This window comes from Vulpes lagopus, chromosome 11 (genome assembly GCF_018345385.1).
Source record: "Vulpes lagopus strain Blue_001 chromosome 11, ASM1834538v1, whole genome shotgun sequence".
Classification (NCBI taxonomy): domain Eukaryota; kingdom Metazoa; phylum Chordata; class Mammalia; order Carnivora; family Canidae; genus Vulpes; species Vulpes lagopus.
Genome location: NC_054834.1, coordinates 32,424,452 through 32,496,540, shown reverse-complemented (window position 1 = coordinate 32,496,540; position 72,089 = coordinate 32,424,452). Strand labels below are relative to the sequence as shown.

The 72,089-nt window shown below is 46.9% G+C and overlaps 1 protein-coding gene and 2 non-coding genes across 3 annotated transcripts; 1 reads left to right on the top strand and 2 right to left on the bottom strand.

Moving 5' to 3' along the window:
* The first annotated feature begins 32,775 nt into the window (after positions 1 to 32,775).
* Positions 32,776 to 32,848, top strand: TRNAT-UGU. Its single transcript has one exon. It is a non-coding gene; the product is annotated as a tRNA-Thr (tRNA).
* A 5,077-nt stretch (positions 32,849 to 37,925) lies between these two features.
* On the bottom strand, positions 37,926 to 65,922 carry HHIPL2 (HHIP like 2). Its single transcript, XM_041773364.1, is given in 10 exon segments — positions 37,926 to 38,329; positions 38,332 to 38,541; positions 39,435 to 39,517; positions 45,192 to 45,273; positions 49,365 to 49,510; positions 56,166 to 56,292; positions 57,335 to 57,666; positions 61,101 to 61,244; positions 62,113 to 62,765; positions 65,531 to 65,922. Coding segments are annotated over 10 exon segments (2,346 nt in total). The 5' UTR covers positions 65,852 to 65,922; the 3' UTR covers positions 37,926 to 38,081.
* LOC121472465 lies at positions 59,129 to 59,233 on the bottom strand. The gene has a single exon (XR_005982930.1). It is a non-coding gene; the product is annotated as a U6 spliceosomal RNA (small nuclear RNA).
* Positions 65,923 to 72,089: the final 6,167 nt, after the last annotated feature.

Genomic DNA, 72,089 nt, shown 5'->3' with positions numbered 1-72,089 from the left:
CTCATTTCCTCTCCTTTCCCCTATAATCCCTTTCACCATTTTTTATATTCCCCATATGAGTGAAACCATATAATGTTTGTCCTTCTCCAATTGACTTACTTCACTCCACATAATAATACCCTCCAGTTCTTGATTTCAGCTCAGGTCTTGATCTAGGGGTCATGGATCAAGCCCTGGGTCATTGGGCTCCCATTCGGTGAGGAGTTTGCTTCTCTCTCCCTATACCTCCTAACTCACACTCTCTCTCTAAAATAAATAAATAAATCTTTTTTAAAAAAGCTTTTGTACAGATGTAGATCACCAACTTATTAAGTTTACATGAAGTTCTTTGGAATATAACTACCTGTTGAAAGAATGGGTTAGAGCAGTCTTGTCCAGTACAAACATAATGCAAGTAATTTTATTTTTTTTAAGATTTTACTTATTTATTCATGAGAGACACAGAAAACGGTGGAGACAGACAGAGGGAGAAGCAGGCTCCATGCAGGGAGCCCTACGTAGGACTCGATTCCTGGACCCAGGATCACACCCTGAGCCGAAGGCAGACACTCACTGCTGAGCCACCCAGGCATCCCAATGCAAGTAATTTTAAATCTGATAGCTACAATTTTTTAAGGCATAAGGAAATAGATGTGTCTGCCTGGTTCAGCCAGTAGAGCATGAGACCCATGATCTCAGGATCATGAGTTCAAGTAGTTTTCCATGGAAAGTAGTGGGTAGTGTTTACTTTAAAAGAAAAATAAGAGGAAATAGGTGAAGTTAATTTAGTAATATATGCTATTTAATTCAAAATATCCAAAATATTGTCATTTCAACATGTAATCAACAACAACAACAAAAAACTATTGATGAGATAGTTTACATTCTTTTTATTTTTGTCCTAAGCCCTAGAAATCTGGACTAGGGGAGCCCTGGTGGCCCAGTGGTTTAGCACCGCCTTCCACCCAGGGTGTGATCCTGAAGACCCAGGATCGAGACCCAAGATCGAGTCCCGGGTCGGGCTCCCCGGAGGGAGCCTGCTTCTCCCTCTGCCTGTGTCTCTGCCCCTCTCTGTGTTTCTCATGAATTAATAAGTAAAATCTTTAAAAAAAAAAAAAAAGAAATCTGGACTAGCCACATTTAAAGTGCTTGATAGCCACACATTGCCAGTGGCTTCTATACTAACCAGAGCAAGCTTAAAGATATCTACTTATCCAGAGGGATATTCATGGTGTGTTTTTAGGGGAAAAATGCAAGGAAGGGGATATCAGACACTAAGAACTCATAATTTTTAGAGGAAAAAAGAACCTATGCATGTCAGGTATGTTTGTGAGGCTGGTAGGAGCATGACTTTATACAACAGGCTTTTAACACTGATTATTTCATAAGGATAGGATTTAAGGTGGCTGCATTACAGACCAGCTGTTACTAGCTATTTTACATATATCTTTGTATTGTTTCACACATTACAATAATCCTATATTAATTTTGTAGTTTTTCTTTACCTACTAAATAAATTAGCAAGAGTTGAGTAGGGTAAGAAGAGGAGAATTTTAGTTGATACAGCAATTAGATAGGACACAAGCTTTCAGGAAAAAGGAAAATTAAAGAAAATTTCTATTTTGCTCAACACATAATAACAAAAACAAAGTTGTTTAGAGATTATGTAGAAAAATAGTGAGTTGTCATTTAAATCTTAAAATCAAAAAATATTAGGGAAGCAGAAGTCGCCTCCTCCTTCTGCCCCATCAAAGGAACTCTCCTACCACACCTTGATAGGTAGACATTTGGTATCTTATCAGATACAGCCAGTGCTGAAACCTCACTCCTGTGCCAGGAATCCCATTCCAACCCATCTGCCTACCCTCCTGACCAAGGCTCCACTCCACGTTCAAATGAAAGCTCCAGAACTTAGAGTCAATTAATAATAGGGCAGAAGTAAGAAGAAAGTACAAGTGAGACCAAGCTGTGAGATACTCCAAGGAATAGGAGGCAGACAGTAGGGTATCAATATAGTTCTGAAGGTAGATGAGGATCACCAAGCCCATTCAGTGGAAAGGGACTAGGAACAGGCTAGAGAAAGGAGTTCAAGGAAGTCTTGGGCTAGTTCCCTAAGATTACCCTCCCCACCATTCCTTGAAAATTCTGCTGCCTTTTCCTGTAATTCAACAAATTGTGGCATATTCTTTGCACAGTGTGAAGTGATGTGGAAAACTGTATCAACAATCCTGAAAATGCTGACAATATACCCCAAACACAAATGATCACTCAGATGATTCATGGAAACTAACTAGAAACAAGAGTTGTCTAAATAACTGGGTTTTTATTCCAATTGTTTAGGGAAGCAGGCCCCTTAAAAATAAGATAGCATGTGAACTTTAAACTGCTCTAAAAAAAATCTTAATTATAAAAAGGAAAAAAAGACAGCCCTTTTCTCATTCTATGGAATTCTTTTCCATAGTCCTTTCTAGAGGATTATTCTCCATGTCCTGCAAATCAATGAGACTTCTACTTACAAATCAATTCATCCAGGGGCCATATCAAATAATGAGCTAATGTCTTTCCTTTGGCTGACTCTCCTGCTAACGTGTGTAAAAGAAAGTCCCACCATGGTGAACTTGAGACTTAATTTCAGAGTTCTGGAGGAAATAAATCAGCAGATGCTGGTGATTAAATTTATATATATATATATATATATATATATATATATATATATATAATCTCAGCTGTATGGAATCAAGGTCTAAGGAAAGGAAGCAAGGAAGGAGAAGCCCAACAGAGGACACACGGATGAAGTCTGAAAGGTGTAAATGGGTAGTGAGACATGTAACAGACATGTAGTTTGTTGTTTGCAATTAGTCATAGCTCTATGTGGCTAAGTCTCTCTTCCAGAAAAAAAGAGAGAGAGAGAAGCTGTACAAATGTGTGGGAAATATCAGAAAGGGAGACAGAACATAAAGACTCCTAACTCTGGGAAACGAACTAGGGGTGGTGGAAGGGGAGGAGGATGGGGGGTGGGGGTGAATGGGTGACGGGCACTGAGGGGGGCACTTGACGGGATGAGCACTGGGTGTTATTCTGTATGTTGGTAAATTGAACACCAATAAAAAATAAATTTATTTTAAAAATAAATAAATAAATAAATAAATAAAAATAAATAAAATAAAAACATTATTCGATATATATTACTTAAGACATCCACTTAGAGAAAGAGCCTTATCATAATCATTGGGGGTCTCATGTTCCATGTCTCCCAGTATCCCCTTCTGGTAGTGTCATTGAAGCCATTTAAATCTCCATGATGTCAAAACTTGATAATAACATGATTTATTCCAAATAGCTCTTGATTCCCTTAGCAGCCCGTTATGAATCCATCACATATTAATCCATCCAAGGTCTTGAACATCTCTATAACTCAGTCTGTGCTACATTTTAGAGAATAAAAGTTCCATAAAGCAAACTCTAGAAAGGCTTTGCTTGCATTTGTCCTTAAACTGTCTATCTTAGGCTTTGAAGGTTGCCTCGAAATTCTGTTATTGTGAGACTTGTTATCAAATCCATGTTTGTGCCATGTTTTTTCCCTTTATAATTAACTCAACTTCTAGTGTACCACCCTCAATCTCTATATACAGGACAGCCAGAAAACCAGCCATATTGGACTGTTCTTATGCCTATAATGTTTGCACAGTGATAATTTTCTGTTAGAAAAAGGCTTCAAGGGATGCCTGGGTGGCTCAGTGGTTGAGCATCTGCCTTTGGCTCAGGGTGTGATCCCAGATTCCCGGGATCGAGTCCCACATTGGGCTCATTGCATGGAGACTGTTTCTCCTTCCTCTGCCTGTGTCTCTGCCTCTCTTTCTGTGTCTCTTATAAATAAATAAATAAAATATTTTTTAAAAAAAGGCTTCAAGAGCCCTAGCCCCAAATAAGTTTCCATTTCATGTCAAGGTATTATGTCCATATGGAATTTCCAATCAAGATTCAAAATGGAAGAGTAGTTATAAGAAACATAGCACCTATTCAACAAATTGCCTGCCAGACTAAAAGCATTAATCACTGTCTCTAGCTCTTTATCTTCTTACCTCTGCAGGGGAGGGAAAAAAATTTTCTCTACCCTTCTAGGTTATTTTGTCTGGTCTATTAATTAAATTGGAATAAGACATATTAACAGGAGAAAAACAAATCTATTAAGTATGTACAGAAGCCTCATAAAAAATATGAGACCCAAGGAGAAGTGAGCCAGTTGAGGATTATATGCCACCCTGAGCTAAGGAACAGGATAAGTGCCTGGGTCTACAAAGGGAGGAGTCATTCACAGACAATAAGATCAGATGTTTGGCAATCAGCTGTTTGCCCTGCCATACAGAGAGGTCTTTCAGATAAAAAGTTATCTTTTGTAACAGTTTTTCTGGGCCAACCCCTCTATATAAATTTTTTTAGAAAGTTTAGGGAAAGCTAAAAGTTCTTCTTGTGTCTACCAGTTCTTGATTGCCTTCAGCTCAAAGTAATCAATGTGCCAAAGTGGCATATTTTGGGGTCATATTTTGTTCTCCTCACCTCTTATCCATCCTCTAGTTTAAGATGGAAGTTTAAGTCACTTAAAGCCCCAGAAAGCCCCCATGAGCTCCCAGGTAGAGGTTGTATGCTCTCATGGACCACCCTAGCAACTTCTCACTGCTTTTTCTTCACACCACATTGTCTTATAATTGCCTTTTGTTCATCTGCAGCATGTCCCCCAACCCAGATCGAAGTCCTACGGAAGTCCTGTTCTCAGACATGTGCCTGGTAGCTAGCATGGCACCCCAGACAGCGTAATAAGTTTATGAAGAATGAAAGGATGAGCCATTTTATCATAAATGACAAACTTTTTACCTGCTGTAACAAAACTATTAAATGTGCATTCTTTGTGGTTCTATAACTAGATCAGGTGCCTCCTTGGTGATTCTATAACTAGATCGTGCACAACCTTAGTGGTTTTCTAAGCCATACATGGTCACATCCCACATGAACCACCATTACAACTTCCATTCTCGCAGCACTTTTAGTACATCCCAGATATTGATCAAACTTCATAATTCATTAATACAAAGGAATAGTTCATTGAAGATTTTGTGGGAAAGCAGGAGAAAAGGTCTACATTCTCACAACATAAGCAAAACTTTTTTTAAAACACCCTGCATAGGGACACCTGTCTGGCTCAGTTGGAAAAGCATGTAACACTTGATCTTAGGGCCATGAGTTCGAGCCCCACATCGAGTGTAGAGGTTACTTAAATAAATAAAAAAACTTTTTAAAAAATAAAATCCTTTGGATACTTTTCTATTCTTCTCCATAAAAATTCTCCTAGCACAGCCACTCTACCCCCTTCTCTTCTCTCAGGCCACCTCTGCAGCTTCAGTAGCCCCCTGGTCAAGCCCATCTCCTCACCAGCCCTTACTCAGTGTCCTTCCATCTCCATTTTTAGGTGGAAATGATTCACTGTAATTCGCTTCTGCCCTATCATCACCCAGCCCAACACATAAACATTTCACCTTGAGATTCACCCTCATTAGAAAGCCGAACTAACTGAACTAAATAAAAATAAGTTCTTTTTCCCTAAATCCTATTTTTTAATTGTTTAGGATTTATTTATGAGAGAGAGTGATGGGGAGAGGTAAAGGGAGAGGAAGATGGAGAAAAAGCAGACTCCCCGCTGAGAGCAGAGCCCAATGCAGAGCTCGATCTCATGACCCTGAGATCATGACCTGAGCAGAAATCAAGAGTGGGACATTCAACCAACTGAGCCACCCAGGTGACCCCCTAAATCTTATTTTTAGATTTTAAGCTTATACAGTGTTAGAGGTCATGTCCACTTAACTGTCCAATTCCATATCCAGTCTACCTTCTCAGCCTCAACTCCTGAGAGATTGACTAAAAGATCTTTCATTTTATTCTGAGGATTCTGTGACAATAATCTGTCTACTCAGAAATGGGAAGGGACAGGATTTGAGCAGAAACTGTTTCAAGCACTTTGAAATACCTCCTACCAGGTGAACATAAAATACTATGAATTCTAATTGTCTCAGTACGGTTCAACCAGAGAAGCAGAACCCTTGGAGCTACACATATTAAGAGATTTATTACAAGGAATTACCTCTGTAGTTGTGAGGGCCGGCTGAGCATGCCTGATATCCCTAAGGCAAACAAGGAATCAGAAAGGAAAGATGTCAGTTGGGCTGAAACCCACAGGCACAGGCTGATGCTGTCATCCAAGGGAAGATATCCAGCTTTCCCATGGGTAAGCCTCAGTCCTGCTTTTAATGCTTTCTGCCTGATTCAGCCAGGCCCACCCAAGTGATCCAGCATAATCTTCCTTACTTAAAGTCACCTGATTAGAGGCATTAACTGTATCTGCCAAAATAGCTAGATCAATGTGTCGTTTAAGTAATCTCTACACCCAACATGGGATTCAAACTCACAACCCTAAGTTCAAGAGTCACTCATTCTACTGAATGAGCCAGCCAGGCCCCTCCTAGAAAGACCTAGATCAGTGTTAGTTTGATTGCATAACTGGGGACTAGAGCCTAGCCAAATTGACACATCAAGGAAGCCATCACACCATAATAAAAATGAGAAGCAGCAGCACTGTTGGTGTAGTCCATTCTAAACACTTTACATATGCTCTCTCCTCCACTTGTCACAACCACACAAAGGGATATTATTATCTTCATTTTATACAGACTCTTCAAGTGATGATTGGTTAAAATGCCATTGTAAGGCAGTGGTTTGTACTTCAATTCATTTTATAGTTGTTAGCCAACTACTTTATATTAGGAGAGAGAGGAACATGAATGACAGAGAGGAATCCCTCCTCCAACATCTAGCGGGGTAAACTTGCGAAAAGGCTCTTGGCAGGTGCCTCAATATCCCTCCACTACCAGTCAGGGGGCACACTTATCATCTCCTTACAAAAGTGCTCTTGCAGGGAGATCAGAGGTAGAGAATTGGTGCAGAGACTTGGATTGCCATTTTTCAGCAGCAGTATTGACATTTGGGTCCTGAGACCCTTTGTTGGGGGACTGTCCTTTGCATGAATAGAATGCTTACCACTATCCCTAGCCTGTACCCACTAGATGACTGTAGCGCCCAACCCTTCCAATTGGGACAACCCGAAAATGTCTCCAAATGTTGCCAAATGCCTCTGGAATTGGGGGTGGGGGAGCATAGCAAAACCCAATTGAGAACCACTGGTGTAGACCAAAATTTCACAAAGATGACTCCTATAAAGAAAGAGGCAATTCAGTCATCGCTCTCCTTAAGAGCAGTCATTCTTTTGGAATACAGTACACTCTCTCTCACCCTCAGGCACTCCTCCCCTTTGGATAATATCCATATATCCCTCAGATTCCCTGAGCCCCTCAAGTGTGGGAAGCCCTTCCACGTACCCCTTTTTGAGGCATTCACTGCTTGGTTTCCTAGCCTGTGCCCCCACTAGACATATGTTCCATTCCAGCACTGTTTCTTACCCAGGACTCCAGATCTTCTCTGCCTATCACAGTGCCTAAGATTTATTCTTAATTAATGCTCTTTTTTACATAATGCTAACTTCTAAATTTTATTGGTTGTTTTTGCCTTTTGCCAGGCAAAGGGTAAAGAAAGAATGAAAGAGTTCATTGTAAATGAGGAGTGGGAGAGAGGGGCAAGATGGCGGAGGAGTAGGGTCTCCAGGTCACCTGTCCTCAGCAAATTACCTAGAAAACCATCCAATCATCCTGAAAACCTACGAATTCGGCCTGAGATTTAAAGAGAGACCAGCTGGAACGCTACAGTGAGAAGAGTTCGCGCTTCTATCAAGGTAGGAAGACGGGGAAAAAGAAATAAAGAAACAAAAGGCCTCCAAGGGGGAGGGGCCCCGCGAGGAGCCGGGCTGAGGCCGGGGCGAGTGTCCCCAGGACAGGAGAGCCCCGTCCCGGAGGAGCAGGAGCTGCACCGACCTTCCCCGCGGAAAGGGGCTCCCCGGGAACTGGAGCAGGATCCCCAGAAAGGCGGGGACGCCCTCGGGCTCCCTGGGACAGTAACAGAGGAACTGCGCCCCGGAGAGTGCGCCGAGCTCCCTAAGGGCTGCAGCGCTCGGCGGGACCCGGAGCAGCTCGGAGGGGCTCGGGCGGCGGCTCCGCGGAGGGGGCTGCGCGGCTCCGGGAACAGCTCAGCGGCGGCGGCTCGCGCAGAGGAAGAAGCTCCGCGCGGAGGGGGCTGCGCGGCTCCGGGAACAGCTCGGAGGGGCTCGGGCGGCGGCTCCGCGGAGGGGGCTGCACCGCCGGGAGCGCGAATCCAACAGCGCAGGCCCCGGAGCACAGGGCGCCGGGACACAGCCCAGGATCCGGCCTCCCCCGGGACAGGCAGAGGCCGGAAGGGCCCAGGACAGCAAGGACGCTCCTGCCTGGAACTGAGCAGATCAGCGGCCCCGCCCGGGAGCCCCCAGGCCCTGCAGAAGGAGAGCCCCGGAGCTACTGCGGGGGCTGGATCCAGGGTCCCAGAGCTGCCCCCGCCACTGTGGCTTCCTCCCGGGGCCTCACGGGGTCAACAACCCCCACCGAGCCCTGCACCAGGCAGGGGCAGAGCAGCTCCCCCAAGTGCTCACACCTGAGAATCAGCACAGCAGGCCCCTCCCCCAGAAGACCAGCGAGACGGACCAGTTCCAAGGGAAGTCAAGGGACTTAAACTACACAGAATCGGAAGATACTCCCCCGTGGTTTTTTTTTGTTTTTTGTTTTTTTGTTTTTGTTTTTGTTTTTGTTTGTTTTTTTTTTGTTTTTTTTTGTTTTGTTTTGTGCTTTTTTTTTCTCTCTTTCTTCTTGATTTCTGATTGCTTCCCCCACCCCCCCCTTTTTTCTTTTTTCTCCTTTCTTTCTTTTTCTTTCTTTTTCTTCTCTTTTCCCCTATTTTTTTCTTCTTTCTCTTTTTTCTTTTTCTCTTTTCTTTCCTTCTCTCTCTTTTTCTCCTTTTCCCAATACAACTTGTTTTTGGCCACTCTGCACTGAGCAAAATGACTAGAAGGAAAACCCCTCAAAAAAAAGAATCAGAAACAGCCCACTCTCCCACAGAGTTACAAAATATGGATTACAATTCAATGTCAGAAAGCCAATTCAGAAGCACTATTTTACAGCTACTGGTGGCTCTAGAAAAAACCATAAAGGACTCAAGAGACTTCATGACTGCAGAATTTAGATCTAATCAGGCAGAAATTAAAAATCAATTAAATGAGATGCAATCCAAGCTAGAAGTCCTAACGACGAGGCTTGACGAGGTGGAAGAACGAGTGAGTGACATAGAAGACAAGTTGATGGCAAAGAGGGAAACTGAGGAAAAAAGAGACAGGCAATTAAAAGACCATGAGGATAGATTAAGGGAAATAAATGATAGCCTGAGGAAGAAAAACCTACGTTTAATTGGGGTTCCCGAGGGCGCGGAAAGGGACAGAGGGCCAGAATATGTATTTGAACAAATCCTAGCTGAAAACTTTCCGAATCTGGGAAGGGAAACAGGCATTCAGATCCAGGAAATAGAGAGATCCCCCCCTAAAATCAACAAAAACCGTTCAACACCTCGACATTTAATAGTGAAGCTTGCAAATTCCAAAGATAAGGAGAAGATCCTTAAAGCAGCAAGAGAAAAAAAGTCCCTGACTTTTATGGGGAGGAATATTAGGGTAACAGCAGACCTCTCCACAGAGACCTGGCAGGCCAGAAAGGGCTGGCAGGATATATTCAGGGTCCTAAATGAAAAGAACATGCAACCAAGAATACTTTACCCCGCAAGGCTTTCATTCAAAATGGAAGGAGAGATAAAGAGCTTCCAAGACAGGCAGGAACTGAAAGAATATGTAACCTCCAAACCAGCTCTGCAAGAAATTTTAAGGGGGACTCTTAAAATTCCCCTTTAAGAAGAAGTTCAGTGGAACAATCCACAAAAACAAGGACTGAATAGATATGATGACACTAAACTCATATCTATCAATAGTAACTCTGAATGTGAACGGGCTTAATGACCCCATCAAAAGGCGCAGGGTTTCAGACTGGATAAAAAAGCAGGACCCATCTATTTGCTGTCTACAAGAGACTCATTTTAGACAGAAGGACACCTACAACCTGAAAATAAAAGGTTGGAGAACCATTTACCATTCAAATGGTCCTCAAAAGAAAGCAGGGGTTGCCATCCTTATATCAGATAAATTAAAATTTACCCTGAAGACTATAGTGAGAGATGAAGAGGGACACTATCTCATACTCAAAGGATCTATCCAACAAGAGGACTTAACAATCCTCAATATATATGCCCCGAATGTGGCAGCTGCCAAATATTTAAACCAATTAATAACCAAACTCAAGAAATACCTTGATAATAATACACTTATACTTGGTGACTTCAATCTAGCTCTTTCTACCCTGGATAGGTCTTCTAAGCACAATATCTCCAAAGAAACGAGAGCTTTAAATGATACACTGGACCAGATGGATTTCACAGATATCTACAGAACTTTACATCCAAACTCAACTGAATACACATTCTTCTCAAGTGCACATGGAACTTTCTCCAGAATAGACCACATACTGGGTCACAAATCGGGTCTGAACCGATACCAAAAGATCGGGATAGTCCCCTGTATATTCTCAGACCATAATGCCTTGAAATTAGAACTTAATCACAATAAGAAATATGGAAGGACCACAAACACGTGGAGGTTAAGGACCATCCTGCTAAAAGATGAAAAGGTCAACCAGGAAATTAAGGAAGAATTAAAAAGATTCATGGAAACTAATGAAAATGAAGATACAACCGTTCAAAATCTTTGGGATGCAGCAAAAGCAGTCCTGAGGGGGAAATACATCGCAATACAAGCATACATTCAAAAACTGGAAAGATCTCAAATTCAAAAGCTCACCTTACACATAAAGGAACTAGAGAAAAAGCAAGAAATAGACCCCACCCCCAGCAGAAGAAGAGAGTTAATTAAAATTCGAGCAGAACTCAATGATATCGAGACCAAAAGAACTGTGGAACAGATCAACAGAACCAGGAGTTGGTTCTTTGAAAGAATTAATAAGATAGATAAACCATTAGCCAACCTTATTAAAAAGAAGAGAGAGAAGACTCAAATTAATGAGGAGTGAATGAATGTTGAAAGGGAAATATAGAATAAGCTATAGGTTGTCAATCATGGTCAAAATTGTACTAATTATCTAAATACTGAGAGTATTCCTAAATGCAATGTAAAACTTAACAATTTCCAAAGAATTTGTATCCTAGTGGGATATTGTGATTTATAATAAATATATATTTTGGTCTTTGTCTATGATCCCTTGCTCGCAGTTCCCAAAACACTTGGAATTTCCTGAGAAGAGCAATGGGAGCATCTTTTTTTCCTTGAGAGAGGGAGAGAGAGAGAAGGCACGCCCATGAGTGGAGGGGAAGGGCAGAGAGAGAGAGAGAATCCTAAGTAGGCTCCACACCCAGTGGGAGCCTGTCACAAGGACCGTGAGATCATGACCTGAGCTGAAACCAAGAGTTTGATGTTTAACTGAATAAGCCACCAAGGCACCCTGGAAATATCTTTTGTTCTATTCGGTCTTTTACCCTCTGTTATTGAAATCCCTTCAGAATCATAAAAGTAAAATGAGTGTCTTGTTATTCACAACAAACTCCTTTCTACCATGACTGGATTTATGTTAACGAGGTGACTTTTGTTTTTTGTTTTGGGGGTTTTTTTCTTTTCAAAATTTTTTAAAGATTTAATTTATTTATTCATGAGAGACACGGAAAGAGGCAGAGGCAGAGGGAGAATCAGACTCTCCGCAAGAATCCTAATGTAGGATTCTATTCAAGAATCCTGGGATCGGGATGCCTGGGTGGCTCAGCAGTTAAGCATCTGCCTTCAGCTCAGGAAGTGATCCTGGAGTTCTGGGATCGAGTCCCACATCGGGCTCCCTGCATGGAGTCTGCTTCTCCCTCTGCCTATGTCTCTGCCTCTCTCTGTGTCTCTCATGAATAAATAAAATCTTTTTAAAAAAAAGAATCCTGGGATCATGGCCTGAGCTGAAGGCAGACACTCAACCACTGAGCCACCCAGGTGCCCCTCTTTTCAAATTTTTATTTAAATTCTGGTTAGTTAACATACAGTATAATATTGGTCTCAGGGGTAGAATTCAGTGGTTCATCACTTATATACCACACTCAGTGCTCATCACATCAAGTGCCCTCCTTGCGGGGGGTGGGGGGGAATGGGTGACGGGCCCTGAGGGGGACGCTTGACGGGATGAGCACTGGGTGTTTTTCTGTATGTTGGCAAATTTAACACCAATAAAAATTAATTTATTAAAAAAAAAAAGTGCCCTCCTTAATACTCATCCCCCACCTGGCCCATCCCCCACCCACATCCCTCCATCAACCCTCAGTTTGTTCTCTATCCTTAAGAGTCTCTAATGATTTCTCTCTCTCCCTCTCTCTCTCTCTTTTAATAATGTGATTTTTGGTACCAAGGATGGTTGCCTAGGGAGCCAACCTGAATAGCAGATTAGAACTTTTATTCTCACCCACTGATTTATGGGGAGAGGAGAGGGGCTGGAGATTGAATAAATCACCAATGGCCAATGATTTGCCTGTGTAATGAAGCCTCCATAAACCACCACCACCCCCCCAAAAAAGGACAGGGTTTGAAAAGCTTCTAGGTTGATGAACCAGAATGCTTCCATGTGCCATTGTATGGGGTCCCGAATTTCAAAGGACATAGAGTCATCCTATCCTATCCTTTACCTGGCTGTTCATTCATATCCTTATATCCTTTGTAATAAACTGATAACCTAGCAAGTACACTAGTGTCCTAAGTCCCATGAGTCACTCTAGCAAAATAATCAAACTCATGGAGGAGGTCAGATGTACAGGTGACAACATGGACCTGAAATTGGCACCTGGAGTGGAAGACTGAGCCTTTAACCTGTGGGATCTGATACTATCTCCAGGTAGATAGTTCCAGAATTGAGTTGAGTTGTAGGACCCCCAGCTAGTGTCCAAGAATTGCTTGGTGATGTGGAGGGGGAAAAAACACACCTTGTAATCCTCCCCAGAATTGGACCTATGAAATGCATTTTACATTAAAACTTAAGTGAACAAGATTTGTCCATATGTAATGAGACGAGGGGCCTCTTCAAGTATTTCTATCTTGAGGGGTCATTATTAGGAATATCATTGATGGGGGAAGAGTCATTCAATATTCAGTCCTGTTGACAGGATATCAGGTAAACACCCTGTTGTGAGGCAAAGACATGGCTTCAGCACAAACTTAGTCACTTCTGAACCCTTGAACCATAGCAAGAGGGTCACCGAATTTTTCCTCCCCCAAGAGTCAGTTCCTACAGGCCCAAAGGGACATTTTTATTTGGTACTTAGCCTGGCTTTTACACAAGGGACTAAAATGTTATATTATTTTGGGCCAGATCCATCAAAACTAATGAGGCCTCTGCACTTTATGGCTCTTCTTCTCCATCATAGACTATTATCGGCGACCTATGAGTTCTCCCCTTCTGAGAGCTGCCCCAGGGGCTCAGCCACATAACTCGGGCATAACTGCCTCCCGGTCCTGCAAGCAGCCCTGCATTTCTGTACAGATGGCCATGCTGAGAATCAATTCATCAGATGGCTCCAAAGAGCTCAATACAATTAAGAATATACAATCTGGAAAAGCCCCAAGCCCAGGCAATTCACCCAGCGTTCTCTGTTCTGGCCTTCCAAAAGTAATTGGCTCAGCCCTGTTCCTCCAGTGGTACGAAGAGTGACCTAGAAGGAGAGGGACAGACATGCTCCTGTTCAGTACCCAGTGGCCATTTTGAAACTGCAGAAGGAGAGCAGATGGAGAAGTAACCTCAAATGAATATTCATAAGAAGAAAATCAATTATCCACCTTATGTGCCACCTGCCCTATCAACCCAACTTAGCACACAGCTGTGAGAGGCAGGGGGAGCATTTACGCAAATCACAGGCTCCACCTCGAAGGCATTCACAGAGTCCAAGGGTCCAATGCCAAACCTGGAATTTTGGCACACCTGACCTGAAAAGATGGAATGTGTTGTGTTCGTGACCTTTAAAACAGGAACCAAAGCCATAGAAAGATGGCAGGGTGTAATGGAAAGAGCAAAGCTTTCCAAGTCAGACTAGCCTGGGCTCAAATCCCAGCGTTGACCCTTCTTAACTCCTGCCCTTTCGCTCTGACTATACTGGACAGATGACCCAGACTCAGCCTCCCTGTCCTCACCTGCACAAAAGGGAGAGACACCAACCTGTGTTGAGGGTGGAGAGACAGGACAGAGGAACCTCGTGAGATGATAAATGCAAAGCACTCAGGCGTGGCAGGAATGAACAACTCTTAGTCCCTCCTGCCCCAAAGACACCATGACAGAGCAGAGAGCCTGCATCAACAGGCACCAAGGCCATGGAAACAGATTGTCTAGTGATGGATGAAGATGTGAGACTCCTAGAAGTTCATGACTCCAATATAGGACTTTTTAGGGACCCAAGACCTATTTAAAGGATTTGATATTAATATAAAATATTTCTTGACAATTTTCAGTTGTTATTTTAAATAATATAGCTCCCTTACATAGATCCTTTATTCCTGCATCCGGAGCTATTACAAGGACAAGGCCACCGGGGTCTACCCAGCATTAAGAAATATAAAGAAGGGCAGCCCCAGTGGCACAGCGGTTTAGTGCCGCCTGCAGCCCAGGGTGTGGTCCTGGAGACCCAGGATCAAGTCCCACATCAGGCTCCCTGCATGGAGCCTGCTTCTCCCTCTGTCTGTGTCTCTGCCTCTCTCTGTGTGTCTCTCATGAATAAATAAATAAAATCTTAAAAAAAAAAAAAAGAAATATAAAGAAGGGGCACCTGGGTGGGTCAGTGGTTGAGCACCTGCCTTCAGCTCAGGGCGTGATCCCAGGGTCCTGGGATGCAGTCCTGCATAGGGCTCCCTGCAGGAAGCCTGCTTCTCCCTCTGCCTATATCTCTGCCTCTCTGTGTGTCTCTCATGAATAAACAAATAAAATCTTTTTTAAAAATAAAATTTAAAATATAAAGGATCTCAAAAACAAAAACTGTGCTTCCAAAAGCATTTTACACAGTAGCAGAAAGGAATGGAACCAGAGAGCCAAGGTTAAGGGTAGGGACCCCCATTTGCCCCAGGGCCCCTTTCTGAGCTCAGGGTCTGCAGCTCTCCCAGTGGGAGGCAAAGAATGGTCTCCATAACCCCCAAGCAGGTGTTCCCTGGCAATACCCTATTCCTAACTGTCTTGCGAAGCCATTGCAACACCAACTGGGGCTTCCTACAATGAAAACTCCGGCTTTCAAAATAATTCCCTTAATGTGGAAAGGATGGGGGTGGCAGTTAAAAGGAGGAGGTCCTGTGAAGACAATTTCTATTCTTGAGTGCTTAATGATTTGCCTCCAGGCTGCTGTGGGGTTGTTTGTTTGTTTGTTTTGGCTTGTCTTTTGTTTGTTTTCCCAGTTTGCTGCTGTCATGTGTGTTTGAAGAAAGAAAGCGATGGGAGGAAGAAGAGAAAGGATTTGTGTGATTGATCACCCCACCAGATAAACACCCTGACCTCGTGATTCCGTGATGCCAAGAGAGAAGTGAATCCCTCGAATTCAGGGCTGCAGACCAGCTTCCCTTCGCCAAACCATAATAGGGAGCAAGTCGTCGGAGGCACCTGGGCCCCTTCCTTGCCTCTCATACAACCAGGCGGCCACTACGTCCTGATCCCTCCAGGTGGGGACAGATCACCAACGACCCAGAGCCCTGTCACCTAGAATTCTGACCTCAGAGTGTCTCACCCTCCCCACAGGAAGCAGGACAAAAGCCTGACTCAATGTCCCACGTAGGCTTCACCCTCTCCAAACCTGTCTACGACGATCACACTCCACCGATGGCTGTGGCCACTCCTCAGCTCCCCGCAGACAGAGGTGGACAACTTGGAGGCGAAAAGGCAGCCGACTGGAGGCCCCTCGTCCATCCTCACCACCTCCCAGAGGCAGGGAAGTGGGCACACGGTCCAGCCCAACATCAGAAGCTTTGCCCTGTCTCCATTAGCACCTCAGCCCTAACTCACACAACCCCACACTCCCTCAAGGCTGGGAGTCATGTGGGTTGGCCAGAAAGGGTGGGGGCCACCTGGAAAGAGGAGGAGGGAACAGGAGGAAAAGAAAAGCGTTGGTTCATAAAACCCTGCTGTTTGGGGTCAAGCTCCCAGCCCAATCTTCTTTCCACAAGTTCACGACCATCCTCTTCCTCCATAGTCTGGCTTCTAGGGGCTTTGAGAACGGCTCTAGGAGGAAAAGTGTAGCTCCTTCCCTGCCCTTGGCTCTCTGGAAGCCTTGTCTTCATCTCACCACCCTGAGACCCCACAGCCTGGCCTCTGGGCCTCACCCATGGTCCCCCCCCCTGCTCTGCTCCCTGGGCCTCTTGGCACCCGGGACCTTGCCTCTCTCCTGGCTTGTGCTCCTTGGTCCACAAGCTTGTCAAGTCTACTCACCCAGGCTGTCTCACTCCCCAGTCCACCCACCACAAACGCCTGCCTGGCCCCACTGGCTCTGCAGAGGTCTTGGTGAAGAGTACCAGAAGGACCCCACAGGCCACTGAGCCAGCATGGGTCACCATCATTCCCTTGGTTCTCTCCCATGACATTTCCCTGCCATTGTTCCCTAGAAACCTATTATTCCCTAATCACCCTGTGTGATTATGACAAATAGGGGGGAAAAGCAAGCAAAATCTTCATGCATCCTGTTCCAGGGAAGCCTGGGCCTCTTGCAGCAGGCCGAGCCTCTCAGTGACCAGCAGGCTTGGGCCGGTGTTTATTCACAGAGCCGGGCCCCGCTGGAGTGTCAGGGAGAGACCAGAGAATTACTTAGGGGAAGATGGATGTGCCCCCCTTGAGCATATGGAGGTCAGCAAGTCACTTTGTCCAGCTTTAAATTTCTGAGGTGTGACATCTTGTCACACATAGAGATCTCCTTTATTTTGCTTTCGGTGGCCACTCTGGACGCTGCATATATTCGGGCCCTGACAGCCCTGCAGAAGGCCTCTCCCCAAACAGTGCGGGCATCTGGTGCAGCCTGCACCTGAGGGCTTGCCTGCCCCAAAGGTTTGGGAAGAAGTAAGGATCCTGCCCATCACTTCCATGCTGCCCAGGCCGGAGGGGCACACTTGGAAGGGGGTTGAGGTGAAAGATGAGCTTCAGATGCCTGGGTGGCTCGGTGGTTGAGCATCTGCCTTTGGCCCAGGGCATGATCCCGGGGTCCCGGGATCGAGCTCCGCATCAGGCTCCCTGCATGGAACCTGCTTCTCCCTTTGCCTGTGTCTCTGCCTCTGTGTGTGTGTGTCTCTCATGAATAAATAAATACAATAAAATTTTTAAAAACCCTTGTAACACCAGTGGGGGGCAAGGAGTCAACGACATGCCAGGAAGAGCAGAGAGCCCACTGCACAGCAGGAGAAGAGCCTCAGAGCCTGGCTTAGCAGCAAACGTGTCCCCTGTCCTCTGGCCACCAGCCTGACCCCGCCAGCCCAGCTGCCTCCTTCACAAGCCCCTTCCCCCGAGCACCAGCAGGCAGGAGCACCCCCCACATGGGGCATCCAAGCCCGGCAATCACAGACCCCTGGCAGGAGCAGGATGCTTCATCCAACATCTTTATCCTCCTGGCTCCTGTTGGCAAACAACTCTTTAACAGAACTTGGGGACACGTTTCATAACCCACAGTTTCAGCAGATGGGAAAGGGGAGCAACTTGGTGAAATTACTTGAGGATCCTTATAAAGGCCATGGGACTCGGTTGATCCACCTGCATTCCGGGCCCAAGGGCAGCTGCCCCTTCTTCACAGGGGTCCCTAGGTTTGTGGGATGTGGCCACCTCTCAACCACGTCTTGTGACAGACAGAGAGTCCTACAAGGTGGAAGATCTTGACTATAGCCATGGGGAAGACAAAACAAAACCAAACCTGGACCTGACTGACCCCTAACTAAGTCCTTTACTGTTTGTATCTACCTGTTTCCATCTCACTGGTTAAAAAGGCAAGGGGCGTCATGAAGAGGGACCAGGTAAAAAAAAAAGATTGTCATCTGGAGTGACACGGTGCAGGGCTCAAATCTCAGCTGCGCCGTTTGCTAGCTGCATAACTGTGAGCAAGCTCCTTGGCTTCGCTAAACCTCAGTTTCTTGGTCTGTAAAATGGAAATGAAAATGTGCAGCTCAGAAGGCCAATACATGACATAAATAAGACAATGTCTATAAAACATCCAGCATGTTTCCTGAGAAGGAAAAAGCTCAGGAAATGCTACTCCCTTCACTGTAATCCAGGTTCCCAAATTGTGGGTATGGTAACATGTAAAATGGGTTTTGTACTCAAAGAAGTTTGTGAAGTGCTTGGTGAAACAAATTAACACCCTTCTCTTCTCTGCAGGACTTCTCAGGGCCTTAACAGCCAACAGGAGCTGTGAATTTCCAAGAGTAGTCTTGTAGTCTTGTAGTCTTCAGGCTTCCCAGGCCCCTGTGACCACAAAACTCTCTTCCTGGAATATCACTCTAGGGCACAGCTCCTTGGCTTGTCATTGAGGAAATGAGATTTTAAATTAAAGGAAATTAACGATTAAATGTCACATCTGGGGCACAGATGCCCCCTTCCTCTGGAGTCTATAAATGGCCATTTCCCTTCAGAGAAGCCATCACCAAAAACAGAGAATCCAAACGAGGCCTTCTTCTCCTAAACTGCTGCAGAAAATGACTGTTCATTCCAACACTGACTTTTTCCGAGACGTGGTACCCACTGCCTCAGCCTACACTGCTCACATCTCTGCTGACGTCCCCCAGTGCTTATGTCTCAGGAAGGAATTGGAGCCAAAAGCTAAAGAAAAGAGAGGGGCGAATGGTTAAGCATGATGTTTAGGATCTTCTCTGATTTTATGCTTTACATCCAATTTACTCTTTATAGAGATTTTTGAGCCCATTCGTAGCTGCAGAGAGATCGTCAGCCATCCTCTCAACTTTGCAGAGCCCCATAGAGGAAGCAGGCTGAGGACTCCCAGGGCCCTCAGAGGGCAGAGTTAGAAACAGCCAGTTAGAGCAGTTCAGCCGGAGAGCAAACAGCCCTGGGAGGAGGGCACGGGGTCCCCAAGGCCATCGGTGAGCCTGAAAAGTGTACTGTGCGATCCCGATCGCTTCCGCACATCAGCCATAGATCCTGCGTTGTCCTAAAAGAAGCTGGGACCGTGCCAATGTGGGTTTCGTTTTGCAGAAAAAGGGAATTAATATGCACGCTCAGTCTTTCCCAACTATCTATCAGGTATGGAGAGCCACTCTAGACACTCCGGTCCAATAAAGCTCTGCCTAGAGACCTGCCTAATAGCTTTACACTTTAGAGTGTGGATTAGATTCAAGGACAGTTTATCCCGTCGTGCAGATGAGAATGTCAGACGGCTCACCTTCACCACTGTCCCCTGAATCCAGTGGCACACTTAATCCCGCCAAGTCACACGCAAAGTACAATCGTATCAACTGGGGAGCGGTAGATGAACTGGAGAAAAGAGCTTTGAAAATAAGGATTAATGTTACCCAGTTTCAATGTCAAAAGCCTCATCTCCCCACCCTCCACCCCCACCCCAGCTGCCTCCAGCGGCCTTCCTCCACACTTAGTAACACCCCCACGTGGAGGGCAGGGCCTGGCCCCAGGGAGGCACACGCTCCTCGCTGCAGAATAAAGACCCGTCTGTTGAGCACTTAGGTGGAGGAGCCCCATGTGGAGGTCTTATCCTCACGCCAGCTTGATGAAAGACAGTCTCCCATTTAACAGATGAAAACATCAAGACTCACAAAGGTTAAAAACATACCCAAGGAGGTTCTCACAGCATCTAAATCACAGGTAGGCTAGGGATGGTGAAAGAAATGTACCCCCAAGGGGCACCTGGGTGGCTCAGTGGTTGAGCGTCTGCTTTCAACTCAGGTCGTGATCCCAGGGTCCCCGTAGGGAGCCTGCTCCTCCCTCTGCCTGTGTCTCGGCCTCTCTCTGTGTGTCTCTCATGAACAAACAAATAAAATCGAAAGAAAGAAAAAAGAAGAAAGAAAGAAGAAAGAAAGAAAGAAAGAAAGAAAGAAAGAAAGAAAGAAAGAAAGAAAGAAAAGAAAGAAAGAAGAAAGATACCACCAACCTCCCTACATCTGAAATGCAGGGCGCCCGCCTCACTCATCGTTGTGCTGCCATTTCCAAGTCTTTGAATATCGTTGAAAATGGGAGATGTGGTCCTGGCTCGTGTTGTCACCCCCCAAGGGTAATTACTCTCCTGCACCTAGGGCTTCCTCTTTACCAGGCATTAGTCTACATAGTCTATATATGTTACATACCTTATCCTCACAACAACCCAGTTGACAAGCCCTGAGTCTTGTCCCCATTTTACAGATGAAAAAATCAAGGTACATGAAGGTCAGATGCCTTTTCAAAAGTTTAAGAGCCAGAAATCAAAACCAGACCAGACAGGCTGGCTGCAGAGGCCACACAAACTCCAAGCCAGCAGTGTTTACCACTGGCCTGCTTGTGAATTCCCGGCAGGTGGACTTTTTTCCTTCAATGTAGTAACAAATCCTATTCATCTTGTATATATGTGTGTGTACATAAACACACACACACACTAAGCAAAATACACGGCACATAAGTACTTAATAAATTTTTATTTCCACATTAATTAACCCCATTCATTTTTTCTCTTGTTATGTTCCCATCTTATGGGTGAGAAATCGTATTTTACTTTGGTCCCATTTTACAGGCAAGTACTTCTTACATCTCTGCAGAGCTTTCAGAACTCATCAAAAAATAAAAAGCAAGTTCATTTGCAACAAAATGCCAGAAGCTGTATCTGAGAATAAGGTCTTCTGAACCAAACACTTCAAATCCTCGGGGGGAAGTTTAAGGAAAAAAACTGGGAAATCGTTTTGAGACAATCCCACCAACGATCACCAACAAACTGCCTGCTGAAAGCCAAAGTCTAAGGAGATTCTTTCCTCTAAAGTTTTGACAAGAACTTGTTTCAATCTTGATGCTGCTAGAACCACCTGGGAAAAGTCAAATATACACGGATGCCCAGGCCCCACCCCGACACTGATCCTGTGGTCCAGGGTGGGCTCCAGCACATCGGCAGCTTTTCAAAGGTCCCAGGTGGTTCTAACATGTAGCCAGAGCTGAGCCCTGATATATGGCACTCAAAGCAGGAAGGATTTGTCCGTAGAGAACATTCCCAAACCGCAGCCCAAAGGAGGGAGCCGCACCCAGGAATGGGCTGTTGTGTTCTTATTAGGTCTCTTGGGGCACCTTCACAAACAGAAGGTGTATGGGTGGGTGGCTGATGTTTGGGCACCGAGAAGACAGAGAGGTAAGTCCACGGCAGAGAGAAGGCAGCCGCAGGTGAAGACTCCCAGAAACCACCAGTTCACCAGCTCTGAGGTCATCCTGGAAGTCACTGGCCACCACATGGAAAGAGCTTCTGCTCCCCACCCCACTGTAGAGCACCTGGGAACAGCCCACCAGCCCAGCCCATGGTGTGCACCTAAGGGCACACTCACAAGGATCGTTCATCACTGGACACCCAGTGATGTTGTAAGGTTCTCGGTTTGTCATTTGAATAAAGAAATTGGAAAGTCTACAAGCAAAGACGGTCAACCAGTTCTCAATAAGTCAATGGGAAGAGAATAATTCAGATACTGAGGCCATCTTGTGAGGACTTGTTTCAAACAACAAACATTTCATCAGAGCAGCCAAGAGCTAACTGAGCTAAGGTGACCAGGATTGTATAAAATGGTTTTACGTGTGATCCAACTTAAACTTCAGGGTAACTCTAAAAAGCAGAAACTAGTATTAATTTGGATTTTACAGATGAGGAGACTACAGTGTATACAACTCGGCCAAGGTGAAACAGCAAGTAAGTGATAAGGCTGCTTATCTGTGTCCTTCTCACTCTGCTGCCCCGGGATTTGAAGGATAAGAGGCTCACGGCCACAGGGACAGTTGGGAGAAAGAAAGCACGGACGTCCATAGACTAGATCCTCTGTCCCCCCAGGGACAGGGAGTTGCAGGCAATAACATGACCGTGTTGTGGTTTGAGAGAGAGACTTGAAAATCCTACCAGTCCTCCTGGATTTGGGAGACCAAGTTGGGGTCACTGAGGTCATCCAGTTGATTGTCCCTCTCTAGGGAACCCCCCCCCCCGCCCGAGCCATTCTGGGGATGTGGAAACCAAGCTCTAAACAAGACTGTGGGAAGAAGGGTCCCCACCTTGCTCGGGTCAACCATCTCTCCACCAAAAGAATCAATAGCACTGAGACCACTTGACTCTGGGTCTTTGGGGCACATCCTGTGAACTCCATTTGTAATCTGCCCAATCTGGCTCCAGCCAAATCTTATGCCTATTTCAAGAATTAACTCATTGCCCACCTTCTTCATGAACCTCCACTGACCACCCAGGTGTCTCTCCCTCAAGTGAACATTTCATCTGTTCCTACTGGGCATTTGTGATACTTGATATTACTCATTAACTCCTGTCCCTGTAAATCTTCCTCCCACACTGTGTGGTAATTCCCCAAGGGCAGGAACCGTGGCCTACATGTCCTTGTATTGCTCAAGGTTACCCAGGACAGTACTTCTTGCAGAAAAGATGCTTAAATATGTGTTGATTAAGGCATACACTTCAATGCACTGGGAAAAAGCTCAGATCTGTGCTTTAAACCCAAGTACATTTGCAAGCTGCCTAATTAGAGACAAGGTCATCCTTAAAGACATCTCTAAATCAGGGCTAATTGCTGAATACATCTCTAAATCAGGCCAATTACATAAATAAATGCATATAAAGCACCTAATAAGTACCTGAAACACAGTGTGCCCTCAATAAATGTTAGTTCCCTTTCCCAAGGCACCCTCCTTGAAACTGATGACACATTTGGTGGCAAAATGTGTCATCAGTTAGGGCACAGGCAAAGTTGGCAAAGCTCAGATATCAGGTCCAAGAGGCTCGACTTTTAGACAAAGTGTGAAAGACAAGGTGATTCTTGACTCTAAAGGGGCCTGAACTTGATGGGATGAACACTGGGTGTTATTCTATATGTTGGCAAATTGAACACCAATAAAAAATAAATTTATATAAAAAAATAAAAATAAAAATAATGGGGCCTGAAATGAGCTTTGCATGACAGTGAGATACTAACCAATTAGAAGTCAAGATTATCTGAAGAACCACTTCCAACCCAAAGCTTTGACCTCAGAAGGGTGCTAAGATCCTCTACCACTTTGTCACTGCAGGAAGGTGAGTGTTCAACCCTGGAGCATCACTGGCCCAGACAGCCCTGGTTTAGTATCCCAGGGTTAGGAGTCTGGCCTGTTCTAAATCAAAAAGGAGCAGACAGGAGCTCCCTTGGTTGGACCTGGACCAGCAGGCTCACGTCCCCCTCACATGCTGGCAAATGTCTTAGCTGGCCATGAGGAGAGTCACCCTGCAGGACACCCAGTTGAGTCCATGGGTGTTTATAACACAATGAAGGTGTGCAACTGGGGATAGAAACAAAGCTCTGCACCTACGTGAAGGAGGGGGGGTATGCGTCTGTATGTCCTTTGAAGTATTGTTCATGATCAAACAGGAGCTCATGGCATATTCTTTCCAGGGCAGCTTTGAGACATTCTATAATCTGAGGAAAAAGGCAGAACCTGTGCTTCTCATATGTGGCAGCTGAGTCGTGGCAGACCTGAGTCAGCCTCCAGGCCCTCTTGCCCACCTGCCAGAGGGCTGTCCACAGTGACTCGCACGTCCCCTGTGTGTGAGAATACTTGCCTCACAGGTGCTTGCACACATTAAACTGAGGGGATGAGTATTCCTAAAGTGCTCGTGCTCTAGGCTCGCTTCTCCCACAGTAACAGCTACTGTTCCATCATTAGAGGCCAAGAAACAGAAGAACTGCAGCAATTTACTGAGCATGGGTAGGGACCAAGGCTAAGCAGCCACAAGCAAAGATGAAAAAGAGCTTAAAGTGTTGAAAACGGCATTTGCCCGTGTCCATTGGAGGCCCCTCCTCTGGGTGTCACACTTCCTCCCACGATGCCACTCGGGGCTGTTTGGCCCCTTTATCTGCAAATCGTCTCCGTTTCCCACTGCTGCGAGCTCCTTTGGAGTGGTTCTTGCGAGCTTCCTGGCCATTTTATCCACCCTTTACACATGACAGCACCAAGGCTTGAGTGAAATGACATATCCAAGGTCAAAGGGCCAGTTGGTGGTGGCGGCGGAGCTGGAACGCAGGACTATTGGGCCCAGAGCCACCCTCTCCGTCCTGTCACTGGGGCCCTTCAGAAAGCACGGCCTCCCTGAGACTCCACGGGGAGGGTGACAAGAGGGTGGACAGGTCAAGAAGATTGTGAACTTGGTCCAACCCAGTGAGTCCGACCCCCACCCACAGGGGAGTTGGAGAGCCCTGCGGAGACTGGACTGCACTGGGTCCCCTGAGCAGCTTGATTGCCCGACACCACAACAACACTCAGCGCCTCCCCATCCTCGCTCCCATGCACCGCCTCCCTCCTGCGATCCTCACTTGGCTTACCTTCCAACAGGGGCAACGAGCCTGCTCCCATCCCACCTGCGGACACTGATGCCCGGGGCCTCCTCCGGGCAGAGCCAGCCAGGCCATGAGAAGGGTCTCCACGTGGCACCTGCACATTTGCACGACAGTCATCGGGGAGGAACCCCGGAGCCAGATCCCAGACCTATGTATGGCCCAGCCCAGCTGGTTCTGCTCCTCTTCGGAGGCCGGGCCTGCTGCATGGTTTCATTTAATTGCATCTTTTTATTTTTTAATTTATTTTTTATTTTTTATTGTTTGATAGCAGTAGCCAGATGCCTGTAGGCAGTTCATGCCCTTTTCCATCAGTTCAAGCAAGAAAATGTACCTGCCATGGCAGTATTTGCTTCACTGGGCTGCTGACTTATTTTAAGAACTAAGTCTTGCCTGGTACTCTATTTTTCACTCCGGGGTGTCTTGCAGCCCCAGGGGCCTTGGGTCCCGGGCAGGGCTGCCCTCCGCCGCGAGGACGTAGCGCCACCTAGTGCCCGCTCGCGCCCCTTGCAGCCCACGTCCCTCCCCGCGGTAACCTTGACCGCTCGGGGCCACTCGGGAGCCTTTTTACAGGCCTTCTCCTCTCCTCGCAGAACACAGCTGGCCTGGCAGGGTTGCACTTATCTTATTTTGAAGATAAATAAGTTAAGACACAAGGCTCCGGCGAGAAAGCTGAGTAAGGCTCCCACTTGCCAGCTTGGTGTCATACTTTCCAATTTGGGTGGCTTGTCATTTATAAATGATGAGCTCATGAGACAGGAGACCCAATGCAAGGCCCAGGTGCCCAGAGCACAACCATGGGGCAAGACAGCCCTCCCGTGGGACCTGATGCAATCGTCTTGGCGCTACTGACGCCGTTCATACCAGCGTCCCCAAGCTCTAGGTTTGGGGATTATCCTCACAGCACCTCTCAGGGGGTATAAACACCAGTGTTACTACTGCCTGCAGGTTGCCGCAGGAACCCATACGCCAGGAGGTAGAAAATCTATCTTCCCCCCCCCCCTCCCCGTGGAGGATGAAAGCAGAGATGGAGCTGCTCACTGTCCCCTAGACTCACCGTTCCCCCTGCTTCATCATCAGCGCAAGAACCAAAAATTGTCATCCTAATACCACCCAACAGCTCTGGCCTTCAAAACCCCAAGTCGTAAAACATGAGAGACACCTAACTCTGGGAAATGAACAAGGGGTAGTGGAAGGGGAGGTGGGTGGGGGTTGCGGTGACTGGGTGACGGGCACTGAGGGGGGCACTTGAAGGGATGAGCACTCGGTGTTATGCTATATGCTGGCAAATTGAACTCCAATTAAAAAAAATTTTTTAAATCCCAAGTCTTTTCAGATACCTTGAACAGGGTTGTTTTTAATCCTTGGTACCACTAAGGTGGGATAACTCTTTCGGGGTGGCCAAGGAGGGAGGGGAACCTGTGCTGCATGCTGTAAATGTTTAGTAGCATCTCTGACCAACACCCACTAGACGCCAGTTGCATCTCTCTCCCCACCCATTATGTCAACCAAAATATCTCTCAACATGGCCAAATGCTCCCCGGGGGTACAAAATCTCCCTGCTTGAGAACTGCTATTCTAGAAGGCAAATACACCGTATTATAAAAATAATACTAATAACAACTCCTATGACTGCTCCCACTTAAAAGGCACAAACTGTATGTTAAGAGCCTGATGACAATATTCTATTTAATCTTTGCATTCAAGAAACCAAGCTGTGTTGACTCTCTAAGGAAATATTCATGTTAGATTAAAAAAAAAAAAAAACAGAAGCTCAGAGAGGTTAAATAACGTGTCCAAGGTCACACAGCTCATAGTGGAAGAGTTACCATTTAAAACCAACCTTTGGTCACTCCACAACCTGAGCTAATCACCGTCTTCAGATCTTGGACCCTAGATCACAGATGTTTCCAGAACAGTCTTAGTTCTCAACGGTCCTTGTAAAGTATGCTCACACTGTTCAGATACTACGTCCAGATTTATCTTTAAAGACATAAACATCATGGCTATTCTCTGTAAGAACACCAACCCTAAGTGTTAATGCTGAGGAGATGTTGCTATAGGATAATGGTGAGAGCCCTGGTCTGAGTTCAGAACCTGGAGCCAATAACTGACTGTACAGTCCTCATTTGGGGTCAATTTCTTAAGCTCTCAAAATCCCTTTATCTTCATCTACAAGATAAAAAGGACTGGTTAGATCAGGCTCTCAGCCGTGGCTGCACATGGAAATCACGTGGGGACATTTCAAAGAGGAATGCCTAGGCCTCACCCCAAACCAATAAGCCAGAATTTCCGGGGCTTGGGCAATGACATTTCTCAAGCCCCAAGATAACCAATGTGCAGCCAGAATTGAGACCCATGGGGCTGGATGGACTCTAAGACTCTCCAGGTCTGTGTTTCTGCCTTCAGGACCAACTCCCCTTAGGCTGGATGGCTTTTTCTCCCCCTTCCCACCAGGATCATGGGACATAAGAGAGCTTCTTGGTCTCATAAGACTGCCCCAAAAGCTTTGAACAGTTTTCTGAGAGGCCCTCAGGGTCTCAACTGCCATCTGGCCCCAGAATTAACCATTTCTAGTACCATTCTGGAAGTAGGCAAGTAGGGCCACCCCCCCCCCCCTCCACTGGCCAGGGGCCGGAAACTCCTCCAAAGGAGTGCAGGGAGCAGGGGAAAGACAGCTGCGTCATCTGAAAGACGATCCTCTTCCTGGCTTCGTTGAGCCCTTGCCCTGTCTGACCTTAATAACGTTCATTCTAATCCATGGTCTTTCAAGAGGTGAGAGAAGCTCCCCTTTCTGGACATGACTCACCCACTCCTGTGTCAGCTCCCAAAGGAGAGTGATAACGTCTCACTCAGCGGGTGCCTGAGAGGAGCTTTGGCTGCAGAGAAGGGGCTCTTGGGCCCCGTGAGCCCCATGCTCTGTATCCCCTCCTCTGCCTACTGCCACCCAGCCTTCTGTGAGAGACCCTCTTATGACAGGGGGGCTTCACACAGTACTTCCAGGTACAACTAGGAGTACAAGCAGTGTGCATCGTGAAGCACTCCCCGGATGCCAGGTCCTGGGTAAAGCATTTACACACATCACAATCGCTTCTCGGCCTTTTGGCTAAGATCAAGTGTACACACATCACTTCATTTATTCTTCTCAAGTACCCCCATGAGAGGCTATTGTTGTTCACATTATTGTTGTTCACATTTTACCATCATCATCATCATCATCATCATCATCATTATCGTCATCATCATCATTTGGTTTTACATGTGAGGAGACCGGGCTGTCTATATCCACTGTTCCTGTTTCCCAGCCAGCCATGGACCCCATGATACCAACAGTTCTCCAAATGACAGTGGCTTCCCCCCTCTGGCCCCCTGGGGCTCTGCAAGGGCAGAGACCACATCTGCCTTGGCTCACAAACTGGCAGGAGAAGCAGCACAGCTCAAGGCAGGCAGGTTGGCCCCTGTCTGCACACCTACCCCTGCCCCAGGGAGAGGAGGGCTGAGAAGCAGCTTCCTGGGAAGTGAGCCATAAGGGACACAGAAGACAGTCTTCAAGGAGGAGAAAGTGGTCAATGGGGTCAAGTGCAGCCAATTCACCAAGGTTTTACCCACGTAGAGCCAGGGTGGGTGGGGAGCAGAGGCCCAGCTGAGTGAGTGGCAGCTGAGGGAGGGAACCAGGGCAGGCAACTCACTGGAGTGGAGGCCTCGTATTCCCTTCTCTTTCATGTGATGCTTTCTGTGGGAGAGACTAGAGTGTGCTAAAACCTGATGGGAAGGGTCCAGGGGACAGAAAGAGGCTGATGTCCCCAGGATGAAGGGCAGAGAGGGGATGGCCGGGAACCCGATGAGGACAGAATGTGGAGGGATGGCTTGGTCCGGGGCCAGGGACAGCCCCGCTGCTGCATCCGGAGGGAAGGCGGGAAAGCAGACCGGGCCGCGCACGTCCAGGTGGGCAGCACCTGGCAGGGAGGCCAGTCCACCGGGCTGACCGCCTCCCTCGCAGCCGCATCCACCTGTTGGCCCCGCCGCACCGGTGAAGACCTGGAGCCTTGGAAGCACCAAAACCCCGGTGCCTCCAGCAGGGCGCAGAGCTAGGCTGGCAACCAGGTCCATCCAGGGGTGGCCGGTCACCCCCTGCAGTGACCAGGTGTCTCCACAGGTCCCCAGATTCAAACTCAGGTCTACTAGACCTCAAAGGCCCGAGATCTTTCCCCTGCCCGCCGGCTTCCTGCTTTGGATCTGGAAGTGAGGACACGCAAGGCTGGGGGAGCCCACCAAACAGGACTTTGAGCTAGTAAATTGGTTCTGCAAGCCAGATATCAAGGTGGTGGGGCTGGGGGTACATTTTCTCCATCCTTCTCTTCAGTCTTCACCCCTCCCGACTCCTCCCTTTCAGAACAACCTAAACACCACCGGTCGCCCCTGTCCAACTGCCAAGTGGCTGAACACTCCCACCCAATGCCATCCCTGCACGACTGGTGCACATTATCTCCGGATACAAAATTATAGTCCTTTCATGGATTCCACCCAAAAACCCAGCAATCTTACTAAAAACCTACCCAAGAGAGGGCTATTTGGTGTGGGATAGGATCAATATCCAGGAGATGAATTTGGGTACAATGATTTTAATAAGTGAGTGCATTCCATTGGGCCCACCTAAGTCTGGCATTCACCATTGAGCTGCCCACCCACTTTCTGAGCTGTCTACCCTAAGACTTTCCCATCTGGGATGGTGAGAAGGGTTATGCCCTGAGTTATTCTAGAGGATGCTACAGCCCCTCCTGCCTGGCAATTGGGAGGAGAGGGTCAGCTGGAACCAGAGTCCCTGACCCCAGCACTCCAAGTTCTAAAGCCCCCCTGTCTGTGCCCTGAGTTGCTTCTGGCCTCCCCAATCCAACAGTGAGAAAGGGGCTTGGTGGGGAGTGGGGTGGAAGAGCTCAGACACTGGACCAGGTGGCCGGCTTCATGTAAATCTGTGTTGGGTATTTTGGGTTTTTTTTTGTTTGTTTGTTTTTTTTTTTTAATGATAGTCAGAGAGAGAGAGAGAGAGAGGCAGAGAGAGAAGCAGGCTCCATGCACCGACGTGGGACTCGATCCTGGGTCTCCAGGATCGTGCCCTGGGCCAAAGGCAGGCGCCAAACCGCTGCGCCACCCAGGGATCCCTGTGTTGGGTTTATAAAGCAACAAGAAGAACATTTTGCTTCCTGCCCCTTCTCCTTCTTTAGCTCTGGTCCTCCTTCCCTCTGGGTTCCTGCTGGCCACAGGGGTCCTATCCTCTACCCTCCACCTCTAGCTGGGTTGTGGGTGGGTGTAGGGAGGGACCAGAACAGAGGAAGGACCCTCTACCTCCTTCCCTTCTTCTCCGTCCTGACCCACCACCACCACCACCACCTCACCCCCATCCCCAGGTTCTGCACTAAAGAGCCTATTGTTTTCTTGGATGAATTTAGAAAGCCCCTTTGCCCTCTGTTTTGGGTGGTGGGTTGGCTGGCTAGATTATACGTGTGTTTGTGCTTCGTTTGTTTTGTTTTGTTTTTTAACTTTCTTTGGCCAACCTTTGAGTAGGAAACAAAAACCATGGAAAGTCCCAACCCAACTGCGATGTGCCTTCTGTGACCATTGCACTGCACCATGTGGCAAGCCCCTTCCACTGCTGGGCCAATGCTTCCCTGTCTTCAAAATGAAGCCCGGCTAGATGAGCTTGGAAGTCCTTCCTGGCCCTTGCACACTCACACCCTCTGACCTTGAGTTTGACTTTGGAGACAGAACATGGCCTGCTTCCAGGAGGAGAAGACACAGGACAGTGAGTCCAAGGAGAGAGTGAGAGAGGGTGAGAGCCCCTGCCCCAAGCCGGGAGGGGGGTGGGGGTGGGGGGGGGTGCTGTCTGTCCTGCTTCCTCCAGCCCCAGGGCTACAGCAGACTCCTGTGGAGAAAATGAGGGCCGGGGTGAGCAAAGGAAACTGTCACCTTCAAGCAAAAAGAAATAGAACAGCAAAGGGATGCTGCTGAGACTTCTGTTTCCATCTCATCCTCTCCCTCCACCTAAACCGGACCCTAGGATGCCTCCCCTTCCTATCATGTTTGCTTCTGGCACTTCACAATTTCCCAGCACTCTCAAGTTTATTATTGTGTTGAATTTCCCGGACTGCTGTGAGATAGAACCAAAATGATCACCTCCATTTCGAAGGTGGTGGATGCATGGTTAAGTGGTCGATAAACCCTGACAGGAGGGAGCAGGGGATAGGGAGAAGAAGCAGCGGTCCTAGGATTCAATGTAAAGCCCTCCCAGACTTTTTCTTCTAAGGCCGTGCTACACAAAAGCAGACTGAAGTCTTTATGGATGTCCACCCTGCCTAGCTTTTCTTCACCTAGTCCTTTCATCTTTGTAGGCTTTATCCTACAGTTCACAAGTTAGAGATGAGAGAAGGAGAGGTTCCATTTTTCTATCACATCCCTCCTTCTGCTGGGGGGCTGCTGGGGATTTATCATTTGTCTGGGGAAAGAGAGGGGGAGGCAAGTGAAGGTTGCTGGTGAGTTCTGCTAACAGAGGCAGTCAGGGAATGAAGGAGGCTTTGCTCCTGCCTTAACTGAATGCCTGCCTGCATTTGTTACTGATTAATTGGGTCCCTTCAAAATTCTCAAGTGACAGCCCTAACCCCAGTGCCTCAGGATGTGACCAATGCGAAGACAGAGTCTTCACAGAGGTGATCAAGTTAAAGCGATGGGGACCATAATCTAATCTGACTGTTGTCCTTATAAAGTGGGGGAATATTTTTTTAATGTACTTTTATTTATTTATGATAGAGAGAGAGAGAGAGAGAGAGAGACAGAGACAGAGACAGAGACACAGGGAGAAGCAGGCTCCATGCCAGGAGCCCGACGCGGGACTCGATCGCAGGGCTCCAGTATTGCGCCCTGGGCCAAAGGCAGGCACAAAACCGCTGAGCCACCCAGGGATTCCCCCTAAGGTGGGGGAATTTGAACACAGAACTGACACGCACGGAGGGGAGAGAATGTTAAGAAACACAGAGAGAAGCCAGCCGTCTATAAGTGCCAAGAAGAGAGGCTGAGATGGGTCCTTCCCTCAGAGCCCTCCAAAGGAAACTACCCTGCCCACACCCACATCTTGAATCGGACTTGTAGCCTCCAGAACTGTGTGGCAATGCAAAGAGTGTTAGCCAAATTCCAGCTTGGATGCAGAGGCGGTGCAAGTGGAATTGAGATGAGAAGCCTTCTCCCCAAGCACTTTCCTGATTTCTCCTAGCTTACAAAATTAACATAGATGTCAGTCATTCAGCATTTATTGAGCACCTACTATGTGCTACACACTATTCTGGTTATAAAACAAAACCCTTAGGCCTCAATAAAGCACATTACCTAATGGGAAAGTAGTACGGGGTAAAAGGGACAGGATAAGGACCATGGTGCAGTTTCAAACAGAAGGTCACGAAGGGTTTTGTTGAACAAGTGCAGGTGAGTAGACACTTGTAGGAGAGAGGGCCGCAGAGCACTGGGCCGCACGGCCTCCATTCTCTCCTTCCTGCAGGAATGGGTGATGCTGTAACCATAACTTCATTCTTTGGGCAAACAGTTCTTTAATAAGCAAAAAAGAATGAGGCATAGTTTTATGATCCCAGTCATTAAAGAAAGAGCAGGGACGCAGCTTTAGTCATTCACCCTATCTCCAAACTCCAGGGGTGTGCCAGAACTCCATAAATACTGTTAAACCCATTAATTCATCCATAATCATTAGCTTATCTAATTTATGAGAAGCAAAGACAGTCCCCATAACTTCCCTGGAAGTACTAAACTTGATACAATGTGTCATATAAACAACGGCTCCCAGGCTTTTTTCACACGTAAAAGAACCACCCAGAGTAGGACCAGAACACAATTCAATTTTTGCGTGTTCCCTGCCAGCCCTTGTCAGTGGCATAACTTAGTGTTTTGTAATCCTAGACATAGGACTTTGACATTGGGATTTTTTTTTTTTAATGCTTGTCATACTGTAGGCACTTTTCTCTAGCAATTCATAGTCTTTCCGATCATCACTGATAATGGCTGCATGAGGTCAGCGGTTTGCACAGGCTGCCAGCTAACGCAATATTGCTTCCAAAGTCCCTGAACGGGAGCAGCCCAGGTAACGAGCAGGCTCCATAGCTCAGTGGTTAGAGCACTGGTCTTGTAAACCAGGGGTCGCGAGTTCGATCCTCGCTGGGGCCTTTTGTTCGCGCCTGCTTTTTTTTTTTTTTTTTTTTTTTAAATGAACCCTCCCCTTCTCGGAACAGAAGCTCCAAAATGGAAAAGCCATTTCCGAAAACGTTACTTCGGGCAGGATTAACAATTGACTCCTCCTGAAATGCAAATGATGGGCGTCCTTCGAGGGCGTTAGAGGTGACCCGGAAGAGAAAATCCTGGACCTACACAAACAGCAGGAAAAAGACAAAAAAGCCGCCCTCGGCGACCCCGGTGCCACCGGGACCTGCCGCCCGGGCCCCGGCAGAGGAGACGCGAGGCTCCAGGGGCTCGTTTCCAATTCCCTGCAAGCCGAGCCCCAGCCCCGCATCCCGAGAGGCTGGGGGGACGCGGAAGGGCGTCCGCGGCGGGCCCCCGGGGCGGCGGGCGGGGGCGGGGCGGGGGCGGGGCGGGGCGGGGTGCGCCTGCAGTGACGCCCGAGCGGGCCTCGGGGGCGGGCCGGGGGCGGGGCGGAGGCAAGGTGGGGGCGGGGCGGGGGCGGGGACGGGGTGCGCCAGCAGTGATGCCCGAGCGGGCCTCGGGGGCGGGGCGGGGCGGGGACGGGGCGGGGTGAGCCTGCAGTGACGCCCGAGCGGGCCTCGGGGGCGGGCCGGGGGCGGGGCGGAGGCAAGGTGGGGGTGGGGCGGGAGCGGGGCCGGGGTGCGCCAGCAGTGATGCCCGAGCGGGCCTCGGGGGCGGGGCGGGGACGGGGCGGGCTGCGGGGCGGGGGCGGGGGCGGGGCGGGGTGCGCCTGCAGTGACGCCCGAGCGGGCCTCGGGGGCGGGCCGGGGGCGGGGCGGAGGCAAGGTGGGGGCGGGGCGGGGGCGGGGCCTGCGCCTGCAGTGACTCCCGAGCAGCCCTCGGGGGCGGGCCGGGGGCGGGGCCGGGGTGCGCCTGCTGTGATGCCCGAGCAGGCCTGGGGGGCGGGGCGGGGGCGGGGCCTGCGCCTGCAGAGATGCCCGAGCAGCCCTCGGGGGCGGGGCGGGGGCGGGGCGGGGGCGGGGCCGGGGTGCGCCTGCAGTGATGCCCGAGCGGGCCTCGGGGGCGGGCCGGGGGCGGGGCGGGGGCAAGGTGGGGGCGGGGCCGGGGTGCGCCTGCAGTGATGCCCGAGCGGGCCGCGGAGGCGGGGCCGGGGCGGGGCCTACCTTGCGCCTGCAATGATGTCGCGTGGCCGGCGGGGGAGGGGGCGGGGGTGGGGCCTGCGCCTGCAGTGATGCCCGAGCGGCCAGCGGGGTCGAGGCCGGGGCGGGGCCGACGCTGCGCCTGCAGTGATGCCCGAGGGAGCCTCGGAGGCGGGGCAGGGGCGGGGCCTGCAGTGATGCCCGAGGGGGCCTCGGAGGCGGGGCAGGGGCGGGGCCGACGCTGCGCCTGCAGTGATGCCGCGTGGCCGGCGGGGCGGGGGAGGGGGCCGGGGGCGGGGCCGACGCTGCACCTGCGGTGACGCCGCGCGACCGACGGGGGCGCTGCCGGCGGGGGCTGGGCAGGGCGGGTGGGCCTGGAGCGCCGGCGGGGGGCGGGGCCGGCGCTGCGCCTGCAGTGACGCCTCGAGGCCGGCGGGTGGCGCTGCCGCGCCGGCTCCCACCCGCGCCCCGCCCCGCCGGGTCCCGAGCGCGGCCAGCGTGGCCGGGGCGGGAGCGCGCGGTGACCGCCACGTGGCAGCCGCGCCCCGCGCCGGGCCGAGCTCCCGGGTCCGTGTCCCTCCGCACCGGGCGGGGCAGCGGCTTCCGCAAGTAAACAGCCGCAGGCCGCTGGGAAGCCGGAGCTTGCCGGCCCTGCCCTGCCCCCGGCCTCCCTGAATGCCGGAGCGCGCGGGTCTCCCCAGTCCAGGCCGCCCGCCCCCGTACTTCGGGCCCGGGGCGGAGGGGCCGAGCGCGGCCTGTCTGCAGAGCGCGGCCTGCAGTGGGGCTCGGCGCGGGAGCCGGAGGCGCAGCACGGATAGAGCGCTGCACTCTCGCGTTCTAGTTCTTAATTGATCACGTGTCGAAGTAATATTGTAGCTGGGCTGGATTAAATAAAATACATAATTACATTAATCTTACTTTTTTTTTTTTTTTTGATGTGGCTACTGGAACACTTTCCATCACATCTGAGGCTCCTGTGTGCATGCAGCTTCCCTAGTTCTGTTGGACGGTGCAGCTTTAGAGAGCCTGTGACCTTGAGTTCAAGGTAATTCTTAACCCGGGCTCCCATCAGGTAAAGGGTGGGCAGCCTAGCCTCCCTGGTGTGCGGGTTTCCCAGAGCCAGTCCCGTGTTTGGGAAGCAGGAAGTATGGCATCGGTTAATATGAAATATCTTCCCGGCCTAATCTTGAACCCTACAGGAGCAAGAGAATGTATTTCTTTTCTTTCTTTCTCTCTTTCTCTCTTTCTTTCTTTCTTTCTTTCTTTCTTTCTTTCTTCTTTCTTTTTTTTTTCTTGAGTTTCGTTGGCAATGTTACATTCAGGTGTACAACATAGTGATTTAACTTCTCAGTGCTGTGCTCAGGACCAGTGTAGCTCCCATCTGTCACCATACAACACTATTACAGTATCATTGACTTTATTCCCTATGCTTTATTCCCTATGCTTTTATTGCCCTGATTTACTTGGTAACTGGAAACCTGCACCTCCCACTCATCCTCACCCATTTTGCCCAGGCTCCCTCTTCTCCTTCTCCTCCTCTCCTGCAGCATCATCACTTTGTTCTGTGTATTTATAGGTCTGATTCTGCTTTTTTCTTTTTTTTAAGATTTTTATTTATTTATTTATTTACTTACTTACTTATTCATAAGAGACACAGAGAGAGAGGCAGAGACACAGGCAGAGGGGCGAAGCAGGCTGCATGCAGGGAGCCCAATGTAGGACTCAATCCCAGGACTCCAGGGTCACAACCGCTGAGCCACCCAGGGATCCCCTGATTCTGCTTTTTGTTTATTCATTTGTCTTGTAGATTCCACAGATGAGTGGAATCATACGGTATTTGTCTTAAGAGAATGTATTTCCTCAGTTGAGGTAGCTTTGGGAATGATGCAATTGTTAAGACTTTCTATCTTGGCTTGCAAGATTCTAGGTCTGGAAAAACACTCACACTTTTGCTGGTTGTTGGCCCTTCTGTAATCAGAATAGCTGCTGTTAGGAATGCTGTGGAGGTGAAATGCTCAGGGTGCCCGAGGAAATAGGCCCCACTGGTGCAAAAACAAGATCCATAATGATCATAGAAGGGTCAGCGCTTCACTGACACTGAATGCCTTTTTGCAAAACCATTGCAGATCCTCAAATACCATACTATTAGTAATAACATAGCAGGAAAAAGATGCCTTTGAAGCATCCCCGTCCCCTCTCCCTCCAGCATAACCACTCCTCACACTTCCTCCCCCTTCCCCTTCCTCCAACCAGTCTCTGAAAAGAGCAAACACAAGCCTGTGTGCCTTTTTCTGAACTTCTCAACACCTTAGCCTCCATGGAAGCCAAGAACACTCAGGCTGCGACCTAAGTGATTGTTCTCTCATAGTACTAGACAGCCCACGGGCATTGCCAGCCATCTTCCAGAAAAGAAAACCGCTTTGGCAGAGAGGAATTGTGCTTCCTGTCCCCCGGTTTCCTGGCATTTCAGGGATACCTGTCCAGTTCTCTTCTCTAGACCCGACACCCTCCTACTCAAAACCTGTGTTCAGACGGCCTAGAACCTGAAGGACACATGAATTCTGAGCACCTTCCTCTGAGAACTCAAAACACTTCCAGGCCCCACCCTATTTTTGCCACGTCTTTGAAGGAAAAGTGTATAGAAAAAACATGACAAGTGAGTTCAAATATTTGTTCAAGAGTTGGGTCTAACCAACCGAACGGACTCAGGATGTTTAGCCATCTTTCAACAAAACAATCCAGGTTAGAATTCCTCCCATGTTTATGGTGGTGTCTTCATCTGAGAAGACGCTAACAGTGTAAAATATCAGGGCTGGTTAGATCCCAAAGTTCACGTCTATCCTAGAGTGTTCATACGAGTTACGAAGGTAGGCAAAAGTAAAGAAAAACAAAAGCTATGAGAAAGGGCAAAGGAAAAAGCTAAAAACAATCCTAGAGTGTTCATACGAGTTACGAAGGTAGGCAAAAGTAAAGAAAAACAAAAGCTATGAGAAAGGGCAAAGGAAAAAGCTAAAAACAAAACAAAACAAAAACTATCTAGAAGTGATCTTGAGAAAATGATGACCAGTGTTTTTTTGCATCTTTCATAAACGCAGGACAAGAGAAAAAGAATGAAAAAGAGGCCTCATGTATTTAGATTAGGTTAGGTTAGCCTGCAAATAAAGATTGCTAAAGAAAAAAAAATGGAATCTGCCTCTCTGGAAGTCTAAAAGAATCTGCGCAGGGTACATCCAACTGTGGGGAAAGCAGTGATTACGTGACCTCGGAACGTCCTCCACAACCCTGGCATTTCGTGTTTTTGTTCTTCTTAGAAAACCAAATTGCCTACACTGTTCTGGATGATTTGCAGGATTTGGAGAACTTCCTAAAGATGGGGAACATTTCCTCTCTTAGCTCTTTTATTCCTCAAATACCTGGTTAAAGGCCACAGAGACCCTCACTGAGGGCCCTGCTGGGGGGCAGGTGCACAAGATAGTGACAGGGGGGTTGGCTCAAGTTCAGCTGAACAATTCCCTGTTCCCTTCCTGCTGTGGTCTAGGACGAATAGCTTATGCTCACGACCCCTCACTTTCCTCCTCTTCAAAAGCATTACATGGCAACACATAAACAGCAAGGTTTTGAGGTTTCAGATAATGTATATAATCTTGGCACATCATAGGGACTCAGAATGTCATTACGTCCACGATGCTATTTGCCAGGGCAAATTAGTGGGCGCTGGAGTTACAGACGGGAGCCCGCCCTGAGCCGGCCAGTGAGTGGCAGCCTGGGGAAAGGAGGGGACCACTTTAGAGACACTTTCCTTGGAAACACGTCTCTACGGGCCTCCTCCTAGACCTGGGATGGAGGCCAGAGAGGGAGACGGGGTTCATAGGCCAAATGATGAAGCACACCAGATTTCTTAATGCCAGACAAACATCCAAGAGATCAAAGGATACATGACCTGATTGAGCAAGTACTGATTTATTACATTAGGTTGTAGGGATTTATAAACAGCAGAGATGCGCAGTGGGACTTCCAGACCACCGCACAAGGTTAGCCAGGTGCATCGGCAATGTGGGATCTGGTCTCCCGGCAGAAGCCGATAAAGAGCATCCGTCCATTCAGAGAGCAAGATTCCCGTGCAGAGGACGACCACACTGGCCCAGGGTGCAGTTCCCTCCACCTGCCCCCACCTCCACCTCCACCTCCAGCTCACATACTGCTAAGGCAGCCTGCACAAGGAGAGGTGGTTCTCCGCTGGCACATCCCCAGGTCAGCCACCGGGACAGAAAAGGCCAAGGGAGACTCCTGCCAGCTCGCCTGGGCTGTGCTGACTGCCTGCCCCTGCCCTGGCGGGGTTTCAGACTCTCTTCCTCTTGCCCTGGGGGCCTAGGGACCTTGCTCGGGCTCTCTTCTTTGTACCAGGCCTTTGAAACATCTTCCTGCTGCTTGTAGGAGAAGCCAGCTTCTTGGAGGGGCCTTTCCTGGGTGAGGCCCGGTCTGGGCTGGAGGCTGAAGTTGCATTGGATAATTTTCTAGCAGCTTTCTCCGACTGCTCCTTTAGCAGGTCCAAGACTGTCTCTGGGAAACAAATGTTTATTTAGTGAGAAACAGAAATCCTGGAAAAGAAACTCTAAAGGAAGCACCACCGGATACCTACAACTACATGAGGGCTCTTTAATATAAATTCTTGGGGTCCCTGGGTGGCTCAACAGTTGAGCACCTGCCTTCGGCCTGGGGCGTGATCCTGGAGTCCCGGGATCGAGTCCCACGTCGGGCTCCCTGCATGGAGCCTGCTTCTCCCTCTGCCTGTGTCTCTGCCTCTCTCTCTCTCTCTCTCTGTGTCTCTCATGAATAAGTAAATAAAATCTTTAAAATATATATACATAAATTCTTTTCAGGGGTGCCCGGCTGGCTCAGTGGTTGAGTATGTGACTCTTGATCTCAGGGTTGTGAGCTCAAGCCCCATGACCAGCCTTGATCTAAATAGATTAAAGGGTCACTCCAGGGATCCATGGCTCTGGAATAGTTCCCTTAAGATAGTCTTGCTCCTCTCTAAGCCTTTCCTGAATCCCCACCCTGCCTCTGCTCACTCGAAGGGCCCCTCGTTCCCCAGGACACCCTTCTCTACCAGAACCTCAGTGCTATATATATATGTTTCATTTGCCTGTGCTACATTTGACTCTGAGCTACAAGCCAGCTGTTAGCCCCAGGGATTATTAGCACAGTGACGGCTGCAAAATCAGTGCTAAAGGAACAGTGTCCTTTGAAGAAGAGATGAATGGGCAGAGGACAGCAGGTCTCTGCGGAAGTGTGCACTGTCCAGTGTGTGGACTGTGGTATAGACTGAGCCACTGTTACGGTCCTCATCCAGAGCACCTGCTGGGGTGGGAAACAGATCTCCCACCCGGGGAGGACTGGAGTGCTTCTGCCGAGGGCTCTGAGGCCTGAGCCTGAGACAGAGACGGACTCACTGGCGAGTGGCCGGAACTGGATCCTCTTGCTCTTGGTTCTCACTGGCACAGGCCTGTACATGCACTTGCCTGGGGGCGCGCGCCTAAAAACAGAAAAGAGGAGGACACAAGATTCTGAAGACAGGACAGGAAAAAAAGATCACCACAAGACACACATCGGCAAGAACTGGCTTCAGCTCTCTTTTATCCATGGGGATGGGACAGATGGAGGATGAAATAAGTGATGAGCTCAGAGAGGGAGAAAGAACAGGGACACTGCAAGCTCTGGGGACACAGCGTAGTGAGCAGGTCAGGGGCACCGGCACAGTAACAGAACTTGGTTCAAACTCTGGGGTAAGTAAACTTGCTAGGCATCAATTTCCACATCTATAAAACAGAAAAAGTAATAGTACCCATCCTAGAAGGAATAAATAAGAGCTGTGTGGGGTGCCTGGCTGGCTCAGTCGGGTAAGTGGCCGGCCAACTCTTGATTTCAGCTCAGGTCATGATCTCAGGGTCCTGGGATCACGCCCCATGTGGGGCTCCGTGCTCAGTGGGGAGTCTGCTCAAGGATCTCTCTCTCTCTCTCCCTCTTCCCCTCCCCCCCATGCACACACTCTCTCTTCCTCTCTCTTAAATAAATGAATAAATCTTAAAAATAAAATAAAAATAAGAACTAATGGAACAGAATAGAGAACCCAGAAGTGGACCCTGAACTTTTTGGTCAACTAATATTCGATAAAGGAGGAAAGACTATCCATTGGAAGAAAGACAGTCTCTTCAATAAATGGTGCTGGGAAAATTGGACATCCACATGCAGAAGAATGAAACTGGACCACTCTCTTTCACCATACACAAAGATAAACTCAAAATGGATGAAAGATCTTAATGTGAGAAGATTCCATCAAAATCCTAGAGGAGAACACAGGCAACACCCTTTTTGAACTTGGCCACAGTAACCTCTTGCAAGATACATCCACGAAGGCAAAAGAAACAAAAGCAAAAATGAACTATTGGGACTTCATCGAGATAAGAAGCTTATGCACAGCAAAGGATACAGTCAACAAAACTAAAAGACAACCTACAGAATGGGAGAAGATATTTGCAAATGACATGTCATATAAAGGGCTAGTTTCCAAAATCTATAAAGAACATATAAAACTCAACACCAAAGAAACAAACAATCCAATCATGAAATGGGCAAAAGACATGAAGAGAAATCTCACAGAGGAAGACATGGACATGGCCAACAAGCACATGAGAAAATGCTCTGCATCACTTGCCATCAGGGAAATACAAATCAAAACCACAATGAGATACCACCTCACACCAGTGAGAATGGGGAAAATTAACAAGGCAGGAAACCACAAATGTTGGAGAGGATGCGGAGAAAAGGGAACCCTCTTGCACTGTTGGTGGGAATGTGAACTGGTGCAGCCACTCTGGAAAACTGTGTGGAGGTTCCTCAAAGAGTTAAAAATAGACCTGCCCTACGACCCAGCAATTGCACTGTTAGGGATTTACCCCAAAGTTTCAGATGCAATGAAACGCCGGGGCACCTGCACCCCGATGTTTATAGCAGCAATGTCCACAATAGCCAAACTGTGGAAGAAGCCTTGGTGTCCATCGAAAGATGAATGGATAAAGAAGATGTGGTTTATGTATACAATGGAATATTACTCAGCAATTAGAAACGACAAATACCCACCATTTGCTTCGATGTGTATGGAACTGGAGGGTATTATGCTGAGTGAAGTAAGTCAATCGGAGAAGGACAAACAGTGTATGTTCTCATTCATTTGGGGAATATAAACAATAGTGAAAGGGAATATAAGGGAAGGGAGAAGAAATGTGTGGGAAATATCAGAAAGGGAGACAGAACATAAAGACTCCTAACTCTGGGAAATGAACTAGGGGTGGTGGAAGGGGAGGAGGGCGGGGGTGGGGATGAATGGGTGACGAGCACTGAGGGGGGCACTTGACAGGATGAGCACTGGGTGTTATTCTGTATGTTGGTAAATTGAACACCAATAAAAAATAAATTTATTTTAAAAAAATAAGAACTGTGTACTTGGCCTACTATAAGTGATTAAGTCACTTCTAAAATTATTCTTTACGGAGATTTAAAAAATGACACTTGGAACAGTGCCCAACACATAACGAGTGCCCCAGAGATGACAACAATGGTGATAATGGTGGTGATGGTGGTTGGTGATTCTCTATAAAGAGAATTCCATCGAGAACTCATGGCACAGGGGCACCTAGGTGGCTCAGTGCACCTTTGGCTCAGGGCGTGATCCCGGGATCCTGGATCAAGTCCCAGGGAGCCTGCTTCTCCCTCTGCCTGTGTCTCTGCATCTCTCTCTGCTCTCTGTGTCTCTCATGAATAGATAAATAAAATCTTAAAAAAAAAAAAAAAAGAACTCATGGCACAGCCCCTGAAGGATTGCCAGCCTCTCTGCCTACTGAATAAGAATTTCATAACTGCTATTCCCTAGGTGCATCTTCTGAAATAACACGGACCCTGGAGACTAGGAGCACTCACTATTCAGAGCAGAGATAGAACTTTCCAGTCAGTCCCACTGCCTCCTCTTCTGCTGTCCTTGCTCCAGCTCAGTCTCTCCTTGCTATCATCCTCAATCCAGGTGGGAAAAAAAAGTAATTTTATTTATATAACGGACACCGAGTGCTCAGGCGCTGCACTAATGCTTCATAAATCCAACTCACTGAAACCTCACAACAAATCTATGAGATAGGTGCCATCATGATCCCCATTTTACAGACGGGAAACAGAGACACACAAAGATTAAGAAACAGATGCAAGGCCACACAGCTAGTTGGTAGCAAAGTCAAGTTTCAAACCAAACCTGGGCTCTCAAGGAAGGGCAGGAAGAAATGATGAAAGGAAGGGATAAAAAAATCACACAGAAATAAATCATTTGTTCCTCAGAAAGCTGGCACAGGTGCATTCAGCACAAGATAGGCTGAATAAGTAAGCAGAGCAGAATCTGGACCCAGGGCACCTGGGTGACTCAGTGGTAAAGCATCTGCCTTCGGCTGGGGGTGTGATCCTGGGGTCCTGGGATCGAGTCCCTCATTGGGCTCCCTGCATGGAGCCTGCTTCTCTCTCTGCCTGTGTCTCTGCCTCTCTCTCTGTGTCTCTCATGAATAAATAAATAAAATCTTAAAAAAAGAAAAGAAGGGCAGCCCAGGTCACTCAGCGGCTTAGCGCCACCTTCAGCTCAGGGCCTGATCCTGGAGACCGGGGATCGAGTCCCATGTCAGGCTCCCGGCATGGAGCCTGCTTCTCTCTCTCTCTCTCTCTCTCTCTCTCTCTCTCTCATAAATAAAAATCTTTAAAAAAAAAAAATCTGGATTCACTACTGGAGAAGCTCAGAACGTCTGTACAGCTCAACATGATTATAGCCCAAGTGAATGAGAGCTGCTGAAAGGACTTTGACCCACAAAGGGAACAGTGTCCCCATCCCAGGCCCCCTCTTGCTAGCTGTCCCTCAGGCAAGTAACTTAATGTGGCCAGGCTCAGTTACCTTCCCTGTAGAGTGACGGTGTGAGCCTGTCTCCCTGGGAGAGAGAGCCCCCCCTGCACCAGCACAGTGCCTGGCACACAGTGACAACTCAGTAACTGTCATCCTGAGAGAAAGGTGAGCGAGGAGGAATGTCTTCTGTGTGGAGAGGCTTTACACTTGTTTTATGGCTGCTCTGATGATAGAAGGGAGCTAGACTGTCCCCTAGCCAAATCAGGAAACTGTCAAAGGAAAGGCAAAGTGATTCACACAGGAAACTTTGGAGTGGAAAAGACAGCACTGCCCCCAGCCCAGCCATTATCTGCTGCCTGAGGTGCTTTAACTGGGTGCTGGGTTTGCTCCCCCTAAACACAGGAAATATGCGGAGCCCGTAGTGAAGGCAGCCCAGTACCTGCTTCGTCCCTTAGGAACTCTGCTCATGCCATTAGGAGAGCACCCCAGGCACCGCCTCAGGCACTGAGCTTCTTCCAGGAACTCTCGAGAACACTGAAACTCGGCTTCCAAACGGTGCTGAGCTGGGCCTGGCTCCTGAGCCCTGAGCCCTGAGCCCTGACCCACGTGCAGCCCATTTGTCACACGTCTTCTGAACATCACCCAAGACAGGAGTCAGGTAGCCTCACAAGGAAGTTTTCTTCTGCGGGCCTGTCTTTAAGCTGAATCGTGGGGCAGACTTTCTTGCTTTGGGGAAAAATCCTGAGATAAATCCATGCACAGCCACAGGCTCTCAAGAGGGACACGCTGCATCACCCTCTCAGGAGGGTCCCAACCACACACTCGACACCTTCCCAGATGGGAAGCTGTACTGTAGCCTCAGTCTGGGCAGTCGGTTAGCCTCTGACAGAGGTTGGCAAAAGAGCAGAAGTAAACCGAATGGAATCTACCAAGCGAATAACTATTGCCACTGAATTCCAAAAAGGGTCAGGTGGAAACACCAAGAAACCCATAAAAACCAATTTGCCTAGACCCTCTTACGCTGCTGGTGGGAATGCAAGTTGGTGCAGCCTCTCTGGAAAACAGTAGGGAGGTTCCTCAAGAAGTTGAAACTAGGGCTATCTTATGATCCAGCAATTACACAGCTAAGAACTGACCCCAAGGATACAAATGTAGTGACCCAAGGGGGCACCTATACCCCAGTGTCCATAGCAGCAATGTCAATAGCCACACTATGGAAAGAGCTCAGATGTCCATTGACAGATGAGTGGATGAAGAAGATGTGGTCTATATACACAATGGACTACTACTCGGCCATCAAAAAAGATGAAATCTTGCCATTTGCAATGATGTGGATGGAACTGGAGGGCATTATGCTAAGTGAAATAAGTCAATCAGAGAAAAAAATTATATGATCTCACTCAGATGTAGAATTTAAGAAACAAACCAGAAGATCATAGAGGAAGGGAGAGAAAAATAAAGCAAGATGAAATCAGACAAACCATAAGAGACTCTTAACTCTAGTAAACAAACAATGAGGCTGGAGGGGGATGGGATAACCAGGTGACGGGCATTAAGGGGGGCACAGGATGTAATGAGCTGGGTATCATATAAGACTGATGAATCACTGACCTCTACCTCTGAAACTAATACATACACTATATGTTAATTAATTGAATTTAAATTTAAAAATGCTTAAATAAATAAATAAGTTGTCCCAGATTTGGCCACTAGGAGCCCTTCAAAGCTGGTTCCTGCAAAATAAATAAATAAATAAATAAATAAATAAATAAATATTTTTAAAAAGAAAGAAAAAAAGCTGGCTCCTGCAGAAAAAAAATAATAATTTAAACATTTTTTTAATTTTAAAAAATAAATTAAAAAGATGTTTGCCTAGGACCTGGAGACCACAACCAAACCCAGGGGATAGGGCCACAGTCCTTACTTAGGTGGTCACAACCATACACCCATTGTTAGATGATCCCAGACAGAAGTTTCCAGAAGCATGTTAAAAAAAAACAAAAAAAAAAAAACAGGAGCCAAAGGTCTAGGCTAGTCATCCTAAAAAAAGCTCACAGTCCTCATTTCCCACCACAAAGAGACTGTATCCCAAATATTTCATACTTCCTAGAACACTGTCCTACACATTCATTCGCCCAATCTGCTTTTTATCGAAAGCAGAGATTTGCTTTGGTTGATCATTTCTGGTAACTCCTAGGGAGCCAGGGCTGTTCTTATGATCTGCCATGAAGATCAGGGCTGATATAGATGCGCCTAAGAAGAAAATGAGACCAAAGCTCACCTGGATGGGTCAACAAATTTGTAAATCGATCCATACGGTGCATAGGCACTGGGGTAAGACGTGGCCAGGAAATAGAGCTCCCCTAGGAAACAGGAACAGGCGATCAAGAACACGGTCGAGGCACAGAGCTGATGCACAGAGAAAGCTGTCGACACGGGGTTAGAGCCCCAGGAAGGGAAACCCGGAATCCCGACAGCGAGGCTTTCACTGGGCCGTGAACCCCCTACAGAGGAAACCCTTGTCTGGACCCCCAAAGGCTACCTCAGAGTGCACCCCATAGAGGCCCATTTGTGCTTACGTTCACCGAACTAAACTGGCTCCCCCTTTATCATCGCTTTGCTCTCAGAAACATCACCTTAACGAACCTCCACTTCCTTCCCCATCTCCTTACTACTGATAAGGATTCTCTGAAAAACCCTGAGATCGCTGTAGGTCAAGACAGCGACACTTTCTATTGCCCTTTCTTCAGGCCACAGGGGCCTCTCCCTACTGGCCCTGTGCCTCGCTTTTCTCTCCATCTGCACCTTCCTTCCTTGGTCCCTGGGGCCCTGGTTTCCCTTTATCCTCCCACTCTTCAGGCTTCCTGCTGGCTTTCTCCACACCTCCAGAAATCACCTCTACCCATGTCTCCTGCTCCTCCCATTCACCCCTGTCTGAACACACTCTGCCCACGGTCACTACCTCATTCCACCTCTTCTACCGGTTACCTGTGAGGGACAGGATGGGATAGGGTGGACGAGCCCAACTCTGGAGTTGGAGCCGTCTGACTGAATTCTGACAACACCAGCTGCTGGCTGCGTTGTCTCAGGCAAACTTTCAACCTGGGTAACCCTGATGTTGTGGATTAATTCATTTGCAAAATACGTCACATGATTATTAGGGATTACACTAGAGGGTGATGGGGCGTCTGGGGGGCTCAGTCAGTCAAGTATCCAACTCTTGGTTTCAGCTCAGGTCGTGATCCCGGGGTCATGAAACCGAGCCCCACATCAGGCTCCACACTCAGTGGAGGTCTACTCAAGGATTTTCTCTCTCCCTCTCCCTCTGCTCCTCCCCACACCTCTCAAATAAAAAAATAAATCTTAAAAAAAAATACTAGAAAGTGATAATCAGCCGTTACTCTTACCTTCTTATCTCTACACCATTACATTTGTGCCAATGCACTGAATGGAACTCATTTGCTATAGGCTCTCTCTCAATTTCATGGAAGTTAATGTCTACCAAATGGCTAATTGGAAAAACCTAGAACTTCAGGCCTCTCTGAGTTATTTCCACAACTTTCTTCCTTGAATTTGTGGAGGACAGTGACCAACATTTGTCTCGTTCTGAATGCAAGGCTTACGGGCTTCGCAGAGCCCCTGTGCACAGCTGCCTAATAAATTCTGGATTTTGTGTATTCATGAACTATATCATCATCCTGCCCTATACGAGGTCTGAGGCATTAGGACACACCCGACCCTAAAGCCAGTTTGCCTCCTCTGATTGGAAACCCGGGCACTGTCCATTAGATAAATGAGGGGCTTACCAAGTGTCTGCATATACACAGTGCCATCATACAGAAGCCCCTCTGAGCCATACAGAGAATTCCTGCTTTAATTGAAAACCCCCCATTGTGGCATATTCCCTGCACCAACAACACCAGTTTATGTAAGAAGTATGTCCTAAACATGCCACAGACTTCTCATTGTATTTTTAAAGGAAAACAATGCTGGAAGCAAATTTCATTTGTAAAGTTCAACCAAAAGTTTTAAAAATATATTTTAGGATCAAAAAAGACCACCCCAAAACACTGTAATATGCCATGTAAAACGAAATGTGTGTGATGCAAATTTACTGCAAGCAGTAATACTTTGAAAGCCAGCCCTCTTGAGAATGTGACTGACATGCAGAAATCCAACCCAAAGGGACCCAGCCAGCAATGAGCAGCCCCGTACCCACCCCTCCTTCTGCAGTCACTTATTTGCACCAGCTGTCAGCTAGAAAAACCTGGAAATACACCGCAGCAGTACTGGGGGTTCAACCAAAAAGGACGGGCCTATGGCTGGTGGCTGATAACAAAAGAATAAAATGCTCAGATCTAAAAATATGTCCCTAAGTGGCAAAGGCTATGACATGAGCAAAAAGTCTGAATCACTCTGCACAAACACACAACAGCAAGCAACTCTGGAAGAAAATAACTTGCCTTAAAAACAGCCTTCCTGGCTTTAGGACCATCAGGCAAAGTCTGGCTTGGGAACACCCTGGCAAGTCCACTCGATAAAATTCAGCCAAGGACACTTAGTTTTGTTTGCCAGATGTACTGACTGATACTTAAAAGCTGCCTGTTTTCTCCTGCGAGAAGCCTACAGGCACAGCAAACCAAACCACCAAAGCCAGGGGTTCTGAGGCCTCTGAAAAGGAAAAGCCACAGAACACAGCAGCCCAGGATCCCACGGCAGAGCCGCCTCCGGGGCTCCAGGCTCCAGGGCTCCAGCCTCCAGGGAGAGCAAGCTCCAGCCTTCAAGGACTCCAGCCTCCCTGGGGCACCAGGCTTGAGGGGTTCCACCAGGGCAGAGACCCCAGCATCCATCCACTTTCACATCATCCACTTTCCACTGAGCATCACCCTGCCAGCCTGTGGTTTCTCTCCTTTTTTGTATGTTTGGACTTCCAATTTGGAACTCATTTACTTAGACTTTTCTCTATTAAGAATGCTTGAATTCTCTAAAATATCCTCTGCTCCTCTAAAATATTCATCCCAAACTATAAGCTAGGAAAAGGTCCAGCAGCTGACTGGATCTCCTTATGTCTTGCTCAAGTCAAGGTCTGGCACAGGCACCCCATGACTCAGCGTGGAAAGAAACCCAGTACTGAGGAAACCTTCAGGGCTCTGGTTTACACTCACAGAGAAGCCCAGGTCTGGAAGGGACCCTGAGAGAGCATTTTATTCTCTTCTGAGACTCCAAGCATGGCTAGGATGCAGTGCCAAATACTAAAAAGATCATAGGCCCTATCCTCCTCCCAAAATAAAATTTTATCTTTCAGAATGCAATATAACTTATGTAATAAGCTCAAATTAAAAATCCATTTTCTGATTACAGAATTTGAGGAAATTTGGAAGAGCTGAGGCTGTCTGTCTCTCATACGTACACACAGGCTTTGCTCTGCCGATGCCCTTAACAAATACCTCATCTGTCTAGTGAATAGCCTCCTAGCTGGCTGTCGACCCATTTCCCAGATCTCTCAGGAAAGAAATTCTCCTTGGCTCACTCATAGCACTGGCCTCCCAGACTCCTGGCAGGGTCAGGAAAGGGAGGATCACCAGAGGTGCTTCCTCCCAGGCAGCACCAGTAAGATAAACATCAGTGTCACCAGGTCGGCCCCACCACTGGCCCTGTCCATGTTCCTGTGATTGCAGATTAGATAAAATCAGGACACAGATCTCCTTCATGGTCAAAAGACTGAACGAAAGACCAGAATATAAAGCCTGATTTGCCCCATAGAGTGAGGAATGGGCCTCAACCAAGAAGTAGGGATATTTGATCTGTTGCCTCACTGGTGAAATAAGCATAATAGTTACATCATGGGGGTGTTGTAAGTACTAAATAACATAAAGAAAAATGTAAAGTGCTTAGAACAGTATCCAGTATATTAAAAAAGTTGACTATAGGGCACCCAGATGGCTTAGTAGGTTAGGCGTCTAACTTGTGATTTCGGCTCAGGTCATGATCTCAGGGTCATGAGATCAAGTCCTGCATCTGGCTCTGCACTGAGTGTGGAGTCGACTTAAGATTCTCTCTTTTAGGGCACCTGGGTGGCTCAGTGGCTGAGCATCTGCCTTTGATTTAGCTCAGACCCTGGGGTCCTGGGATCAAGTCCCACATCAGGGTCCCTGGGGGAGCCTGCTTCTCCCTCTGCCTATGTCTCTGCCTCTCTCTGTGTGTCCCTTATAAACAAATAAATAAAATCTTAAAAAAAATTCTCTCCTCTCCCTCTGCTCCTCCCCCCATCACACATTCTCTCTCTCTCTCTCAAAAAAAAGGTTCACTAAATGATAGTGAAAATACAAGTGTAGTTGCTATTTAAATAACAATAATAATAGTAATAATAATTATGACAAATGTTTAGTTAACAATGCCTGTGATGATTTAAGTTCCCATAAGCAGAAACAGAATAACCCTGTATATTTCTTACCTGCTTCATCTTCCGCAAAAGATATGATATATTTTCTGTATGTGCTGATAAGCCCTGGGAAGGCACAGAACTCAGTGTTGCCCAGACAAATGTCCTGTTTCTTCCATTTCTTGGTTTCTCTATCTTCTTGCAAAGCCATAAGTCGACTAGATGAAAAACAAAACACTTATTATAGGAATCCATATTTTCACTGTGCAGGATATTTTTCCTCCTGGAAACAGAGAATCTGAGTACTAGAACTGAGTCTCCCCTAGGAGATCAACACCTAGTCTCTCCCAGGAATCAGAAAGCTGCTTCAGAGTTACCTCAGTCACCCGCTGGCCCCAGATAGAGAAGCTCCTCTTCTATTACAGGAGGAGTCCAGTGCCCTGTGAAGGTTGCATCACTACAAAAAACTGATCTTTTTTTTTTTTTTTTTTTACAGATTTTATTTATTTATTCATGAGAGACACAGAGAGAGAGAGAGAGAGGCAGAGACACAGGCAGAGGGAGAAGCAGGCTCCATGCAGGATCACACCCTGGGCCAAAAGCAGGCCCTAAACTGCTGAGCCACCCAGAGATCCCCTCAAAACACTAATCTAATTTTTTAAAAAGATTTTATTTATTTATTCATGAGAGAAAGAGAGAGAGGGAGAGAGAGAGAGAGAGAGAGAGAGAGGCAGAGACACAGGCAGAGGGAGGAGCAGGCTCCATGCAGGGAGCCCGACATGGGACTTGATCCCGAGACTCCAGGATCACGCCCTGGGCCAAAGGCAGGTGCTAAACTGCTGAGCCACCTAGGCTGCCCAACTAATCTAATTTCTATTAGTTTGTGACCTTCACTAATCGCTCAACTGGCTAAGCCTCACTTCCCACATCTGTAAAATGAATTTACCACGGACAAAAGTTGCAAAGGTTATGTAAGATAATATACACAAATAGCTGCCCAGTGTGCCTGGCACATAGTAAGGGCTCAAAAACTAGAAGCTATTTTTGTTATTATGCCTAGTAGCAGGTAGATGCTTCATCTCCCTCCATCATCTGTCTGACCTGAAAGCAGGTCTTTAGAACAAAAAGAAAAGGAAGAGGGGTAAATTAGGGCATCACCTGAAACATTTTATAGAAACAGAGATGTTCAATCCCAGTGATTCTGGTGTGTATGCTTCGACTAGGAATCACTGAATATCAACCAAGTGACATGTAAGGAGGTGGAACTGTGGATGAGAGTTGTGGGGAAAACCTAAAGAACAATTAAACCCCAAAGATCTAACAAGTGATGACAAAGGAACTGACCAATTACTAGTTTTACCCATTTCTGGAACCAAGAATTGCAGTATGAAAATATTACCACCCTTTCTAACAAAGATGAGGTAACAGGAGCCAGACTTACCCTCACACCCTAAACAGTCAAAAGCCTAGACAAAAGAGAATGACAATTTTTAAAAGACATTGGAAATCAGAAAACAAAGGACTACAATCCCTAAGAGATGGGAAACAAACAAGGTAAGCCCTAAAATCGTCCCAGCTTGCTGCCTTAATAAAGTTTCCAGAATGAGGAGGAAAAACACAGGCAGAGCCAGCAGACTCCTCAAGGTGAAAAGACAGAGATGAGAGTCCAGGAAGACTAAGCAGGAAGAACCTGCAGCACAGATAATGGGAAGAACAGGCCCCAAAGATCTGCAAAGTATCTCGCTTGAGTATCCATCACTATACTTCATAGCATATACATGTGAGGAAACTACCTAAAACAGGGGAAAGAATTAGAAAGAAAGAACCTGGGACTTCCTCAGGATCAGGCATAGTTTAAGTATAACTCAGAGAGCATTGGGAAGAGTTTCTAGCAAACTCTTGCCTCAATATTGAGGAATAGATAGTTCTAGAATAAGCACCACACTGATCCTCCATAACAAATATTAACAGCAATACTTGAAAGGATCAAATTATTTCGAAGTAACTTAACTATGTCCCAGAACATAGGATGCCTGCATGGCTCAGTGGTTGAGCATCTGCCTTCAGCTCAGGGCGTGATTCCAGGTCCTGGGATCGAGTCCCGCATCAGGTTCCCCACAGGGAGCCTGCTTCTCCCTCTGCCTATGCCTCTGCCTCTCTCTCTGTGTCTCTCATGAATAAATAAGTAAATTTTTTTAAAACTATGTCTCAAAACAAAGCTCAAGGATATTTAGAGATACAAAAACATTCAACACCCACAACGTTAAATTTACAATGTCTGGCATCCACTAAAAAATTGTTAGGCAGTAATGAAAGAGGTAAATACAAGCCATAATAAAGAGAAAAATCAATCAAAAGTGTAAAAGAATTGACACAGATGTTAACTTCGGCAGAGAACATTAAATAGTGATTTTTACTCTGATTCCATATGTTCAAAAAGCTAAGTAGAGAATGGGAAATATACAGAAGACCCCAATCAGGTTTCTAGAGATGAAAAATACAGTGCTTAAGATTTAAAAACAAACACTGGATGAAATGAATGACACATTAGAAGCTGCAGAAGAAAAGATTTGTGAACTGAAGACATAGCAATAGGAGCTACCCAAATTTAAATACAGAGACATAAAATTTAAACATGAATAGATCATCAATGAGCTGTGGGAAAAGTTTAAGCAGCCTAATATACACATAATTTAAGTATCCAAATAAGGGATGCCTGGGTAGCTCAGGGGTTGGGTGTCTGCCTTCGGCTCAGGTTGTAATCCCGGGGTCCTGGGATCCAGTCCTGCATGGGGCTCCCTGCAGGGAGCCTGTTTCTCCCTCTGCCTGTGTCTCTCATGAATGGATAAATAGAATCTTTAAAAAAAAAAAAAAAAGTATCCAAATGAGACGAAAAAAAAGAGGGTGGAGAAACAAAAAATATTTGAAAAAATTATAGTCAAAATTTTTCTTTATTTGACATACACTAGAATTCACAAATCCAATAAGTGCAACCAAATCAAGCACAAGAAATATGAAGAAAACTACACCAATATATACCAAAATGAAATTGTGCAAAACCAATGTTAAAACCTCAAAAGCTGCCTGAGAAAAGACATGTTAAACATGGAGGAAGAATATAAGGATGACAGTAGATCTCTCACTGGAATTAAGGCAAAGAAGAAGATAATGGAGAAGATTTTTTTTTTAAGATTTTACTTATTTATTTATTTATTTATTTACTTGAAAGACCATGTGAGAGCAAGAGCAGAGGAAGGGCAGAGGGAGAGGGAGGAGCAGACTCCCCACTGAGCAGGGAGCTCAATGCGGGACTCATCCCAAGACCCCAAGATCATGACCTGAGCTGAAGGCAGACACTTAACCAACTGAGCCACCCAGGTGCCTATGGACAACATTTTAAAGAAATAAAGAAAGAATACATCAACACAGACTTCTATATTTTGCAGAAATATTTTCATAAAGGAAGGGATAAAAAAGACAGCAAAAGCAGAATTGATCACCAATGAATCCATTCTGCAAACAATGTTGAAGGAAATTCTTCAAGCATTAAAAAAAGGACACCCCAGGAAGGAAATGTGCACAAGGCAATGAGGAGTATTGAGAAGGGTAACTCTGTTTCTTATCACCACTGTAATACATCACCACAGCTTGGTGGCTGAAAACACTCACACTTACTCTCTTACAGTTTTGGAGGCCAAAATCCTGAAATTGGTTCCACTGGGTCAAAATCAAGATGTTGGCAGGGCTGTGCCCCCTTCAGAGTCTCTGGACGAGAATCAATTTCCTTGCCTTTTCCAGCTTCCAAAGGCTGTCTGTCCCCATGTCTTGACTCATGGGCTCATCACACTGCTTCTGTTGTTACACTGACTTCCATCTCTTCTGCAAGTTTCCCTCTACCTCCTTCTTCCAGTGATATTTGTGAATACATTTAGGACCCACCTAGATAATCCAGGGTAATCTCCCAAATCAAATACAGTCTGTTTGTGACCACAATCAAACTAAATCACAAATCAATAGCACAAAGATCCAGGAAAACTTCAGATATTTGGAAACTACATAACCCACTTCAAAATAACTTGGGAGAAGATAAGTCAAAGGGAAATTAGAAAATATTTTTAACTGAATGAAAATGAAAACATGATTTATCAAAATTTATGGGATACTGTTAAAGCAGGATTTGAGGGGAAATTCATAGCACTAGACACATGTATTAGAAAAGATGACAGTCTCCAGGGACCTGGGTGGCTTGGTTGGGTCTCTGTTGCTTTCAGCTCAGGTCATTGTCCTGGGATCAAGGTCATGGGATCAAGCCCTGTGTCCGGCTTCATGTTTAACATGGAGTCTGCTTAACAGATTATCTTCCTGGCACATCTGGGTGACTCAGTTGGTTAAGTGTCTACCTTGGGCTCAGGTCATGATCCCATGGTCCTGGGATTGAGACCCACATCAGGCTCACTGCTCAGTAGGGAGTCTGCTTCTCCCTCTCCCTCTCTCTCTGCCCCTCTCCTCCTGCTTGTGTTCTCTCTCTCTCTCTCTCAAATAAATAAATAAATCTTTAAAGAAAAAAAAAGGTAAAGAAAGTTGACAGTCTCAACTCAGTGACCTCAGTTTCCATCCTAAAGTAGTATGTTATTTGAATGTGGATACGGATTAGTTGTAAATGTATATTGAAAACTCTAGGCAACCACTGAAAAAGGAAAAAAAAAAGTATAACTGAGGTGTTAAGACAGGGGAGAAAATGGAATTCTATAGAATGCTCAGTTAAATCCACAAGAGACAGAAAAAGAGTGGAAGTCAAAAACAGAATAAAGAACAAGGGCAACAAATAAGCAGCAGTAATAAATACAGTAGATATTAATCCCACTATGTCCATAACACTTTGAATGTTAATGGTCTAAATGCACCAATTAGAAGACAAAAGAAGGGATGCCTGGCTGGCTCAGCAGTTGAGTGTCTGCCTTTGGCTCAGGGCATGATCCTGGAGTTCCAGGATCGAGTCCCACATTGGGCTCCCCGCATGGAGCCGGCTTCTCCCTCTGCCTGTGTCTCTGCCTCTCTCGCTGCGTGTCTCTGATAAATAAACAAATAAAATATTTTTTTAAAAAAAGAAGACAGAAGAAATAAAAGGGGAGCTTGGGTGCCTCAGTTGGTTAAGCCTCTCCTCTGACTCTTGATTTTGTCTAAGGTTGTGATCTCAAGGTCTGAGATTGAGGCCCACGTCGGCCCACACTCAGTGTGGAGTCTGCTTCTCCTTCTCGCTCTGCTCCTTCCCTTGCTCTCTCTCTCTCAAATAAATGAATAAATAAAATCTTTCTATTTTAAGAAGAAATAATAAACAAACAAATAACAAAGATCACCAGCATGGATCAAAAAACAAGACCCAACTATATATATGTTGTCTCCAAGAAAACTTAGGCCTGAATGACTTCACTTGGAAGAAACATATGAGGAAGAAATAATAACTATTTTACACAAACTCTTCCAGACAAGTCAAAAGGAGAACACCTTCCCCAACTCAGTCTATTAAAGCCTGCCTTACCCCGATGCCGAAATCTTGCAAAGTTATTCCAAGAAAGAAATCCCTTTTATGAACACAAATGCAAAATTTTCAAACGACATGTTACTAAATCAAATCCAACAATATATTAGAAGGAGAATACATCATGACCAAGTGGTATTTATTCCAGAAATGCAAGACTACATCAGTGATTTTTTAAAAAATCAATGTAATTCACTATATTAAAATGAAGTTGAGCACTGGGTGTTATATTATAAATTGGCAAACTGCCTGGGTGGCTCAGTGGTTGAGCACCTGCCTTTGGCTCAGGGAATAATCCCAGGGTCTTAGGATCAAGTCCCACATCGGGCTCCTCACAAAGAGACTGCTTCTCCCTCTTCCTATGTCTCTGCCTCTCTCTGTGTGTCTCTCATGAGTAAATAAATAAAAAATCTTTTTAAAAAATGAAGAAAAAAATTTCTTAAAAACGAAAAATGAGAAAACCACAGGATTCTCTCACTAGATGCAAAGATGCATTTGACTAAACTTGACATCCTTACTTAATATAAACTCTCAGTAAACTAGGAATGGAAGGAAATTTTCCTCACCTGATAGAGGGCATGTACAAACACCCACAACTGACATCATACTAACTGGTGAAAATGAAAGGCTTCTATCCGACATTGTACTGAAGTTTAAGATGAAGCAATAAGTCAAGAGAATTACAATAAAGACATTGCAATTCAGGAAAAGAAAAAAATGAAAGTATCTATATTCACAGATAAAATGATCTTGTGCATAGAAAATCCAATAGAATTTACACACACACATACAAGCTAATAAGAGTTTGGCAAGGTAGCTGGTTACAAGCTCAATACACACACAGAGACATTTAAATATGTATAACAAACGTATAATAAATATAAATATATAGTAAAATTGGAAACAGTCAAACCAGGAGAATACATGAGTAATTTGTGGTATATCCATGCAATTGAATATTACAAAGCAATAAAAGAGAAAAACTACTGACACATGTGACAACAGTGATGAATTTCAGACATTATTGAGTGAAAGAAGCCATACATGTACAAGAAAAGAATACATATACATGATTCCATTTACATTAAGTTCTAGAAGCAGAATTAATGTGTGATGGGAGTGGTTGTCTCTGGCTTGTGTGTGTGAGTGTGAGAAAGGACAGGATGGTATTCTAGAGTAATGGCAATGTTCCGCATCTTGACATTGTTACAAGTATATATTGTAAAACTTTTTCCAACTGTGCTCTTAGAGATTCCATCTCACCACATGTAATCTATATCTCAATAAAAAGGTTAAAATAGAAGAAAAATTAAAGGAGACATCAATCCTCTTACCCACTCACGAAGTCCCCAAAGATGTAGAGGCCATTGAGATTTGGGGATTCACACCCACGGTAGACATATCCTCCAGTGACTGACTTCCCCACTGTATGGCCATAAGCATAGATTGGGAGAATGTCATCTGTCCAGGAACAAAGAGAGGGTCACACCTGAGGCCTGCAGGTGTCTGGGTGGTTCAGTTGGTTAAGTGTCCAACTCCTGATTTCAGCTCAGGTCATGATCTCCGGGTTGTGAGCTGGAGCCCCCTGTCACACTCCATGCTGAGCATGAAGCCTACTTGGGATTGTCTCTGTCCCTCTCCCACTGCCCCACTCCCCCATCCTGCTCATGCAGGCACGTGCACTTTCTCTGTCTCATTAAAAAAAAAAAAAGTGAGAGCTTCAGGGAGGAAGATGGGGACTTTCAAATGTAGTTTGCCTGATTGAGTGGAGAATGTTTTATCTCTTTGTCTTCAGTAGGGCAAGCAACCAAGAGAATCACATTTATTTTTCCCAACAGACCAGCCACAGTATTCATGAGCTTCCCATTTGACTGGTCTCTGCAAGCGGAGAAGAAGCCGAAAATTCCCCCACCTGTGAGGCAGTGACCTCAGAATCCACACACCTATGTTTATCCCCTAGGCTGACACAGCAGATACTCACGTTTAAGGATCTGAAAACCTTTTGAGGGTCTCGAGGACGCCTTTGTAACTTAGAGGACCGAAACACACTGGTGATAAAGCACAACTGAAAAGCACACCTTGATTACTGACGTTGAGGGGTTGTGCATGGACTATACCACCTGACTCTACATGGGAATGTCATTTCAGTGGGCTGTTCCAACTGGGAATAATTTAACACACAACCACCAATCTTCCTCTGCTAGTGGTTCTCAAAATAGCATGCCTAAAGATCATGTGGGTAATTTATTTGAACTATAGATCCCTAGGTCAATCCCAGTCCCTGAATACACCCAAGATTTAAATGCATCAGGTCAACAGGCATCACTCAAGCATTTCTGGTGCCAGTGGCTGGAGGGCCAAGCTGAGAAGTCCGATCCCACAGGCCATGAGCCAAGACACCTGGACCACCTGCAGGGCACAACACTCTCAGGTTGTATCTCCCACCTCCACCTCCAACCCCCACGACTCCTTCAAGAAATCACCCAGAGACCGTCTTACTTACCCAGAGAGGCATTGTGACAAAGCTTTCGGTTGTAACATTCAAATCCTTCCTTTGCCCTCCAACCATAGTTCCCACCTTTCACAATGATGTCAACTTCTTCGAACATATTTTGTCCCACGTCCCCACAGAACAGGCGGCCACGGCCCTGGCGTGTGACGGGGTCCCCTCGGTCCACGGCGCAGCGCCACATGTTTCTGACCCCATAGGCATAAACAGCAGGGTGGGCCCCTGGCTCAGCCACAAATGGATTGTCGGGGGGCACTCGGTACCTCTTGCCCTCTGAGCCGGCGCTGTTCACATCGATCCTCAACACTTTCCCCAGCAGGGAACTTCTGAAAGAAAGGAGCCCGGGCAACAGGTGCAGGATGAATACCCCAAAATGGGATTGCTGCATCATCGGCTAGTTTTATTTGTCATGTTTTTGAAGCATCTCCACCGTTTCCCATAGCCGCTGCACTAGTTGCATTCCCACCCACAGCACACAAAGCTCTCCCCATCTTCAGCAACACCTGCTGTCTATCCCATCGTGGTTTTGATCTGCACTTCCCTGATGATTAGTGACACTGAGTATCTTTTCATATGCCTGTTGGACATTTGTTTACAAGAGGAATAAGTTCTAGAGATCTGGGGTACCTTGTCCCTATAATTGACAATATTGTACTTAACGATTTTTTTTTAATACCTAAGTCTTTTTTAAGAGGGTAGATTTTGTGTTAAGTATTCAAAATTTAAAACTAATTAAAATAATAAAATATAAGATAGGGGGGGTCTGGATGGCTCAGTGGTTGAGCGTCAGCCTTCCCCTCAGGTCGTGATCCCTGGGTCCTGGGATCGAGTCCCGCCTCAGGCCCAGTAGGGAGCCTGCTTCTCCCTCTTCCATCAGTGGAAGTGGACCCCATACGTTTTACTTTTCCTTTTAGTTTATCATTTGTCTTAGTAAAAACTGTTGAGTATAGAATGTGAGCAGAGGGGTGGCGTGCCTCACTGTATACAAAGTGAGGCATATTGTTCTCATATGATTGAGATATTGATCTCAATATTGATATTGATTCTCAATCAGTTCCAGTCTGTTAGATGATACTCTGCTTCTCTGTGTCTCTCATGAATAAATAAATAAAATCTTTAAAAAAAGAAAATATAAGAGAAAATAAAATGGTACCAGTCCAGAGACCGCCCAGGAGGGCCTACTGATAGTCAATGCCAAACAACCTCCAGGAATCACATGGGGAGACATGATTTTATACACACATGATATTTATGTGTATATATATATATGTGTGTGTGTGTATACATATATACACACACATATGTACACAAGATATATACATGAAGTCATGTCTATACTAGGTAGATAGATAGATAGATAGATAGATAGATAGATAGAGAGAGAGAGATGGATGGATAAGTGTATAGATTTAGGCAAAATGGGGATCCCTGGGTGGCGCAGCGGTTTGGCGCCTGCCTTTGGCCCAGGGCGCAATCCTGGAGACCCGGGATCGAGTCCCACGTCGGGCTCCCGGTGCATGGAGCATGCTTCTCCCTCTGCCTGTGTCTCTGCCTCTCTCTCTCTCTCTCTCATGAATAAATAAATAAAATCTTTAAAAAAAAAAAAAAAGATTTAGGCAAAATGTTAAGGCTCACCCAGTTTGGGCTCAAAGAAAACTGGTAGACAAAAGTTTGATGTGATCCTGGCCCATGTGACCCTGAGCAAGCAAGATGCAGCTTCAATTTTTAAAATGTTTTCGATGGGAGGGTTTCTCTCAGATTTGGTTTAATACTGAGAATTTTTTGGGGGGAAATTTGGAACACTTCATGAATTTGCACATCATCTTTGCAGATGCCATGCTCATCTTCTCTGTAGTGTTCCAATTTTAGTATATGTGCTGCTAAAGTGGGCACGAATACTATGAATTTTTAAAAGGTTGATTCTTCCTCTTACAGCACTGTGGTCACAAAAAAACAGAAAGAACAGGGCTTTTGGCGAGGCTCTGCCAGTAACTGTGATCTCTGGGCCTCAGTTTCCTCATTTGTAAAACAGAGGAGAGAAACACTACCTCGAAGTGTGGTTGTGGTGTGAGGGGTAAATGAGTTACTCTGCACGCAGCCGGTGAGGCAATTCCCGACGGTTGGCATTTGACAAATGTTAGCTCTTGATTATTTTTTTTTTAAGATTCATTTATTGGGGCATCTGGGTGGCTCAGTGGTTGAGCGTCTACCTTTGGCTCAGGGCATGATCCTGGAGTCCCAGGATCGAGTCCCACATCGGGCTCCCCACAGGGAGCCTGCTTCTCCCTCTGCCTGTGTCTCTGCCTGTCTTTGTGTGTGTCTCTCATGAATAAATAAAGTCTTTAAAATAAATACATAAATATAAAGATTTATTGAGAGGATGGCAGAGGGAGAGAGACAAGCAGACTCCCCATCTGAGCCAAAATCAAGAGTCGCCCACTTAATCCACTGAGCCGCCTGGGCACCCATTAGCTCTTGATTATTAGAACTTCAATATTTTATTACCAGGGATAATGGGATTCAAGTGCTTGCTGGTGCAAAGGGCAGAAGGATCACATGACCTTTATGAAGGTTGGCACAGCCTTCACTGGGCGTCCTCCCACACCAGCTTGAGTTTGAATTTTGGTTCTGCCATTTGTTTGCTGTGTGGCCTTGGACAAGCTACTTTACTCCTCTGTGCCTCTATTCTTTTGTCAGCAAAATGACTATCATAATACCTACACTTCATAGGAGTCATCCCTTCCATAAGTATTTCTGAAGGGACTCCCAGGCTAGGCTCTATTTCAGGTGTTGGGGATACATCAATGAACAAATGATGCCCTTGTGAGATGTTAGAATTACATTCTCGGGGCACCTGGGTGGCTCTCAGTTAAGCATCTGAGCCTTGGTTTCATCTCTGGTTGAGATTGAGCCCCACACCAAGCTCTACGCTCAGCATGGAGTTGTGCTGGAATTTCTCTCTCCCTCTACCCCTGCCGCTTTCTCTCTCTCTCTCTCTCTCTCTCTCTCTCTCTCTCTCTCTCTCTCCCTCCCTCCCTCCCTCCCAAATAAATAAATAAATAAATAAATAAATAAATAAATAAATAAATACAATCACATTCTTAAATACACACAAGGTATTCAGAACTGACATACAGTGAGCATTTAGTACATATTGCTTATTAAAATACCTTCTCACATCTCCAGGACCCAGCACAGTGCCAGGAGCACAGTGCTCAATAACACTGCTGAGCTGTATTGAAATGGGTAATAGGGCAGCCCGGGTGGCTCAGCGGTTTGGTGCCGCCTTCAGCCCAGGGTGTGATCCTGGAGACTTGGGATTGAGTCCCACATCGGGCTCCCTGCATGGAGCCCTCTTCTCCCTCTGCCTGTGTCTCTGCCTCTCTCTCTCTCTCTCTCTGTATTTCTCATGAATAAATAAAAAAAATCTTTAAAATAAATAAGTAAAATCTTTAAAAAAAATGAAATGGGTAAGACCTTGGTGTGGTAAATAATATTCTGCTAATATATATCCAACTCTAAATTCATCTCTACATAGTGTTCTGAGGGTTTACTGAGCATCCAAAGTATTACTTACCAAATACACTGTGCCTGAAATGTATAGGACCGAAAACCAAAACGTTCCTCCCACTTGCTTCAACAAAGGGGGTTACATCTTGCAGCAAGTGATTTGGGTTTGACCTTCTGAAGACTTCATCTCAGCAAAAATGTACCAGGGCTCACCCCTAAAGGGACAGGGACCTAGATCCATCCAGCTTACTTGTTCTGAGCATTTCCAAACTTGCCAAAGGGATTCCCAGCCCGTTCTCCATCCCCAGTGAAGATGTACAGGTAGCCATCCACACCAAAAAGAAGTTGTCCACCATTATGATTTGAGGCTGGTTCTTCTATCTCTAGGATGACTCTGGAAGGAAAAGAAACCATGCTTTGGGCTTTGATACAAGCTAAAACTGCATCCTCTTGAGACACCCAGAAAGGACTGGTCCAAGCCAGTCCTGCTTCGGAGTTTCCAAGGTCACAAATGTTGGAGCTCTATGACACTCCTTGTTTCCCAGGATGTCGCCTTCATTTTTCTTTCATATCATGATTCCATGAGCTGTAGACACAGCCAGACTAACAATCACCCTTTTCTGGGGCTGGGCCTTACTCCTGGCTCTACCAGAATTCTTAATCCCTTCTTTTGAGCAACCCAGCAGGGGTTAATCAATTCTCCATGTTCTTTTCAATCCCCCAACTTGGCTATTTGGGAAAAGAGAGGCAGAAAGACAAGAAGGAAAAAGGGCAGAATGGTGGAGTAGAAAGACCATGAGCTTGGAGTTTGACAGAATTAAGTCCTTATCGGACTCAGCATCCATAGCTCTATGGCCTTGTGCCACAGGCTCCTGTGAGGATAATACCCATGTTCAAGGCAAAGGGCCTGGAATCCAAAGGCCACACAATAAACAGAGGCTGCTATTATGTTTAATATATTGGTATTATCTATAATCATTTCTCAAACCCTTATGGCTGCTGGCCATCGCTTACATTCTATAAAAACAAGTAAGCATGGCTCTGATTAGGTAACTGTAAGGTGATGATGGCTATACCCCATGAAGACCCCCCACTCAAAAATCTAATTTGTCTGTCCTTATTAATCAACAATGACTCCTTGGTCAATATTATAAGCCAGTGGCTCTAAAACCAGAAATGTTTCTCTTTATCATCTTGCAGGACAGGCTGGTATTGTCTTGAAGCAGGGTACAGAGGTGCCTGTTCTTACAGGCATGTCTTACCTTTCTGATTTGGGGTCAGCTCTGTTGGGATCAGCCCGAGAAACCTTCATCTCACTAATCCGGATCTTTTCTATCTTATTCTTGCCCAGACACGAGTAATAAATATAGAACTTGCGGTTGTGGTGGAATTTGGGATGAAAAGCCAACCCCAAGAAGCCTCTCTCGTCCCCTACCCAGGGGGTAGTCAACACGATACTCCTGAGGTCCAAGAAGGGTTGTTCCAGGCGACTCCCGTCAGGCAGATAGACCCACACCACCCCCAGCTGCTCGGCCACGAAGAAGCGATGGGTGCCGTCCCCTGCATGGACCATGGAGACCGGGTTCTTCAGCCCATTGGCCACCTCGGCCAAGCAGAGCTGCAGGCAGCCCTGCTGGTCCTGGGCCACCACACCCAGGTTGCGGTTGAGATGGTCATTCCTCAGGACGTTGGGGAAGCAGTAGTCCTCGTCAGGAAGGTTCAGGAGGTGGCAGAAATGGGCGCCATCCACTTCCTGTGGCCTCCGGGGGCGATGGTCATTGGTCAGTAGGGAAATGGCAGAGTGGCAGTTAGAATGGAAGGCAGAGCAGTAGTCAGAGCAGAGGCCAGGAAGGTTCCGGAGGGGCGTCTGAGGGTTCTTGGCGTCGTAGAGATGAGCTGCATAGGGCGAGCACTCCTGGGAAAGGAAAGGAGGCTTGCTGGGTGGTCAGACCGGCCGCAGGGGGGCTGGGCCCAAGCTTTGAGCAACGGGAAGGAAAAGTGGTCTAGGAAAGAATCAGAGGGACCCTTGGGTGGCTCAGCGGTTGGGAGTCTGCCTTCTGCTCAGGGTGTGATCCTGGGGTCCTGGGATCAAGTCCCGCATCAGGCTCCCTGTATGGAGGCTGCTTCTTTAGATTTAGATTTAGATTTTTTAAAGATTTCTAATAAAATCTTTAAAAAGGATAATTAAAGGAAAGAATCAGAATTCTGGAGTGACTATGACCAATGCCCCAAATTTTCTTTTCTTTTTTTTTTTTTAAGATTTTATTTAGTTATTCATGAGAGACACACAGAGAGAGGCAGAGACACAGGCAGAGGGAGAAGCAGGCTCCCTGCAGGGAGCCCAATGTGGGACTAGATCCCAGACTCCAGGATCATGCGCTGGGCCAAAACCCAGGCATCTCAACGCTCCAAATTTTCTAGCCAGTTAGTGCTCCTGGAAGGCAAAAAGGGTTGAGAAATCTTTCATGTTCACAATACCTTCTCTAGCATTTTAACTTAGTTCTTGATACTTAAATTTTTTTTTTAAAGATTTTATTATTCACGAGACACACACACAGAGAAGCAGAGACACAGGCACAGGGAGAAGCAGGCTCCATGCAGGGAGCCCATGCGGGACTGGATCCCGGGTCTCCAGGATCACACCCTGGCCTGAAGGCGGCACTAAACCACTAAGCCACCCAACACTTAAAATTTTAGTAAGCGATGACTTTTTTAAAAGAATACTGATTACCCCACCGATAAATGCTGCATCTGTAAGATTTTATGTCTATATCCAAATCTGAAGCCACGTGGCAAAAGTTCCACATTTGCTGAATCTGGGTGTTGGATACATGGTACATTTAATTAGTTAATTTTCTGTGCTTTTCCGTATGTTTGAAATTGTTTACCGGTAGTAGTAAAATTACCAACTGGACATGTGATCTATCACTTCCAGAAATTAGGCATCTAGTCATTTCTTCACTTACTAATAAAAAATATGTAAGTGCTAAAAAAAATAAAAATAATAAAATAAAATAAAATAATAAAATAAAATAAAATAAATAATAAAATAAATAAAATAAAATAAAATAAAATAAAATAAAATAAAATAAAATAAAATAAAATAAGTGCTTCATCTACACAAAGCACCATGCTGGGAGTTAGACAAATCTCAGCTGTGGCTACGGGGTCACACCACTGCTCTTGACACAAACACACAAGACCTGTGGCTCGGGGCTCCCTGAACTACAGCGTTTTTTAGGAGGAGAATAGAATATTGTGGGCAGACAACCAACTCCCAATAGTCATGAAAGACAAGCAACCGGGACTAAGTAAGAAAGGCCAGTTTAAGGGGCACGCTTGTGGGCCTCGGATGGAGCCCAGGGCCCGCGAAGCCCCTTCTCATCACTGATACCCCTCCCAGGGGCCGCAGGGGCAGGACCATCCCTGACACCCCCCGCCCCCCCAGTTCTCCCCACCACAAAGGGGCAGCAGCATTTCTCAGATGTGCAGGACTTCCCTGCTCACTCTTATGCCAACCTTGGCCTCAGCAGCTTGCAGAGCAAACTCCCTGCTGTTGGAAAGAGGGGAGCATGTGGAAAGAAAGGGAAGGGGCTTCTAATAAACAGACTCGTCTAGGTTATTCTGATTCCTCAAATCCCTAAAACAGGAGAGCTGCTGAATTCGGCTTTTGGAACCTTCACCCAGTAGGCAAAGTGGGAGGGAGGGGGGAGGAAGGGTGGAGACACTTTTACCAGGGGGGTGTCTCGGAAATTCACAGTCTTAGTGTTGTTCCTGAGAGCCCAGCGTCTGCCCTAAGTGTCATCCCAGAGTTAATTCTCCAGATGACAGCGGAGGATGGCGCCGGCGGTGGGGGAGTACAGCCCGGTGATGCCACCCAGGTGGCCGGCGACCAGGTTGGGATCTGCGATGTTCCCTGCAAAGGGCTGCTGTGCTCCGGGTCATGAGCAGTGGTGGTGGTGGTTGGGGGTGGGGTGGGGGGGTTGTCTCCGGTCGGCCTGGACTTCTCGCCTCCTTGCCCCCAACACCTCATTCGAGCACCCCCACCCGTGACAGCCTCTTTGATCGGCTCCCCAATGCGACTCTCTCCCCTGGGCCCTGGGCCGCTGTCCCAGAGTCAGTGATGGGGGGTCGGGGGGGGGTGACCCCTGCCAGGGAGGTGGATTTGGGCCCTTGGAGAGCCAAGAGAAGCACAACCCCTGTGAGTCATTGCCACCGGCGGCCTGAAGCTCCAAAGCCCCAGCTCCAGATGCTGGGGGGGCCCCGACCCCACCACCACCATCCTCCCCCTGCGGAGCCCCTGGCACAGAGGAGCCAGACGAGGACCGGGCCCCAGCAGGTGCCACCTCTGCCCCCAAGCCCTCTGTAAGCCACCACAGGTGCGCCCGGTGCCCCAGGGGGACCCGGCCAACGCGCTCTGGGAGCTCCACGGACACCCGTCTCTACCTTCTGCCCGGGAAAGCACAAGGGCCAGCAGAGCCCAGGGATGGAGGCCACCTTTGGGTCTCCCAGCAGAAAGCAAACCCAGCACCCCCGCCCCCCACCTCCGTGTGTCCGTCCAGAGCTCCAGAGGAGGGCAGCTGCCAGGTGAGCTTCTGAAGGGACCCACGCCACCCAGCCCGGCACCCGCCCTTTGCTAGGCGGGCTCCCTCGCTGCTGCAGGGTTACACCCAGGCCCACCTGGCACAGGATGTCCTTAACGTAGCGGCCGCACAGCTCGTGGCCCTTGAGGTCTAAGTAATCCATGATGTCCTTGTAGCGGGCGGCGAGGCGGCGGTCCTTGCGCTGGTCACAGCAGCCGAAGGACTTGTAGTCGGAGCAAAACTCGAGGTGCAGCGCGGGCTGGAAGGGGGGCCCATAATCCAGGCACTGGGGGTGTCCCAGCAGCAAGCCCAGCTGGCCCAGCAAGAATGTGAGGCAGAGGTGGGAGACGGCATTAGAGGCAAGGAGCCTGGGGGCCCAGCCACTCAGGGCCCCCCCAGGAACGCACCTCCTCCGCATCTGGGTCTTGGGGCTGGGAAGCCGCAGGTGGCCGTGTGCTCAGGTTGGCTCCCGGCGGTGCTCTAGCTCCCTTCCTTACTCCCCACCCGCCCCAGCCCCAGGCCCAGGCCCAGCCCCAGCCCCAGCCCCAGCCCCAGGGTGTTTTCTTCCTTCCCTCTGCCCCCACCCCCACCGAGTTCCCTGAAGTGGTTTCTGAGCTGTGTCCCTTCTGCGGTCTGGGTAGCTGAGCGGCCTGATAACTGGGGAAGGTAACCATCCCGGCTAATCCCGTCTGAACAGGAAGCTGGTGCAAGTCCTGAACCCCCACTGCCGAGTTTTCGGGGTGCCTGGCTGCTTAGGAAAAGGTACAGTGGATGGAGTCCCTGGCAGACGTGCTGTGATTCATTAAAACTGCAAAGAATTCCTGCCGTTCTGGGGGGGAGGGGGGAGGAAATTCACACTTTGTTTACACTTTCTTCGCAGGCCTGAGCTGCCCAATCCGAGTGTGAAAGGGCAAGGATCCCAGAGCTCCTGTAGTGATGAAAGGTGTGGACCGGGAAAGATGCAGGGGAGGCAGGGGGAGGCAGGGGGACTGTCTGGTCTCTGTGATCCGGAAAGTTCCATCTTTGCAGTGGTGGGAAGAGAAGACATCCTGTGAATCTGGTGTCTACTCCAGGAGCAAGAAGAAAGGAGGGAGCCTGGCCTGGTGGACACGCAAGGAGTCAGCGCGGGCCACTGGGGACAGTGCCATCAGAAAGCACGGAACCTCTGGGCTCTTTCTTTTTGCCAAATCTATACTTGCCCCCCGGGGCACCTCCTCACTTAATAGGTGTTTCAACATTAGCATTTAAGAATGTGTTTCACTTTACACATGGTCCTTTGATAAATATTTCTTAAATGAAGGGCGCCTGGGTGACTCAGTCACTTGTGTCCAACTCTTGATTTCGGCTCAGGTCAGGATCTCAGGGTCATAACCCTTGATGCTGGGTGTGGAGTCTGCTTGAGAGTCTCTCCCTCTCCTGCCCCTTCCCTTGCTCATGCTGTTTCAAAAAATAAATTTAAAAAAATACATATATATATATATATATATATATATTTCTTTAATGAGTAGAGGAAGGACATGGAGTTCCAAACTCACACAAGCCCAAACCCAGACGGAGGCATGAAGCTGGGCATAAGCCTGCAGAAGCATCAGGTACCTGAGTTCACTTCTGGTACTTTCCATGGTTCTATTCCACCCTGAGATCTCCTGGAGTGGGGAAGGGGAGTTGCCCTTTGAAATGCAGATGAAATCAAAGATTCTTCTTGGCCTAGGTGGGCTCTTGCTCACCATCCCAAATAGCCTTTCCAGACTGAGAGAGCACAACAGCCTCAATCTAGTCAAGTGGGTCGTCACAATGCTGTGGATTACAAAGGCCCCAAATGGCTGTTAAAATACAAACAACATTTTTATAACTAAGGGAAAAGTCTGGAGGATTTAGTCGTTAAGAATAATCGACAACACATCCCTGCTCTCCTATTTGTACTGCTCAATATCATCCCTACTTGAATATTGCTTTTTTAAATGTAATACAGCACCCATGAGTCACTGGTGACTCTCCTGTTTCCATGGGATTGTTTGCTGAAAGGTTAGATAATGTCATCACTCTAGAAGCCTTGGGCGGGAGGAGTCACAAACAGCCTGCAGATTGACGTTCCACGGCCTTCTCAGAAAGGTCCTGTGAGGCATAAGAATGACTGCATTCTCTCCTTCCATGTGGGACCTGAAAATATTTTTAGATCTTTTTTTTTTAAGATTTTATTTGAGAGGGATCCCTGGGTGGCGCAGCGGTTTGGCGCCTGCCTTTGGCCCAGGGTGTGATCCTGGAGACCCGGGATCGAATCCCACGTCGGGCTCCCGGTGCATGGAGCCTGCTTCTCCTTCTGCCTGTGTCTCTGCCTCTCTCTCTCTCTCTCTCTCTGTGTGACTGTCATAAATAAATTAAAAAAAAAAAAAAAAAAGATTTTATTTGAGAGAGGGAAAACATGAGCCGGGGGAGGGGCAGTGGGAGGAGCAGACTCCCCACTGAGCGGGGAGCCAGACGCAGGGCTGGATCCCAGGACCCCAAGATTATGACCTGAGCTGAAGGCAGATGCTTCACCGACTGACTGAGCCACTCAGGCGCCCCTCTTTTAGATCTTTTATTGACATTTATCTGTTTTCCCTTTGCCACAAAAAATGAGTTCAAAAGGAATGCTCCCTTCTTGGAAAATAATTCTTAATGATTGTGTTTAAAGAATTAGGGACGCCCCGGGGGGCTCAGAGGGTGAGGTCTGCCTTCAGCCCAGGGCATGATCCTGGGGACCCAGGATCAAGTCCCACATCGGGCTCCCTGCATGGAGCCTGCTTCTCCCTCTGCCTGCGTCTCTGCCTCTCTCTCTCTCTCTCTCTTTCTCTCTCTTTGGGTTTCTCATGAATAAATAAACTCTTTAAAAAAAAAAAAAAAAAGAATTATACAGCACAGGGGCGCCTGGTTGCCTCAGTCGGTTGAGTGCCCAACTCTTGGTTTCAGCTCAGGTCATGATCTCACGGGTTGTGGGATTGAGCCCCTTGTCTGGCTCTTGTCTCTGGCTCAGGGGCTCAGGCTCCCAGCTCCCCAGGGAATCTAATCTGGTTGTCTTCCTCTCTCCGCTGCCCCTCTCTCAACTCATGCTCGAACAAGCACTCTCTCTCTAAAATAAATAAATAAAATTTAAAAAAAAAAAAAAAAACCCGATCCTAAAAAAAAAAATTACAGCATAGCACTAAAAAAACAAAACAAAATATTAGACATAATAATCTCTATCCACCCAGGACATGTAAATTCAAATCAGATCTTATTGTTTTAGGCAAAAGGGGATTTCAAAATTAGCAGGAAAACATCAGCAAGCAGGTCCCATCAGAGACACAGTGATGGCATAAATTTCTGACTATTAAGAGATGCAACATTTCAGGTGGGACTACATAATATTTTAGATATAATTACATAATACATGTGATTTTTTTTAAGAATTTTTTTTTTAATTCATGAGAGATAGAGAGGGAGAGGGAGAGAGAGAGACAGAGACGCAGACAGAGGGAGAAGCAGGCTCCATGCAGGGAGCCCGACACAGGACTGGATCCCAGGACTCTAGGATTATGCCCTGGGCCAAAGGCAGGCACCAAACCGCTGAGCCACCCAGGGATCCCCAATACATGTGATTATATAATAATTATGCAGTTACTAATTTTACCATGGATATGTTATTATCATGCCCAAAGCGTTATGCTGAAAGAGGAATGTTTAACAGAAAACAGATGTACAAAATACACTTTTTCAAGGAGTTCGTGCTCTGAGAAGAAAGGTTAAAAATAAGAATCCAAATAATACTAGGCAGATGATATTAGGGTAACAATAAGGAACAAACTTGCCACTAGAAATCCCTCGAAGGGAAAGATGACATCAGGCTGGAGTGGCTAAGAAAATCCTAATAAGGGTTGCCCAGGGTATTCACATGAGGTACAAGTGGAGAACAGGAAACAAGTTTTGGCTGTTAGATGAACTTAGAAGTCTGGAGCTACAAGCTAGGACCAGACTGAGTATCTGAAATCACTTGAGCTCCAACCTTGGAGCCCAACATGGAACTCAAACTCACAACCTTGAGATACAGAATCAAGTGCTCTACCAACTGAGCCAGCCAGGCACCCCAAATAGATGAATTTTTAAAAATGAATTTATTAGGAGATGCTAGCTCTAGGATTTGTAGGTCACATCCATCAAGGGTCTGCTTATTTTTGAAATATTTAAAATATATTCTAATTAAATCCAGCAGAAAAAGCCCTTGTGCTTTTTTGGATGCACAAGGCATGGATGCATCCATGGATAAATAACTCAATCCAGAGAGGCCACACTTACCCCTTCATTAAAGAATGATCTGGTTTTGTATTCATTTCTTAGTTTCTTTACCTTTTTTTGTTCATAATAAATATTACCACTTACTGAGAGAAAAACAATACACCAAGACTCATGCTAAATATTCTTTGTCTTTCCTCAGATAACCTCATTACAGCATAAACCTGACGCTAAATTAGCTGAGGTGCTTTGTTTGAATCCAGACCTTTCTGACTCCATAAAGCTTGCTGATTATTTTTTTTTTTTGGTTGGTTCTTTTTGCTAAGCGTCATTGATAAAATTCAGACAACATACAACTGACTCGTTTTGTGTATGCTTTTTAGTATATTCAAGAGTGAATTGTGCAACCATCACCCCAAATTGGGGATATTTTTCATCACCCCAAAAGAAGCCCTATACCCTTTGGTATCACTCCCACCTCTTCTTTCCGCCTAGCCCCCTCCCTCTATCCTAGGCAACCACTAATCTACTTTCTCCATTTCTGTAGACTTGCTTATTCTGGACATTTCCTTTTTTTTTTTTTTTTTTTTTATTTATGATAGTCACAGAGAGAGAGAGAGAGAGAGAGAGAGGCAGAGACACAGGCAGAGGGAGAAGCAGGCTCCATGCACCGGGAGCCCGATGTGGGATTCGATCCCGGGTCTCCAGGATCGCGCCCTGGGCCAAAGACAGGCGCCAAACCACTGCGCCACCCAGGGATCCCTGGACATTTCCTATAAATGGAATCATATATTGTATAGTCCTTTTTATTGTTTAAAGTGACCTGAAGTAGGGACGCCCGGGTGGCTCAGTGTTAAGCGTCTGCCTTCAGCCCAGGGCATGATCCTGGAGACCCAGGATCGAGTCCTACATTGGGCTACCTGCATGGAGCCTGCTTCTCCCTCTGCTTCTGCTGTGTCTCTGCCTCTCTTGTCTCTCTCATGAATAAAGAAAATCTTAAAAAATAATAATAATAAATAAAATAAAATAAAATAAATAAAGTGACCTGAAGTGCACAGGATGGGATAAATCACAATCCCTGGCTCATAATTCACTGTCAACATTAGTCCATGAAGAGCTTGCTGCTTAATTAAGAAACTAGACCACTAACAGCAATTCACGTCCCTACTGTGTTTCTCTGCCATCCTACGGCTCTACTTCTCCCATTCAGAGGTAACTACTTGTGTTCACTCTTCTCTTATTTATATGCAGTTTCATCACAATTGGTATGCATTAACAAACATTTTAGTCATTAGTTTGAACTTTATGAAGTCTGATCTCTACGTAGTCACAAAGTAGTAAGTTGGGACTCACTTCTTTCCCTTGGTATGTTACTGAGACCCACCTATGTTGGTGTATAAATCTATGGTTTATTCATTTTTCTTTACATGATTCTACCACAATTTATCCAGTCACACACCAATGGACATTCGTGGGTTTTTTTCTAGTTTTTCTATTATGAACAGTGCGACTGTCCCTTGGCATACATGTACAAGCATTTCTCAAGTGAATGCTCAGGGAGAGTATTAGTAAATGGTAAAGAAAGTGTTCCCTAAAACAATTTTTCCCCCACAATTTCCCCTTTTTATTGATTTCTGACATCAACACACTAAACGTACTAAACATGGGTAAGGGGACGCGTGGGTGGCTCAGCGGTTGAGTGACTGCCTTAGACCCAGGGTGTGATCCTGGAGTCCTAGGATCAAGTCCCGCATCAGGCTATGCGTGGGGACCCTGCCTCTCCCTCTGCCTGTGTCTCTGACTCTCTCTCTGTGTCTCTCATGAATAAATAAAATGTTAAAAAAAAAAAAAAACTAAACGTGGGTAAGTACACTCTACTTCAGAGGACAACAGCGTTCTAGAAACAAGTAAGCACTGGCTCACAACATGCTTGCCGATTCCAGTCCTCCAACAGCACTTTTTCTTCTAGCATCGATTCTTCAGTTTCAATACTGCAGCAGCAAATCATTCCCCAGATAAAGAAAATTGAGATCCGTATTTTCAAACATCTTAAGAGAACTAGAGATAGGTTAGTGACTACAATATTTTATGTCTCACCAACCATGTACAAGAGACCCTGTGGACCCACATCCTCCTGAACCTTAGTATCTTACTTTTTGCTAGTTGAATGGGTCTGAACTGGCAGTCCACTACACTCTTGATTTGCATTTCCCTGAATTAAGTGCTTATGGTCCACGTTTGCCCTCTTCTGTGAAATACTTGTTCATGGGCTTTGCCCATTTCTTTCTTTTTTTTTTTTTTTTATTATTATTATTATTATTTTTTATTTATGATAGGAACACAGTGAGAGAGAGGCAGAGACACAGGCAGAGGGAGAAGCAGGCTCCATGCACCAGTGGGATTCGATC